Raw genomic sequence first — 72,089 nt, 5'->3', positions numbered from 1 at the left:
GTCCACCCCAGAGACTGATGAAATTTGAGGGAATTTCTGAATTCTCTGGGGGATTTTCCAGGTAGCATGGCTGGTGCTCTTGACGAAGACCTAGTTTCACTGTGGAATGGTGATATGGAAAGGGCCGTAAATACAATCACTTCTAAGCATGCTTTCTGGCCAGGGGGAGTCTAGGAGGCTCCTTGGTTTACTGAGGAGCTCCAGGAGATGAAGCAGGCTGGATGTTGGCTAGAGCGCAGGTGACGCAAGTCACGTCATGAATCTGACCGGAGATACAAACAGATGGCATCAGTGGCAGCAAAGAGCACTTATCTTTCAGCCTCTGTTGCATCCTCAGTGAATTGCCCAGCAGAGCTGTTTAGAATGCCTCAGTGGCATGGAGTGGCTTCTACTAACTTCGGTTGGTAGCCCAACTACGTCCCTATCTGGACAGGGATAACCTGGCTTCAGTTGTCCACACTCTGGTAACCTCCAAATTAGATTACTGCAATGCACTCTACGTGGGGCTACCTTTGAAGACGGTTCGGCAACTGCAGCTTGTGCAAAATGCAGCGGCCAGATTGGTAACAGGGACTAGACGGTCCGAACATATAAAACCGATTCTGGCCCACTTGCATTGGCTGCCTGTATGTTTCCGAGCTCAATTCAAGGTGCTGGTTTTGACCTATAAAGCCTTACATGGCTTGGGACCACAATACCTGATGGAGCGCCTCTCCCGATACAAACCCACCCGTACACTACTTTCAAGATCAAAGGCCCTCCTCCGGGTGCCTACTCCAAGGGAAGCTCGGAGGGTGGCAACAAGGGAGAGGGCCTTCTCAGTGGTGGCCCCCAAAGTATGGAACAATGTTTGTGACGAGGTGCACCTGGCGCCAACACTGTTATCTTTTCGGCACCAGGTCAAGACTTTCCTCTTCTCCCAGGCATTTTAGCATGTGTTTTAAATTGTTTTTATATTGTTTTAAATTTTAAAATTGTGTTTTTAATTGTTTTTAAAATATGTGTTTTAAATTGTTTTTAAAATATGTGTTTTAAATTGTATATTTGTTTTAATGTTTTTGATTGCTGTAAACCGCCCAGAGAGCTTCGGCTATGGGGCGGTATACAAATGCAATAAATAAATAAATAAATAAATAATAAATAAACTGACTGGTCCAGACCAGTATGGCATCTTCAATGATAGACTGCTCAATTGCCTTTTGTAAGAGATTTGTGGATCACTCTGAGGGGAAAATTACTCAGATCTATGCTGATCCTGATGCTGTAATTGGTTCGGGCTTGTTGGAGGTCCCTGGAGCACCAGTGAATTACAGGTTGTGGGATCGGTTTCAGTTGTCACAGCCTGAGGATGTGGACAAGACTCTTGCAGCAGTGGGGCCAACTACATGCCCTCTTGATCCCTGCCCATCATGGTTGGTAAAATCTAGTCGAAGTGGATTAACTGGATGGATCCAGGGAGTGGTCAGTGCCTCACTACGAGAGAGAATTATACCCTTTGCTGTGAAAAGGTAGTGGTGTGATTTCTCTTGAAGAGGTTCTTCCTGGATCCAGGGATTTTAGAAAACTACCGTCCAATCTCTAATATTCCCTTCCTGGACAAGGTGATTGAGAGGATAGTGGTCATACAGCTGCAGGCATGGCTGGAAGTAACAGGTTATCTAGATGGATTCCAGTCTGGTTTCCAACCCGGTTTCAGGACCAAAACAGTGGTCCTGATTTATGACCTTTATTAGGAGAGAGATGAGCAATGTGATCCTATTGGTCATCTTTGACCTCTCGGTGGCTTTTGACACCACTGACCATGGTGTCCTTCTGGAACAACTGAAGGTGGTGGGAACTGGAGACTTTTTTTTGCAGTGGCTCTGCTCCTACTTGCAGGGCCACTACCAGAAAGTAGTACTAGGAAATATTCCTTGGTTCCATGGCCCTTTGGCTGTGAGTCTCCTATACTATTTAACGTATATATGAAACCATTGGGAGCTGTCATACAGGGATTTGGAACATGATACCATCTGTATGATGATGACACACAGCTCTTTCTCTCCATTCCATCTGAATGCGCTGACATTGTCTTAATTTTTAACATTTTAAACTTTTAATGTGTTTTATATTGTTATACGTGTATTGTATTTTTGATGTTTCTTGTCTTGTGAACCGCCCAGAGAGCTTCAGCTATGGGGTGGTCTATAAGTTTAATGAAATAAAATAAAAATAATGAAATAAAAATCAGGAGAGGCCATGAAGGTGTTGAACAGGTGTCTGGATGTAGTGATGGGCTGGATTCCGGGCAGTAAACTAAAGCTGAATCCTGATAAGCTAAAAGTGCTGTGGGTGAGTGGTTCCCATCTCTGAAATGTAAATAGGTGTACAGCCTGTTCTGGGAGAGGTTGTACTTGCTCTGAAGGAACAGGTTCGTAGTCTGGAAGTACTCCTGGATTCCAGCTTTTCATTAGAGTCCTACGTGGTTTCTGTGGCTAGGAGTGCTTATGCCCAGCGGAAGCTCATTCACCAGGAACAGCCACTTCTGGACCAGAATAGTCTGGCCTCAGTTGTTCATGCTCTGGTGGCTTTTCAGTCTGGACTACTGTAGTGTGCTGTATGTGGGGCTGCCCTTGAAAATGGTCCAGAGGCTGCAACTGGTGTAGGATGTGGCTGGTAAGTGGGGTACTCTGCTGGGACCATGTGTCACCCATCCTGAAAGCACTGCATTGGCTGCCAGTGATCTACCAGGACCAATTAAAAGTGTTAGTACTAGCATATAAAGCCCTGAATTGCTTGGGACCTAAGTAACTAAAACAGTGCCTTCCCTAGTATCAACTATCTCAGACTCTACGATTGGCAAGTGAGGCCTCTTTGTGGTGCCACTACCAGGAGTTGCCAGGTTGGCACTGAGCCATGACAGGGTCTTTTCAGTGGTGCCTTCTCATTTGTGGAATGCCCTCCCCAGTGAGGTGCATCTGTCTTCATCATTATAGACTTTCAGGATGAAGTTGAAAACAAACCCAGGCATTTGATAGCTGAAGGGGACTGTTCCTGGCAACCTGGAGATCACTAGATGGAAGAACGTTGTTGAACTGCAACTGTTTGTGAATGTTTATAAACTGTAACTGTGTTTTTAGAATGTTTTAACTGTTTTTAGAATGCTGTTGCTGTTGCTGCTTTAAAATGTTTTGTTATGTTTGCTGCCCTGGGCTCCTTTGGAGGGAGGGCAGAATATATATTTAAATAAATAAATAAATAAATAAAATTCCAAAATTTCCCACTGGCCCAAAAAGGTTGGCAACCTCTGGCTTGGCCCTAAAATCACTTTTAAGGTCCCCCCCCATGTTTCTGCTCCAAATGAAAAAAATGTGCATTTTATTTATAGGTGGCTCTTACAACATTTGTATTTTGCATTCACATCACAACACACGTAGCCCCAAAGAGCCAAAAACATATTCCATTATGTGGTTTGAAGTGCCTGCCATTGCTTTAGGCAACAACATGAGTGGGGAATGATGAAGACAGGAAAAATGGATATTTGAATGGTGTAGCAAGATAGCAAATACACAATTTAGCCTTGATATATAGGATGAGAGCCAGTGTGGTATAGTGGTTAAGGTGTTGGACTACAACCTGGGAGACCACGGTTGAAATCCCCACACAGCCATGAAGTGCACTGGGTGACCTTGGGACAGTCACTGCCTCTCAGCCTCATGAAAACCCTATCCATAGTGTCACCATAAGTTGGAATCAACTTGAAGGCAGTACATTTACATTATATAGGACTTAATAATACGGGGATAAACTAGATCTATATAACATAGCATAATGTTATGTAACATTATAACCAAAATTTCATAACTAAACACATTTTAACAAAACATATTTCAGACAGTAAGCACTGAGATCATTTTCCTATTTTAAAAAATATACTCCAACTCTTACATGTGGTCTTCTGTCCAATGGACTAACCAGATTTACAGCCAGTGAGGTTGAAGAATGCTGCAACTTCAGATGTTGTCTATGATTCCATGTTTATATAACATCCCCAGGTGTATTTCTATTACATAATTTCATTTGATCCCTCTATTATAACCACATATGAAGCAATTCTCACCTGAAGTTGCAAACATGAACACACCAGGGAGTAAGCTTCGTTGGACAGTGGAACTTCTGAGTAAACATATATAGGACTGAATTTTGTGTTACACACAAGTAACATCCCAAACTGAAACATAGTGAGCCTAGTTCCCACCTTCAGATGGTGTGTCTTCTTCACATATGGTTTCTGTTGCTGCTGGACTGGGAACTGCACATGCAACCCTGAGCAGATTGTGGACCCTGTAAACCAGCTGTCCATACAAAGCAGCAGGTCGGCACTGTTAAACAGGGTTGGAGTATAGGCAGGCACGCATACACACACAGACTAGAGTTTGACTGGTAGTTTTTTATTTTGGGGAATTAGATTAGATGGCAGATTTTGAACGTCAGTAAGAAAATTAAAATGAACTTTTCAGTATAATGCACTATATTCTGCATTGTTCCAGTCTGTGGGTACATTTTTAAATGTTTCTATCTCTGGGATGGTGACATTGTTGTTATTCTTCTTTTGGTTAGCTTTGTTCTTGGGAGAATACATTTCCTTTGAAGTGAATGTTTGCCAAAAATGGTGTACTTTAAAAAAATGCAATCCATTAAAAGCTTTGGGCAAGAAATCCCTCAGTGCATGTAGAAAGGTCTCTATTTTATATTCAAAGCTTGTTTGCTTGTTTGTGTGATGTTGCTATGAAGTTTAGAATATGAGAATAGTTTTAGAAATTGCCTATAGGTATGGACATCTAGGACTGTGTGATTTCTTTAAAAAAAAATAGACAACATTGTCTTGTCATGCCACTTAAAGCTGCATTCTGTTTCTACTGAAAAGGATGAGATTTTTGCCATTGCCTTCCACAGAAGCAATCATAAGGTATTTCATTTTACCCCTTCATCTGTGTTTTAAATTGAACATATTTTCAGTATCACAGATACTATACTTTGAATTTTGCAGAAAAATTGCAATCTTGTTTTTTTGAAAGGGAGAGAAGAAATATTTTTGCATGGTAGTAGATTGTATAAAAGAACTAAGCAAGAAGAGTTCATTTATGAAAATTACACTTGATGTGTCTCTTGCAAATAAAGAAATAGCACCTAAAATCTGCTATCTACAATATAATACATTATAATGACAGGGGCCTAACAGATTACTAGTTCCAGATAGGTTAATGAGATTTCCTTAGAACATACTCAACAAAACTTTAGTCTGTCACTCACACACTTCCTTCCTCCTTTTAAGCATTTGCTTACCAGTGTTTATACACAAGTTTTAAAGTTATCTACTCCAAATTTGTTTCTAGCAATTCCCACAGAACTACTTTCACCGAACGAAACAAAGACATGTTTAACAGAAGAATACAATGTTTTTAAAATTAAAATTCAAAGAAACATTTAAACTAAGGGAGGGACTGTAACAGAAGTCGAGCAACCAAAAAGCCACACAGAGAACACAAGCGAAGGATGAATTCAAGTCAACAAAGGATCTTTTGTTTCCTTTGACCAAGTTTGCCTTCACAAGAGTACAAACAATCCAGTCTATGCTATTTGGCAGAAGAAAGCTCCAATATCAATGTTATTGCATTTTGTATATATTGTGAGCATTTGCAGACTGTAGGGACTGGTCTATTGCCTGATAAGACTGCATTGCAGTAATGGTTTGGCTATCTGTGTTATAACTTCTCAGATAAATTATTTCCCTTTCATCTCCTTGAAAAAATACACAATTTATGAAGCCCATATTCATTTTATCATGGTAGCATATCGCAAATTTAGAGGTGGAAAAAATCCTTCAAACATTATCTCGGCTCAGTTATAATGGGAACAGAGAGTTTGTTTAATTTGATTATATTTGATATGTTTTTCTTGGCTTCATTTTTTGCATTAGCACGATAAGGATCCAGTATTACTGGATTTTTGGGTTAAACACCGGTTTCAACTGGCAACCACAGGATTGTCTGCCTGTTAATTCATTGCTACTAAAGCACATTAAAAAGTCCTGGATTACAGCCTTCAGCATAGTTACTGCTGAGAGGGAGTTGCTTGGAAAGCCGGGAGAGATTGGTAGGAGATGAGGGAGATGCAGCCACCCATTTGGGCTTCTGCCTGTTAATTCATTACTACTAAAGCACATTAAAAAGTCCTGGATTACAGCCTTCAGCATAGTTACTGCTGGGAGGGAGTTGCTTGGAAAGCCGGGAGGAATTGGAAGGAGATGAGGGAGATGCACCCTCCCATTTCCAGTCTTTCTTTCTTTCTTTCTTTCTTTCTTTCTTTCTTTCTTTCTTTCTTTCTTTCTTTCTTTCTTTCTTTCTTTCTTTCTTTCTTTCTTTCTTTCTTTCTTTCTTTCTTTCTGTTTGTTGAGCATTTGGCAGGACCCTAAAAAATAAACAACCCAGTGTTTTTCAAGACAAGGCCAGAGCGGATTCACACATCATTAATTCTAAAACAAACTCACAAGTATGCAAATCATGCCAAAACTCAACACTGTTGACAGATGAAACATCATGGCATACCCGGCATAGATGGTCGGAATTGTAGAGAATCCATTCCAAGCGAGAGGAAAGTACTGAAGCTCATCTTCTAATTCTTTCATGACCCCAATCAGTGAAACAGATACCACTGCTCTGACCAAGAAATAGTCATGGATTTGGGAATCAGAGAGTTCACATTGCCCCAAATTATCTGATCTTATCTGGGAGGAGCACTCTTTTTTTTTAAGCTACACCATTTTTGCAGGCAAAGCCCATCCAAAATGACATGACTATAAAAACTAATACAGCATGCTGGACCCCATTACTGAAGGACACCTCCCTCCCCATCGAATAGAGAAGCAGATAATGGACGCTCAGATCAAGACTGGGCTCTTCAAGGAGTACCCAAGATCCTACATCCATCCATTGTCACCACACCAAAGATGGAAACAAGCTCACCAAGAAGATGTAGAAGTGCTAAATTCCAAGCTTTTATTGTTGCTGCCTACTGTAACTCAGGAAGCTACTGATTCTTTTAAGCTCACTTTTCTAGATACTAGGTGTGTGCAGTGCCCCTTTTTTTTAAAAAAAGAAAAGAAATCGTATCATGATAAATTATAAGATGCCTCTCCCATCCCTCCCTTCTTGCACTCCCTCCCTGGCTGAGGCTAGTAGTCATTGGACCTGCTGGGGCTACTAGGAAGTCATAGGATGTGGGCGATGAGCTCACAGGGGCATAGCCAATTGTCCTTGTTTTTCCCTTCTTCCTCACTTGCAAAGATACCATGAACACTTAATCACTGCAGTTGTACCAATGCTGAGCACCTAAGTAAACTGAAAAGTGTCTTACTGAGTAAACTGAAACATGTTTAGAAGGGGTTTCTGCTGTCACAGTTGCTTCTCTGCTGGGAGAAAAGGTGTATGCCCCACTTTCTAGTTCTCTCCCTAGCTGCTTCCCTAACAGTTGACACTTAAAACAGCAATTTTAATTAATAATTAACACCTAAGTGTCTTACCTTGCTATCACAATTTCTAGGCTGAGTTCATGCCACAATAGCTATAAATTATTCAGAAGTGAGCCCAATTGAATTCCATGGGGAATGCTTCCTGATAAGTGTGTACAGGATTGCAGCCTGAATTGGTTAGTCTTAAAGGTGTCATATGGGACTGTTAACAAGAGATCCCCATACATTTCCAGGCCTATGGGGCAGGGAAATATTATTTTCCCTCCCAGCTTATTCACTTCTAAATATTTTCCCCCAGGAATGTGGAATAAGGTAGAGAGATATTGAGGGATATGAGTGGCCTAGGACCTGAGAGATAAGGGCTAAAATCGCCACTTAATCATGAAATTCATTAGGAGAAAAGGTGGAATGGATACAGACTCAATGCTGATAAATAAATAATAAGTCTATGTCCAGCTTGCTTGCCCCTGATTTTGAACTGGAGAAGGTGTTTGTGTGTGCTCATGTTTAGAACCATGAAATAACCTACCCTAAAAATCAAAGAAGAAAGTATCTCGGACACAACCAGGACATTAAGGCCTACAAATATTGGACTTTACATGTAGGTGCTCAGCAAATTCAATGTGTGGCTGTTAGGAAGGCCTTGGAGGGGTGTGCAAGCAGGGTGCAATCCATGCTCTTGTAGTACATATAGATCCTGCACACTGAGTTGTCATCTGCATCATCCCCCTGCACATCTGTACCTAGGGAAAAGCAACCAAATGCAGTTATAAGATGGGGGATACTTGGTTCAGCAATACTACCCGCAACAAGGGACTGTTGTTGATCACAAGCTGAATATGAGCCAACAGTGCAATGTGGCTGCAAAAATGGCAAATGCTATTTTAGGCTACATTAAGAGAAATATAGTGTCCAAATCATGTGAAGTATTAGTTCTCCTCAATTTGGCAATGGTTAGGCTTCATCTTGAGTACTGCATCCAGTTCTGGACACCGCACTTTAAGAAGAATGCAGACAAACTGGAACAGGTTCAGAGGAGGGCAACAAGGATGATTGGGGGACTCGAAACAAAGCCCTATGAGAGGATACTGAAAGAACTGGGCATGTTTAGCCTTGAGAAGAGAAGACTGGGGGAAGATATGATAACACTCTTCAAGTACTTGAAAGGTTGTCACACAGAGGAGGGCTAGGATCTCTTCTCGATCGTCCCAGAGTGCAGGACTCGGAATAATGGGCTGAAATTGCACGAAGCCAGATTTCGACTGAACATCAGGAAAAACTTCTGAACTGTTAGAGTGGTATGACAATGGAACCAATTACCTATGAAGGTGGTGGGCTCTCCAACACTAGAGACATTCAAGAGGCAGCTGGAGAGCTATCTGTTGGGTATGCTTTAATTTGGATTCCTGCAATGAACTACAATCCTACAATTCTACATTTTGAAATAGCATTTTAGAGTTGCCAAAGTATTTTAATGCTCTTTTTAGCTTCATAACAATCCTGTAAAGTAGATCATAGTGCAATTTTAGCAAAATGTGATAATAATAGTTTGCTTTATCATTCTTGATAATACATGTAAGTGTATTATGTAATAATAAACTTGCTAGCCTTTAACGTGCTACTGAACTATTTCTGCTGTAAACCAAGGCTAGTTGACTACTCCTTTGTTTAAAAGTGAACCAAAGTAATATATGCCTAGTACCATGCAATAAGCCTGTGGCAGAAAGAATGAATTTTAATTTAGGCCTCCAGATCTTCTGGAGGGTTGGCTTTTAAAAATAAAAATGTAAATGCTTTTGCCAATTGGCTTACTGAGAATGAAAATGTGCACATATTATTAGGAATTATCAGCCTCAGAAATAAATGGGAAGATCATGTACAAAGTGTACTTGCCTCACCAAAGAGGAATCTCTACTTGCATTTAATAAGATCATTCCACAACATCCTTATTGTTCTTCTGCCTAGAGATGGATAGTTTGGACTGGGGTTGGCTGAGCAGTGAACATAAGAGCCTGCTAAATGTGGCCAATGGCCAGTCTAGTCCAGCTCACAGCCTGAACTCCACAAACTGATAGAAAGGTGAGGACAATGGGGCCAGAAAGCCACCAAAAAAAAAAAACCACTCATGCTACAACTCCTCTCATATAATTTGTGTCCATGCTGTTCCTTCCACTCCCCTGCCTGAGTGGCAGCGCAGCAGCAAAAAAAGATATGCCAGAACTCAGTTCCGCCTAGTTCCACCACAAAAACGCCCTGGGTGTGTGTATCAGTTGTTCTGTGTACACCCCAAATCCTCATGAAAATGCTTCAGCATTTTAGGGCAAATTTCTCCTAATAAACACATTTTTGCATGAATTTTTGACTAATATACACATTTTTGCTAGCAATTCCTCCCAATATAATACATTTTTGTTTGTTATTTTCACTAATATATTAAGCACATTTCCCTTAATATATGTATTTTTGTCAACATTGTCTGGTTGGAGAAGTGCATCACAAAATTCAGATAAGTGCAAATTCTGAAGGGTGGCTGTGTTTCAGTCATATTGTTTTGAAAAGTGTGAATTTGATAAATTCTGCTTGAAATGCAAACTGAATCAAATTTCTTCCCCATCCCTGCTGCCAGTATACACATACCTACACTGGAAAAGGCATAGACAACAGTAACTCCTGGTGATACTTGCATATCCTGCTCAAGAAGGGACTGTTTTTTCAACCATGAACACAATACATTGGTGCATTATGCATTTGTGCAACAGAAGGGTGACCTTGAGGGAAGATATTTGTCCTTTTTGTATATGAGATTGATACAAATAGTATTCAGTGTACCAAGAGTTGGTAACATGATGCAAAAAAGGCTATGTCCAGGCAAATTCACTTGGAACATTAGCCAATCTTTTAAGGTTGAACATATAGAACAGTTGATGCAACTGCTGAGGAAGAAACATACCCAAAACTGTGCAGTCCTATGGATGTCTAAGATATAATTCATTAGGACTTAGTCTCAGGTAAGTGTATATAGGATTGCAGTCTGAATGTGTTCATATATGTCATCTCAGCAGCCAGGGCCGATGCCAGGCATGAGGGGGACCTCGGGTACCAACAGCCCTCAATGCAGCCAGCATGGGCTTAAATAGGCCTGGCTGCCCTTCCTCTCACATTGTCACATCAGTGTGCTGTGTGTGCATGCCTTTGCATATGCAGATGTAGCAATGCAGGAGGCAGAGCAGCTTGGCCTATTTAAGCTCACACTGGCTGCATCAGAGGGTATTGTTTGGGAGGGTTGAGCTGTGTGCATCTAGAGATTCCATATATGACTGCCATATTATATAATGGTCCCTCTGAGCACATATAAATCCATGAAGCTTGGTTGAAGAAAGAATTGAAAAAGAAAATTAAGGGGGGGGGGAAACAAAGCAAAGATACTTGACGGATGATATCTGTCCCTTTTGTATATCAGATTGGTACTCCATGTACCAAGAGTTGGTAACCCTGGAAAAAGGCTGTGTTCAGGCAACTTGACTTTGGAATATTAGCCAAAATTTTAGGGCTGAACATATAGAACAATAGTTTACAGGTTCTACTACTGTAATAGTTTACAGTTTTTCTTGTGTGATTACATACGGCAAGAGCTTGGAAAAGTTACTTTTTTTGAACTACAACTCCCATCAGCCCAATCCAGTGGCCATGGTGGCTGGGGCTGATGGGAGTTGTAGTTCAAAAAAGTAACTTTTCCAAGCTCTGCATATGGCACTGTATTATTCCCTTTCTTGTAACTTGTGTAAGCCAGAGAGGAAATTGTTTCAATTAAAGCAAAAGAATCATATGACTAATCAAAAGTAATATCACAACCTTTCAGATAGGTGGACTGGATTTCACTCCCTACAGTATTGTACAAGATACAATAAACAGAATTTGCATCCTGTATGAGTTTATTCCTCTCCTCAGCCCTCTGCTGAGGAATTGCAGGGATATTCTAACTGCAGCACAGGAAATTTTCATTAATAATACTGTTATTCTCATATACATCATAATTACTGGTTGCAGTAATAGCTATATCACACTATGGATGTTGCCTCTGAGCATATATAAAAATATTTATAAAAAACAGGATGAGATAGGTATTGTTTTAATTATACTGTACTACTACAATCATATAATGATCGTACCATTTAAAAATCATAGATACATAAACAGATGTGTTTGAATTTGTCTACTATTTTTTTTCAGTCATTCATTTTAACACATCCTACCACAACCAAAATATCAACGGATTGGATCCAAACTAATACATGCTTGGAGCAGACCCAATGAAATCAAAGGGACAAGTCTGGATCCAATCCAATAATTATACCTATGCTTCTGTTGACAAACTGACACTATGATGTGACAAACTAATTCCAAAAGCATTTCTATCCATGCATTTTATTTATTATCAAATTTATGTCCCACTCTTCCTCCCAAAGGAACCCAGAGTTCCTCAGGTATAACACCATTCCATAGGAGAGCCGATTAGGTTCCAGGCATGAGAAAATATTGAAACCTGACTCCAGCACTAGCAGAGTAGGAGGCATGAAGTTGTCCTTGCTCCCAGAAAGTGCATTGTGTTCATCATTCCTTAGGAAAAAGGGAATGGCAATCATCTCTATTCTGTGGAGGATCACAGTATTTTAGTTCTCTAGACTATGTGCTAGCACAGCGTTTGCCAATCTGGGGCCCTCTACATGGCAAAAGCTGTGCTAGCAAGTTCATGTGCTATGAAACAGTTGCCTGCTTCTATGTTCTATTCTCCTACAATGCTACAGGCAAAAGTAGGGTTGCCAGGTATCTGGTTTTTGCCCGGAGACTCCAGATTTTTGGGATGTTCTCTGGGTCTCCAGGTGAGTCACCCCAACCTGTGGATTCTCAGTTTTCATTTAAAAAAAATAAGTTTCTAGGTGGTTCGGTTCAAGAGATATTCACCAAAATGTCAGCTGCCACACACCCCCAACAACTTCTGTTAAACGAGCTTGTAGCTGGCTGCTCTAACCCTGCCCTTTCAGATTTGTAGCCAATACATAAAGTCAGGGTTGTGATTGACAAGGGATTTGTTAACCTCCAGGCAATAGCTAGAACCAATTGCAAGGGCAGAAACCTTATCTTTTCCTGGTTTATAGCTTTCTCACTATGAACAGGTTAAGAGATGTAGAACAAAAATATCATAGCAGGATCTTGGTAGTCAATTGTTTATTGTAAATAATTTCATTTATAATAAAAGTGTCCATACAGGTCTTTTAAAAATTGCTTGCAAAAACAGCATGTAAGTTTTATCGTTCAAATAATTTTTGAACAGAAATTTAAAAGAAGTGTACATGCAACTTGTTTACATTTTCCTGGGCTTTTGAAGAGAGCAGTTTATTTGTCTAATTCATAGTCTGTTTTGAAAATCTTCCCAATATGGAGCTTTAATCCTGTACTTGCTTTTCTGGGAGTAAACCTACAATGCTAATCCCACATACTGGGAGTAAACCCAATTGAATTCCAATCCCCTCCTTCCCCCTACTTCTGCTCCCCACTCCCTCCCTTCCACCTTCCCTCTACTCTCCCCTCCCCCTTCTCCTCCCCCATGGTCAGTTTTACCTATCCTAGTCATGATTGCGCAGGAGTAAATCCCACTGAACTCAATAAACATACAATGATCAGACCTGCCTTTCCCCTCCTTCCCCTCTCCTCTCCCTTCCTCCTCCCTTCTTCCTCTCCTCCCTTCTTCTTCCTCCTCCCCTGCCACTCTAGGCCTCCCTCCCCATGGTCAGTTTGACCTATCCTAAGCATTATTGCAGGGGGAAATCCCACTGAACTCAATAAGCACGCAACTGATCAATCCATTCTCAGCAAACTTGCACAGGAACCCATTTCTTACCTCCCAGATTAAAAAGCAGAGAAATTCACTAACAGGCAAAAAACCTTGCAGTTTAAGAATGCACCTGTAGCCAAAAGATATTTCTATCAAACTTTAAAAAGCAGGAAAATTGGGCAGCTATAGTGAATGCACCAGGGGAGCAGGAGACCTGACCTCTTCTCTGAGATATTGTAATACCCTACAAATTTGTCAAAATGCAAACATCTTTCACAGTCCAATCCACTTCCTGTGTAGCTTGTAAGAATTTGGTAACATGTGCCTCTGAGCATATGGTGAGTGGTGGCAACACTTGCAATGAGCCCCAATAACAAAGAAGACATGTGCTGTGCTGATCTTGTTTTAGCAGAGACGAACCAACAATATTGAAACAGTTCATATAGTCAATTTCAATATGTTTGTTTTACTTTGCAATTTTAGTGACGTTTCCTATAATAAATCATTTTCTTTTGCTCCTGTTTCTGTGAATACGTGAAGTACAGCAACACTTTGCAACACTAAAAAAAAAAAGCTCCAAAAACAATTTTGGAACAATGGCACTGACTATTCTGCAGAATAGTCTCCAGTGGACATCAGGAGTATCTCAGTTTGCACAAAATAAAACAGTGGGAGGTGAAATATATTCTAGGTGTGCTCTGTGTTTTTAATTGACCATGCCCACCTTGCCTTAAATGAAGTGGTTTAAACATAGCAGCCTGAAAACATGCATCTTGGGCAGACCAAGTTTGTTTTTTCCAACAACTAGAGTCATTGCTGAAGTAGCAACATATCGTAATCAGTCTGATTTTACATCAAACTGCAGTTTCAGATTCAACTGTTAAAGCACCCAAAATAGAAATAGAACATAACCTCCAGTCTGAAACACAAAAGGCTGTCTTCACCATCATATGACACTGACCAATAAAAAGGCTTTGAAATGAATAAAAATAAATTTGACACAGATTTCTAGGATGAATAATGAGAGAAATATAATTTTCTAGGTTAGATTCTCTGTAGAAACAGTAGAAACAGAAAAGAAGCAAAGTAAGAAGAGCACCAACAAACATACCAAAATGTAATTCTCCATCTTTGGAGATGGCAGGTATTGCCAGGACTCACCATATGATCAGAGGCACATGTTACCAAATTCTTCCAAGCTACACAGCAAGTGGAATGGACTGTGAAAGACCAACCCAAATGGTGTTTGCATTTTGACAAATGTGTAGGGCAGTACAATATCTCAGAGAAGAGGTCAGGTCTCCTGCTCCCCTGGTGCATTCACTATAGCTGCCCAATTTCCCTGCTTTTTAAAGTTTGATAGAAATATCTGTTGGCTATAGGTACGTTCTTAAACAACGTTTTTTGCCTATTAGTGAATACATATGTGATATGTGCCTTATGATTTTTTATAGCCATCAGAAGGGACTAATTAGCCTGGCCTTTTACACCCTCGTAACATACTCTGAACATTTTTACCTCTTCTGTCGTATAGGAATTCTAGTGGCAAGCATAGTCCTACGCAAATTATGAACAAAATAAATAGCAGATTATTGAATGTTATGATTTAATCTGAAATCTATGGATTTCCTGATCATAACTATCATTGCATATGTTTGATATATGTGTGAGTCTATTTACTTGAATTTCAAAAGGTGAAATTTATTTTAAATACCCATATTATAAGAAAGCTGAAGGGTATTGTTAAGAAGGTAATACATCTTTTAGAAGGCTTTTAGAACTTCTTTGAGATAAACAATAATTTGTGAAATAAATCTAGAGTTCTGTCTCAGAATGAAGAACCCATAAAGAAAGACTGACAGGTTCAGTTCATGCCTACTCTAAAGTAAGCCCTATTACTTTCAATGGGACTGACTCCCAGGTAAGTGTATATAGCAGGGGTGGGAGACCTCAGGCTTAGAAGCCAGGGACAGCCTTCCAGGCCTCCCTATCTGGTCCTCAGGACTCTCCCCAAGGTCCACCCCAGGCCACGCCCCTTATACCCACATCAGGATCTTTGCTGTTCTGCCATCTCCTTGAATGCTTTTGCCTCTCTGGAATGTCCCCTTGAGCTGTAGCAATGCTTTTTTCTTGCTTGGATGAAGGATGGAAAGTTGGGCATGTACCAATCTGCAGCTGGAACGCAGCCTGCTCTACAAAGGTAAGAAACACACCTGTAGCTCCACTTACTTCTGCCTCTGGTTCTGCCCATCACTGCATGAGTCCCCCAGCAGGTTGCCCATGAGGGAATGTGGCCCTTGAGCTGAAAACGTTTCCCCACCCCTGGTGTTTATAGGATTGTAGTCTAAGCGCTTTATATTTCAGAAACAACAGCAAGATGAAAATGGAATGGGGAAGGAGGACTAAGCAAGGAGAACAAATCCTGCTTTACTTCTTACATATGATGTGCAATTTCACAAAAGAAGGTGACTGACCACATAACAAATTTACCAGACTCCAAACAACAAGGAACTGTATAATTCTGTATGTTATCAACATGCAGAAAATCTTTCTATCTCTCTCTCTCTCTCTCTCTCTCTCTCACACACACACACACACACACACACACCCCACCTGGGTCAAGAGAAGGATCATGGTTACCATGTGTCAAAGAAAGTAGAGGGAAATGGTTTAGTAGAATTATGTGGCTTACACTAGGTGCTTTTTAGTCTTATCAATAGCCATCCTTGGAAACAGCATGAAGGTTATGTTCGCATTTCATAAGAATGCTGATATAAAAGGAAACTGAAAACAGAAATGTTTCCCTCCAAAGCACTGAATAACTATAATATTTAAAATAACTGAAGGGGAAGCATTATAAAGGCAGCTGGACTCCTCTTTATCCTGGATTTCACTTTGTAAACGTGAACATATCCACTTGTCATTTGGAACTTCTGGAAGTTACATAGTCTGTCTGCCTGTGATCTTCAAGCCACCTTTTGCACCATTTAAGGGCCACTGCTTTACTTTGGCACACCACAGAAAATATACCATGGAAATGGAGAGAGTGCAGTCCACCACCCCTACTGTCCTAGGTCCTGTCCTAGCTTGATGGTGTGGGTGTACTCAGTACAGTTTTTGTATCGCCCCAATCCCACCAACCTCTGTCTAGTCTTCAAGTTTATTTCATTAAAAATGGGATCACTTACTATTCACAGATCTCAAAGTGGTTTACAATAAGGAAAAATAAAATACATAATCAAAATACATAGATGTCTAGATTGTTACCTGGACACAGAATGAAATAGAAATGTGGTTACTTTATTTGATTTAATAAAAGCCAAGTGCCAGCACATGTTTTCATCAAGTATACCTCCTCCACCCCTATAACTGGCAAGTGGAAGAAAGGGAGATTGCATTCCGTCAGTTCTCTATCTACAGCAACAGTTCAGCCATAGTCCAGGGGGTTAGGGGCAAGAATTCAATCCTGCCTAAAAGATTACTGTTGACCTCTTTTAGTTGGGAACAGGAAAAGTATGAAAAAAGGGAAACCACATGCTACAACTCCTAATGGACTTTAGCTCTTTGTTCTTCTTACTGCTGCTCTTCCAGACAGCACCCTGAGCTGTTGCTGCCTCCCACTGTTGGACAGAAGGGCTTTATGAAGCCAACTAGGATGCACTGTTGCAAGAGTAATTTTCTTGGGATTTGGCCCTGTTCAGCGGGCACATCCCGTGCCAGGCTTGGGTGTGATTGTGATGTGCTAATGTTGAAGGTCCTCCTTGCTGTCAAGTAAAGAGGAGAGGGAGGAGGAGAACTGCCCTTCTACAGAGCATTATGGCTTCCTCTGATTGCCTAATAAAGCTTACCTCTGTTCTATTATTGAAGGCTGCACTGGCTGACTGAGTATGTAAACATCTTTAGGAATATAACCTAAATTGTGCTGATCTTTTAAGTTACTGATAAAAGTTTTGTTGTAACAGGAATAGCCAAGAGAACTGGGTTCCAGGGAAAGATGAAAAAATCTGCTTAGATTAAGTTGAGACAATCCCTGCTTGCCTATTTAGGGTGCATTGTCACAGTGGGAAAACCTATTATGGACTAGTTTTTTGTTTTTGTTTTAAAGATGTTGTTCCAAGGAAGGAGATTAGCAAACAGACACTGCTTACCCTGACATACTCTTGATCATCCCATGTATCCGAAACAACGTGTTCCCGGGATGGCATTTTCAGCATGGATTACCCAGCATATCCAAAGAGTTTCTGGATATTTTAGGGTGGGGTTGGGGGTGAAGGCAAGTAGGAATTGAGTGTACACTGGGGGACAAGTGGCTATCTTGAGATAGTTATGACTTACACTTGATGACATCAGACACAAGATGCTGAATATATAATGAGAAATAATTCATTACATCTCATGAAGCGGTATCTGTAAAGGATACTAAACATGCCACCCAATCTAGCTCATTCTTAATGCACAAACACTTATAAACTATTCATTCTTGCTGTGCTTTCTCTACATAAGTGCCTGCTCTTATACCAATGAGGAAGAGTTTTTAGTAAAGGAGAAAAGAAGAGAAAAATGGATCCTTTGTGTCATTCATTAGTCTGACAGATTTCCTTAGACTGGCAGCCAGCCCTTGCATCAAAGCCATTGTTCTTGTATTTCTTTGCTGGACATGGTCCCAGTAGCACTTGAAGGCAGCTGTAGATATGGCGGCATCAGCAACAGTCTTATAATAGCCTCTCTTTATTTTGACAAGTCAAAGCCAGCCAAATTGTTCCTGGTCATGGCTTTTAAGTAATGAAATGTTGTGCTCTGTTCTATGGAAATGAGAATACGGGACTGTAGTACAGAGCATAACTGAAGATACTAAGAGCCAGCTACTTAGTTCATGTAGATTTGGAAAAACTACATTGCCAGGGCATAATCTGAATATCACCCTGGAAGATCGTATCTCTTCCTATAAGAAATACCATGATCAAAGAAAAGTGTCACTGAGCATCTGCAAAGTACATTTCCTCACCAGTGAGTAACTAGAACCAACCTTCACGTAAATCTGGAATAAGTGAGAAAGATTCACTTATTAGCGCCCTTTAGACAACCAGTTCAACTTGATCACCATTTAATGAATGAAATAGTATATGTTAATTCAGAGTGGGCGGGGAGGAGTGTTAAGCAAATTGTGTGCAAAATTCATGACATGAGAAAAAGGGTAATTATAAACTATTAAGTGCCCTCTTGTACTCTGTAAAGTACCATGCATACTGATGGTACCAAACAAACAAACAAGTAATGCTGCAGCCGCCTAGTGAAAATTGCTTAAAACAAAATCTGCATGGCAGTTGCTTCATATGGGGACTACAAAATGTAGCTCCACATTGCAACCTACTGCTCATGTAACAGCTGTGAGATAGAGCAGTTGCCATGCAGAAGCTGCTTCAGCTTCCATGTGTAGGCTGTCACATGCAGACCATCAGTGGCAGCTGGTGGCTCCATGTCGGTGGGCAAGGGCATACGCTCCATGTTTTACTCCAAACTTTCAAGGAGCTGTCCAAGGTGCTCCAGCATGAGTCTGTTTCCTGTGAAAACATGACTAGAAGAGCTATCCCCTATTTCCAAGAGTAATTGTGGTGTCTCAAAAAAAATGCCATAGCATTGTTTTGACTTTGCTCGACCAGGCTGCCATCTTGCAGCAGGTGAACAGCAAATAACACAACATTCTGAGTAATAGCAGAAAGAACCAGGAAAAATTAAAAAGCTGTTTCTCAAAAAAAAAACCACAGCTTTTTTGAAGCTAAGATCACAAGAGGCTATTTATTCACTTTTTGTAGAGATCTTTATTGATACTCCCATATTTTGCAATCTACTTAATCTAAAGGGGGCTCTAGAGGAGGGTAATTAGCATTTGCAGTATAATTTGCTATTTAGTGAATGCTCTTTTTTATTTGCAATTAATCAGAGAAATAGAAACCTCTCCAGGGCCCTCACCTGTTATCAGTGCAGATATCAAATGTCGTTTCACCTAAGTAAGTTTCATGCAGTTCTTGTTTCTTATGCAAATACAAACATCTACAGACAACTCTGCACTGTAGCAGAAATTGTACTGTGGATCGCTCTGATTAGTACCTTTTGCCTAAGAGGGGTATCATGTAAAATACTTGCAATGAGACTGGGAAATGTATTTCCTTTGACAATTGTAACATCAAAATTGGTTATAATCACAAAGAAATATTATTTGTTACTTTCAGTTTAAAAGTGCTTAATCAAGATTACCCCATGGTGAGATGTTAGGTGTCCCTTAAAAAAGAAAAATAGTTAGATTTGTCATAAAGATTTGGAGTGATAGCCAACTAAGTCATACTCAGAGCAGAGCTACTGAAATTAATGGACTTAATTAGTTTCAGTGGGTTTACTCACTTAGCTGGATATGACCCTAGGATAATTATCAGATTAATTTTTATGTCATTTATATTCCTAGACTAACCAGGTGTTCCCAGTATAAAAGGATATTATGTTAAAATGGCATAAACCCTTATATTTTAGGGTCCTCCAAAAAATGATAAAACAAGATGTGTGCCAGCTGGAAAAATCAGAATTCTCTTTCAACATTGCATGAAAAATTATGCACATTTCTGTAAAACCGTGTCAGGTGCAAAAATCAGATTTATCTTTAAACATGTGAGAAATTAGTCATAGTTTTGTAAAAAATTGTGTGATATATCTTGACATTAGAAAACTAAAGCTAAATGCATGAAATGAAAAACTTGAAACTCTTGTATTGGGAAAGTGAATGATCCAACCTGTTATCTGTCCAGCCCTCTTTCCCCACATGAGATAATCAAGGCTGAATACCCAGAGGCTCCTTTTACAGGATGCCCTATATAAAGCAAAGATAATTCTAGCCAGTACTATTTGAAAAGACATCTTGGGAAAAGCAAATATACCCTTTTTCATTTTGAATAGGGAGAATGAACACCCTGGTCTGCAACCTTGTTCCTGTGCTGTAAGTACAATGTTCTTTAAATTTAAATATATGATTTAAACAGGAATGTACTACTAGGAAAATATGTGTTTAGAAATATTGTATAATATACTTTAAAATAATTTATGAGATAGATTGAAAATTCAGATGCATACATGGATCATCATGGTTAAATATAAAATGACAATGCTAAAATGGAATTCATTGTCTAGTAAATGATTTCTATAAAAAGTGATCTACATTTTTAAAAAATTGAAATAAATAGTACTATAAGTAACATCTTATTGGTGACTGTATAACAGGGGACCTCACAGAAATACTAAGGTCTTTGAGTACTTTATTTTAAATTAGAATTATCATTTTTGAGGTGGGATAACATTACTCATCACACTAGGGCAAAATAATTTTTGGATACAAGACAAAAAACATATACATAGCTTCCCAGTGAGTGCTTTTCTCTTTCCATTCAGTATACACTATCTAACCTTCCTTCTAATCCCATTCCCTGCCAGATTTAGTATTTCTCTTTCAACTCCTGTTTTGCCTCTTTTAAAAAATCCACAAGTTTGTTTAAAAATTAAAAATAAAACGTTAAGGCATTATTACTTCATTTCTCATGAAAGAGATCTTTTCTTACATAGAAGATTAAGGCTGCAGCCCTATACTCCCTAATAACCTAGGAGTAAACCCCACTGGACTCAATGTGACTTACTTTTGAGTTGACAGGGATAGGATTGTGCTGTAAAAAAAAAGATTTAAAATCCAATAGATATTTCTATGTTGCTTTGCAAATTACACTTAACAACCAGTCATTTTGGCTGGAAGATTTCATATTTCATGTTCTGCTGGTAATTTACAGGCACTTCAAAAAAGTTTGATACATGTAAGGTATCAACATCCTTCTCAACATCTGGCAGCATTTTGAAAAATCAAGTTCTGCTTGTCTTAATATTTACATATCCTTGGAAGAAATGATAATGGTCGCTTTTCTTCTGTGTGTCATCTTGGCTCGAGGCATTGTGGCCCCTTGCACTCCAAATAAAGCAGGTAAAATGTCTCCATTTTAATAATCCAGCTATATTTCTCCTTGCAATAAAATAACCTTTAAACTGCTATATATATGGGAAGGGGGAGAGAGAGAGAGAGAGAGAGAGAGAGAGAGAGAGACTTACCTCTTGAAATGTCCCGTGGACAACCAGAAATAATGAAAAAATAGAAATAACATAAGTTCACAGATGTCATGAAAAGTCCAAGCAATAAAAGTTGACCTGATTCACATTCTTAATTCTCTCCCATTGAAATTAATGGAACTTTTAAAAAGTGTAGTGTAATAATAAAAGTGCCCTTTTATTATTATTATTAATCAATAATATAGAACTTAATGCACAAAAAGTATGATTACTTTTTCTTTCTCAATAACTCTGTGAAACAGGACGTTACCCTCTATTTAACATGAGGGGATAAAGAATGAGAGCTAGTCATTAGTCCAAGGCCAATCGTGAGTTTAGGATTAAACTAATGCAACAAAAAGTCTTCTGACAGCTTAAAGCAGCCTTTCCTAACCAGTGTGCCTCCAGATGTTGTTGGACCACAACTCCCATCAGCCTCAGCCAGCATTGCCAATGGTCAGGAAGATGGGAGTTGTGGTCCAACAACATCTGGAGGCACACCGGTTGGGAAAGGTTGCCTTAAAGCAAGAGTGAGGAACCTCCAGTCTACAGGCCAATCTTGGCCTGCCAGGAGTTCCAGTGTGGCCAACAAAGCTGTTTTTTGTAAACTTTGTCCACCTGTCAATCATGTGACATCACCTCGAAGAATGGCTGACATTACCTTGTTGGGCAAATGGTCACAGTCAATCTCTGCAAGATTGAACCCCATCCATCAGCTGATGGGGGGCTTCAATCCTGCTCATTTGGCTGCACAAACCAGTTTCTGCGGGGAATTGGTGCATGCAGTTGATCCCTGCAGATTGTAGGATTGAGCACACACCCTTTCCACCCATCAGCTAATATAGCTTGGTTCAGTTTTAAGGCTTAAAGACTAACAAGTTTATTGTAGTATGACCTTTTATAGGCAGTTGTCTACTTCATCACAGGAATGGGCAACTTAGCTGTTCCCATTCTAAATCCATTCTGCCCATGTTGAGTATTGTAGTATGACTAAAGTACATTGTGATTAGATTGTATGGGTCATTACATTGTATTCAACTAAGAGTAGACCCATTTAAATTAATAAACCAAAGTTAGTCATGTTTATAACTTCGTTGGTCTACTCTAAGTAGGACTAGCATTGAATAACACCCTTTGGATTTTTCATTGATTTGGACATTGGATCATTGAAACTCAAATCACAGAATTTAAGGACTGTTGCTGACATGATTAATGAGAGACTGTGGCCCTGGTTTTATTTTTTGGTCCTCTGGAAATGTAATTTGGAGATTATGGGAAATACCTGGAAGAATTCATGGCATGAATATTTCAGTCTACCTCTGTGGAGTGTGTTACACATAAGAGTGCCTGAAAAATATGAAATGACGAAGACTAGACAAAAGCAAGAACTTACCTGAATCAAGTTGGGCCCACAATTATGCCAGCTCTTAACCTGGAAAAGACAGTAGTCAAACTGAAACATTGTCAGTCCTGTTTGGCATTATGGCTCAAGTAATTGCCAATTGCATGAGGGAGAGAGCACGGCTCCACTTATAGACCCTCACAAACCCAGTCATGTTCCCTTCTGGCCCAGCTTACTGTTGTGTTGAGGGAAGATCTGAAGAGGGGAGCCCACTCTATACATGTAAACTCCCTGCATGATTTTGAACCCTGTATGTAGGATCCTTCTTGATTTTGCAATCATGAGAGACATAATGCAAAATAGGGCAACTGTGAGCTTAAAAATGGGCTATGTTCCAATTTGGAATATTTATTTATTTTATTATCTTTATTTTTACAATTTTATTTTTATAATTTTTATTTATTAAATTTCTACTATTAAAAATAGTCTCAAGGCGACTTACAGTATAAAAGTACTATAAAATATATATTATATGCTGTACTTCCCAGTGGGATATACACAAGCTAAATCAACAATGAAGTATTCTGCAGCTTTTGCCTGTAACTTGTGCAACCTGAGAAGACAGAGGCTGGGTCTCTTGAGTAGCCTCTCCTCATGAAGAGAACAGAGGCAGTACTCATCATCTAAACTAGGCAAATATATAGAGCCTAAAATTTGACAGCCTGGGCATTTTTCTTCGATCAAGTTTTATAAAGAATATGAATACTGTATAAAATTGTTTTTCCTGTAAGAAAGAGTAAATGTATTTCTATACAGAAAAAAGAGTGCACTCTTTCTTTTTTTAAAAAAAAAACAATTCCACACAGTTCTAGGTAAGACTGTTAAGAGTTGGTAACATAGGTTGGTCCAAGAGACAGTGACTGCTCCAAGGTCACCCAGTAAGTTTCATGACCGAGTGGGAATTTGAACCCTGGTTTGCCAAAGTCCCAGTTCAACACTCTAACCACTATACCACACTGGTTCTCCAATGTGGTTAGTAACTTAAAAAAAACTCATGTGAAATTTTCCTTCCATTGGATATAAGTTCACTCGTTTGTGTGGACTGTTGGATACATGCTTCTAAGGGCAAGAAACATTGTATTACATTGTTTTTTATTATTATTACAGATTATTTCTTTTTTAAAAAAACTACAAATAAAATGTAGATGCTGAGGAGACTGGTGTGGGGAGAGAGGGCTTTCTAAACTCTTTCCCTTAATGGTACATGCCTAATCCTGACCACTGCCTGGCAGGGCTTAAAGGAGTGTCAGAGCTACCACTGCATCTGCAGGCCCACCATGTACACTGGCCAGGATGGATATTAGGAGGCAGACAGATCACTGAACCAGCCAGTAGCTGGTGCAGCAATTAGGCCCAGATCAGACCCGATGCTGTCACTTAATGGCAGTGGGGCTGGCTCAGGGTCCAACAGATCCTGGGCCAACTCAGCCCCTTCCCACTCCTGTTTTGGGGCTTTCTCTGGCTGCCACTGAACACTGAGTGCGTGGAATGGGGAGCTGGCATCACTCAGCAGACAGAAACCAGTGGAAGTCAGTTCAGCTGGGTGGAGTGACATCTCTGCCCAATTCAACCTTTCTCTCCCCTCCCCCCACGGGGTGATTGGATTGCACAGTAAGACTGTTCTGCTGAAAGTTTTCTCCCTACTGCTGAAAAATACCCTGAGGGGGCTAAAAAGTCCCTCGCCCCTGCACTAGTCTCTCACTTCAAATTACAGCTGCAAAGACTGCATTTGTAAAAACAAAAGGAATTTGTAAAAAGAAACACAGAACTTTGTATAATGCATAGTTCTGCCCTAAGATATTGCATATAATAGGTGGGCTATATTCTAAATATGTGAGAAAAAAAGTTGAAAAGAGATCATTTATTAGTGAAAAATTGGTGATTTATGAAGATGCTCACTATCTAAATAAAGCTGCTTCTTTTTCAAGCACTCTTATACCTATTTTGTGAATACCCATTTTATTGTTAAAATAGCAAAAATGCCAACTGATGCATTCGTTAGAACTTCTACAGGGAGCCTCTGTATATACTAGAGATAGGGGAGAAATTCAGTTCAGTTCTCATTTACAGGTGAACCTATCTAATTTGTACTTTCCGATACAATATGCAAACCAAAATATCCTTTGAAATTTGCATTTCTCTGAATTTTGCAGTGCAGTTCTCAAGCCAAATAATGTGTACAAATGCGTTTACTAGGATAAAATGTGCATATTTTTAGGATCCACCCTATGTTTGCGATTATAATTTTTTTAAACTGTTTTTAACATTGTATTTTAAATTGTTGTAACCTGCCCTGGGACCTAGGGTGAAGGGTGACTAATATATTATTATTGTTATTATTATTATTATTAATGCATATATTGGTGAAAATAACATACAGCGATGCATTGTAAAGAAGATTGCTTGCAAAAATGTGCATATTAGGCAAACTTTCATTAAAGTATAGCTATTAGGAGAAATCCGCACTAAAATATTGCTGAATTTTCATGAGGACTGTTTTTTTAAACAAAAAGAATTACAGACTGATCTGGAAATTTGGAAAACTGAATTTGAGATTGGAAAAATGAGAAGCTGAGAGAAACAGAAATTGACAGATTGACCCATCTGTAGCATATACAGAACTGAACATTTTGTGGCATGGGTGTTCCCTGCACACATTCCAATGAACATGCGTAGAGGGGGCTGGAGCCTGCTGCCTCCCTCCATGTGCATTTATGGAGTGCAGTTTGAAAACTGGAGGAGCTACTAGTTGCATATGCTGACTACTTGATTTTAGTCAAGGCTTACCAGAGCTCAGCCTTGGAATTTGTGTTTTCAGTGATAAGGTCAAGCCAGAATTTGTGAAATAATGACAGAGGTGCATTTCTTAAACACATAATTATGCCATAGTAGTGTTTTTTTTCTGCTTTTACTTCTAGATGTCATTTTGGTGTATTGTTATCCTAAAACCATAATTACAAAAATCCCTGAATGTCCTTATGGTTGGGAAGTTAATCAACTGGCTCTTGGAGGGATTTGCTACAATGGGGTCCACGATTCAGGATATTACCAGTTTACAATCCCAGATTTGTCACCCAAAAATAAGTCATACTGTGGAACTCAATCAGATGTAAGTAGCTAAAGTATAAACATTCCTTCCCTAGGTTCGATGTTGTTTTCAATATATATCCAAACCAAAGCTTCTTGATGTCTTTCGTAAGACTCTCACCAGTTTACCACATTTTAAAAATTGTTATTTAAATAACAATGGATTCACCATTTCCCAGAGTCTTGTACCTCTTCAATATTATTTTAGATAAATGAATCGTTAGCATTTTTTAGAGATGGGGAAGAAATTCAATTTTGTTTGCATTTTCATGAGAAACTACCTAATTCACTCTTCTCAAACCAGTATTCAAACCAAAATGCAGCTATCCTTCAAAATTCACACTTCTCAAATTTTTGCAGTGCAGTTCTTCAATTGAACATTGTGTACAAAAATGCATATATTAGGGGAAAGTGTGTATAAAAATGTATATATTCATGAAAATAATACAGAAAAATGCAGATAATAGGGGAAACCATAAAATATGTATATGTGGCAAATTGCATACTACAATGTTAATTTGAAGATATTCACACTGAATTGCAGCTGAATTTCCAAGAGGATTTAAAAAAAAAATACAGATTTCTGTGGAAATGCGAAGAATTGAATTTAAGACTGGAAATATAAGAAACTGAGGGAAACCAAAATTAACAGATTCATCCATCCCTTTCATTTAGGTTAGAAATCAAATGCAGTTTACACTGGTATGTGAGCCCTGTTATAGCTTTGTTTGCACTGAGAGAGTGGTGGAACTGTGCTACTAGGCTCACCTCTGATGCTGCATATGCTGCTGGCCACACCCATTCAATATACATCCATTTAACATGACATCTGTAAAAGGGACACCTACACATGCACAGGTCCATGCACTTAGGAATTCACACAGTTTGGGCACATGCACAATCAGGGGTGTTAAGTATGTGGAATGCCTTAATGCATACACCCCTCTGTAGACATTGCATTGAATATATGTAAGCCAAGGGAATGGGACTAGCAGTTAAGACCCACTCCCACTTCACAGGTACTTTGTACACATGGAGAAGATACTAATATGGATTTGGATATACTTTTAAATTTAAGCAATATTCCCCTGAGATTTAAAAAAATAAACCCGGGCACTTCAAATCTATTTCAGCGTTGCTGAGGGAATCTGGATTACAGAGGTAATATTTAATATCATTAATTTATCATCTGCTGTTTCTGGAAAGTTTCATTTTGCAAGCTGTGACTTTTGTGATATACTAAATGTTTCCTGCAAAAATATTAAATTTACCTTCACTGTACAATGAAGGTGTTAGAAGGATGATGTTTAGAAGGTTGAAATACAAAAAATATCCGTTTTGCAGGGGGGGTGCTTTCATCCATTTCCATCTGTTAAAAAGTATCTGATACAGTCTATTGGGAAAATCAGTTGAGGTTTGACACAACTGTTGGCAATAGTCATGCAGGGCTGACCCAAGAGATTTTGCACCCTGAGGTGAAACATAAGATGGTGTCTGTGCCCATCCCATATACAAAAGCTGACCAGACAGACAGCTGAATCTGGCTTTGACACTGACATTGGGATAGTATCCTCCAGTTCACCCAAGGGCAGCAAGCAAGATTTGGGGACACATAGCTGTGCCCAATCTCTATCCCTTTGCATCTGCTGCCTGGGGTAGCTGTCTCACTCTTACTTATTCAGGACTGGCACTAAAGAGAGACTGGGGGGGACTTTTTCCGGCCAAGGGCCACATTCCCTTAAAGACAAACTTCCAGGGGCCAGGGCCAGTGATGGGCAGGAATACAGACAATAGTCGGTAGAGCTCAATTTAAAAAGTGGATGGAACAGCAGATGCAATTCTTATCTATTTGCAATAGGCTATATTCCAGCCACACAAGAGGTCAGAGTTTCTCCACACAGACACACCTTTCCATCATCTATCCAGGCAAGAAGAAGCATTATCACAGTTCAGAGACATATTTCAGACAGGAGAAAGCACTTGAGAAGGATGTCGAGCAGGACCAGTGAGGGGCGTGACCTTGGGATAGTCCCGAGGGCCAAATAGAGAAGGTGCGCCACTTTCTTCTTTCATGCTTGAGGTTCCCCACTCCTGATATAATTTAGTTGTTGTCAAGTGTTCTATAATGGCATTTTCCCATGTTAGCAGTCAGCTTGTGGATTTGAGCACAATCTTTTAGAGCCACTACTTTCCCAGTTTGGTATATGGCTCTGATAAAAATTTAACTTACTATACTGATACACCTAGATGCAATTTGTTTTCAGGTTAACTGCCTAACAACAGTTATGTTCTTCAGCATTTTGTCCCCTAGAATGGTTGCTAATCATTTATAAGGAATGATCAGTGGCCTCAGGGTTGATGTCAGGTGTCAGCATTGTTGAGCACTTGTCAAGGCCCATACCCCAACAGAAGCCTACTGCCAATCTTCAGAGCCCAGTGCCCTGCTCCTTCTCCTTTCTGTTGTTGCTCACCTGACCTCTTGCAAGTATGGTAGCAGTGACTAGAACAAGGAGAAGGAAGTGTGTGTGACATCCACTCACCGATCAGCAGTGGTGTGGATTGGGCACAGAAGGAAAAGTACAAGCAACTGGGCAGCAGTGACAGTAGTGAGGAGAGGGACAGGAACTACATGGGGCCTGCTGAGAGTATCTTGCTCAAGGCCTCCCAAACCTGGAGCCAGCACTGAATGAGCTCTTTGAGTGGGTCACTCACTCAGCCAAAGGTCCTCTTTGCATGTGCAGGAACAGGCACAGAACATTTTCCACAATATATCTGAGAAGTTAGCACTTGATACAGAGGCCCATATATGTGGGTGCCCAGTTTGTGCAATTATTTCTTCTGAGAGTAGAGTAGAAATACTACAATAGAAGGGGGCCTATTGAATTCAAAGAGTATCATAAGTCAAATCGCTGTGTGAGAAGTACAGAAATATGAGGTTTGGAGCAAAATGACCTGTGGCATCTTAAGGACTAATTCATTTACTGGACATGATCTTTTGTTGGCAAAAGTCTACTTCACAAGATCAATTATATTGTGCTTCTCTCACGTTCCTTCATTGTAATGTGTAAAAAAAGTGAGTTTATCCTTCCAGAAATTTGAGAAAATTTAGAAGAGAATTCTGGACATGACTATTTAAAACCAAAATTGCCTTTACCGCATAAAAATTTACCTCTTGATCTTTTCATGGTTGCAGTTTAAAAGCCCCATCTATCACTTCTATAATTCCATCATCTCCAATGACAGCTCTGTGATTGTGAAGAGTCAGCCTGTAAACTACTCCTTTACATGCACATACCATGCAAACTATCTGGTGAACCACGCTGCCTTTGACCAAAGGTAACTCTGCTTCGATTCATGAGGCCTCCATCATCTACCATATACCTCACACTACTTTCAATAGTGTATGATTCAGTCGTGTGACATTTTCTGCCTCTTTTAGAGTGGCAACAGTTCATGTGAAGAATGGCAGCTCTGGTTCATTTGAAAGTCAGCTGTCCCTCAACTTCTATTCAGTAAGTATTCTGTGTGTCTGCTAATTTCCACTGTAAATTTCCCAGCGGAGCAATGGCAAAGAGAAGGCATTTGAAAACTTCCTGGGGAAAGTGCAGATGCACAGATGGCTGCCTCTGTTTTACCAAATGTAAATAGAAACTTGATTTTAGATGTTCCACTAGAAGTGGGTGAGTCCATGTTGGAATTGCTTTTTAATATGTTTTTAACCTTTTTTTTTTTAAAGGTATCTTGAAAACTTGTCTTGAAAAATGTTTTTAAATATGTTTTGTTTTACTGTATTTTAAAGTCTGTTTTATGGTGTTTTAAAGTGTTTTTAGCGCTTTTGTTTGCCGCCCTGGGCTCCTGCTGGGAGGAATGGTGGGATATAAATAAAATAAAATAAATAAATGAATATTAGTCTTTCAGGTATCGTATGCTATGGAAACTAGTCAGTCCTAACAATGTTAAATTGAAAATGCCCCCATGCCATTCTGAGGCTTCCCTTAAGCCCATTTCAAAACAAAACCTTACAAAACTTATAGTCCTGAACTCAGAAACGCCTGCTTCATAACCCTCTAAATTTTCATGGTGATACACAAAACAGTCAGAGAGAATCGAGAGTTCGAAATGTAAAAAGAGAGAGAAAAAACCCAGACTCCTTTTGGACTTTATTCTGTCAGCGTTCTCAAAATTTGCTGAAATTAATTAAAAATTAACCGTGTTCACAGAGTACCTGTAATCCTATTACTGATCTTGCCCCATACTCGGACCTTCATCTTCTGCAGTTTAAAAGTTAAAAAAAATGCCTGGCTGATTTTTAATTAATTTAAGAAATGTAGCATTGAACTCAATGATAACGTCGGGCATGCTCAGTAAGAACCAACTGTCAGTGTTCTAAAAGCTAGACTCACAGCTGCTTGGCTAATCAGGGAGTCACACCCACACCAGACCTTATTTCACTTTATTTATTTATTTATTTATTTATTTATTTATTTATTTATTTATTTATTAAATTTTTATACTGCCCGACTAGCAATAGCTCTCTGGGCGGTGTACAACAGAAAATACAAAATACATCTCATAAAAAGTGCATAATAAATATTACAGAAACGTATAAAGTGCAAAAAATCAGATTACATAATATTTTAAAATTGAAATTAAAACGCCATAGAAAAGAGGCAGGTCTTAAGCTGGCGCCGAAAAGACAGCAGCGTCTGCGCCATACACACCTCAACGGGGAGACTATTCCAGAGTTCGGGGGCCACCACTGAGAAGGCCCTAGTTGTCATCACCACCCTCCAAGCCTCTCTATGAGTCGGGACTCGGAGGAGGGCCTTCGATGCAGAGCGCAGTGTCCGGGCAGGTTCATATCGGGACAGTCATGGCTTCCCCCACAGAATCCTGGGAAGTGTAGTTTGTGAAGTGTAGTTTGCCTGACAGAGCTCCAGTGGCCAGAGTGGTTTAACAATCAGCCACTCTGACTGAAACTCAGTGAGAGGAACTGGCTATCTACCAGTAACTCTCAGCACCCTTTACTAACTACACTTCCCAGGATTCTTTGGGAGAAGCCTTGACTGTCTAAAGTGAATTAAAGGTCTGGTGTGGATGTGGCCAGGGACAGCTTTGGTTTAAATGTGGGTGGAAGGCTACATGTGCCTGCTGTAGAATAAAAAGGTGGGGAAAACGCAGAAAAGTAATGATACTGTTCAGAATGTTTTCCTTTTGGAAAGGAAAGGGGCCTCCCCTCTGCCTAGTGCCCACCCACACAATCTCCTGCCCTCCACCTTCTTTTCCTCTCCCTGCTCCTTCCCCATGGTCAGTTTCACCTATCATAAATATGATTGTACAGAAATAAATCCCATTGAACTCAAAAAGTATGCAAATGATCAAACCCACCCTCCCTTCTTTTCCCTCCTTCCCCCTCCCTCTTGCCCCTTCCCTCCCCCTCCCCTTTTTATCTCATCCTTCCTCCTCCCCCCTCCTCCTCCCCCCATGGTCAGTTTTACCTATCTTAAGCATGATTGCACAGGAGTAAATCTCACTGAACTTGCTGTGTAGCTTGGAAGAATTTTGTAACATATGCCTCTGAGCATATGATGAATGCTGCCACACCTGCAATCAGCCCAAGTAATAGAAACAAAATGTGCTGTGCTGATCTTGTTTTAGCAAGGAGGAAGCAACAATATTAGGATACAGTTGATATAGTTCAGATGGTCACTTTAAATATGTTTGATTTACCTGGCAATTTTAATGAAGTTTCCTATAGTAAATCATTTTCTTTTGCTTCTGTTTCTGTGAATATGTGAAGCACAGCAACACTTTGCAAAATATATACTAAAAAACTCCAAAAACAATTGTGGAATAGCAGCACTGACTATTCTGCAAAATAGTCTCCAGTGGACATTAGGAGTGTCTCAATTTGCACAAAATAAAACAGTGGGAGGTGAAATATATTCTAGCAAAATTCTAGGTGTGCTCTATGTTTTTAATTGACCATGCCCACCTTTCCTTAAATGAAGTGGTTTAAACATAGCAGGCTGGAAACATGCATCTTGGGCAGACCAAGTTTGTTTTTTCCAATAGCTAGGGTCATTGCTGAAGTAGCAACATATTGTAATCAGTCTGATTTTACATCAAACTGCAGTTTCAGATTCAACTGTTAATGCACCCAAAATAGAAATAGAACATTACCTCCAATTTGAAACACAAATGTCACCATCATATGACATTGACCAATAAAAAGGCTTTGAAATTAATAAAAATAAATTTGACAGTTTTCTAGGATGAATAATGAGGGAAATAACATTTTCTAGATTAGAATCTGTGTAGAAACAATAGTAACACGAATGAAGCAAAGTAAGAATACCAACAAACATACAAAAATGTAATTCTCCATCTTTGGAGATGGCAGGCTTTGCCACTACTCACCATATGATCAGAGGCACATGTTACCAAATCCTTCCAAGATTGGACTGTGAAAGACCAATCCAAATTGTGTTTGCATTTTGACAAATTTGTAGGGCAGTACAACATCTCAGAAAGGATGTCAGGTCTCCAGCTTCCCTGGTGCATTCACTATAGCTACCCAATTTCCCTGTTTTTTAAAGTTTGATAAAAATATCTGTGGGCTATAGGTACGTTCTTAAACCACAAGTTTTTTTGCCTGTTAGTGAATTAATTCATTCTTGGTATCTGCACTGGATGCCATATCCACAATTTAGGACATGAGTATAGTCATGTAGATTTTAAGTTTTAATTTATGGATGCCTTGTCTCACATAATGAGCAGATGCCATGCAACATCTGCCATATTAGGAACAGGTCTGGTACCATTCAATTACTCCACACACTTGAATTATGTTTATTCAACATTTTTATTCATATACTTAAAGTTCCAAACTACAGTACAAACATTGTGCAGTACTCTTAACATTCTGCACTAGTGCTGTAACCAATGCCATTAAACACTCCCGAAAGCCAGAAACAAAAGGCAATGTGTGTCTTGTCTTTTAGGTCTCACCACACATAGAAGTTCCTTTCATTCCTTCTGAAATTCACCTAGCTATCCTCTGCATCTAGAAGATGCTTAATGTTCTCCTGGGATTTTTATTCTACTTTGTATTTGGTTTCTAATGTTTGTTCCAGGGTTTAGGCTTTTAACTGAAAGTTCTACCCCTTTTTCAGTATTTTGGTATGTGTGAGCACACACACTGCTTGAATAGAAATCTCCTGCCATCAAATTTCCGACAGAGCTTGGCCCAGATTTTACCATGAATAACTGAAGAGACCAAACCTCATGATACTCTAACAGAGATTCTCTCCATGGGGTCAGGTGACTGATGTTTTCCCATGACCTCATGGTAACAGAATGTCACTGAAACTGCAGTGCATCCTTGTTTCAACACATCTCAAGCAAAAGACTATTAGCAGATTGTTGAAGACAGTTCCTTAACTATCTGTGATTTGCAGATGAATAGTGGTAAATATATAGGGTTGTATTCAGCTAAGTCCTACTCAGAGTAGACCCACTGAAATTAATGAACCTATGCTAGTCATGTTTATTAACTTCAATGAGTCTATTCTGAGTAGGATTCATACTGAATACTTTGCATACATTTCACGAGATTGAGTAGATTTATCATTATATTATTTTTCAAATTAAATTTATCCTACCAACATTTTGATATGTAGAGTAGCCTGCTCTTCTGAATAACTGTTATACCATTAAGAACAAGGACTTCAGCCAAACAGGGTGGAACCCAACAAGTGGTTTGGCTGACCATTTGGGAGAGTTTTGGGAAAGGGCCGTAGCTCAGTGGCAGACAACTGCACTTAAAAGGTGGTTAGCCTGGGAAACATTCCTATCTGAAACCTTGGAGAACTGCTGCCAGTCAGTGTTGACAATACTGAGTAAAATGAACCAATGATATAACTTGGTATAAGGCAGCTCCTTATGTTCCTAATTCAATGTACTTAACATGAGGACATGAGAGAACACCATGGGCACAAAGGTTCAGTTACAAAGTCATCTCATCGCTCTCTGACAATTTTCCTTAGCACAAATTTCCTGCATACCATGTATCAGTCATGTTTAGTATGTGGTATATGGTGTATATTAGGGCTGGGCATTAGGCTGCCCCTTGGTGCTGATCTGTGGGCCCTGGAGAAGGTCAACCCAAACCACTTGACCGCCCCGGATCCATCCCCTAAGCAATTCGGGAGGTATGAGTTTTTAAGCCCTGTTTTAACTGAAAATAGGGTTTGAAAATATGGTTGGGAGGGGACGGGGACAGGGTTGGGAGGAGACAGGGAGACACTACGTCTCCTCCTCCCCCTCCCCACTGAGAGTGGATGGGTGGCACAGCTCTGATCACTGCTCCTTTGTGAGTGACTTCCCTGTGTGCAGCAAAGGAGCAGCAAGAAGCACCACACAGGATGAATCCTCCCACTTACTTGCTGATAGCAAGATGATTCCATCTGCTGGGTCCTTCTTCTTTGCCAGTGGCTTCACTGCATGCAGGGAAGGAGCCCAAGAAGGAGCAGTGACTGGCACTGCACAGGATGAATCCTTGCACTTACCAGGAAGGATTCCATACTGCAGGGTTCCTTTACATGCAGGGAAGCCACTCACGAAGGGGACTTGGATAACGTGGGGCTTGAGGAGGCCTGGCAGGAAGAAGGAGAGACTGAGCAGGAAAGACACCTATCTTCTCCCACAGAAAGATGTCTCCTTTTTCTGGTTTTGCCTTCTTCCTGTGCACGCCTGCCTCTCCTTTCTGCCTGACACCCTGCTCCCTGAGCTACCAGGCCAAGGACCAAATGCCTCCGAATAGGTCCAATTTGTCTCAGGCCTTGGCCAAATACAGTGCATAGCCCTCATGTATATCCCTAATCACCTTTTGTACCAAAGTCTTGAGGCCATTTTGCTCAACAAATTTAGCATATTAGCATTGGGAAAGAAGTCATTAAGGTTAATGCTTTATGGTCAACTAATCCTGTGCACAGCTCACCAGTGAATCCATACTGAGGTGAGTGATTTTTCTCATGGAATTCAACACTGTATAGCTGGCTTACTTGTAATAATGGTGAACTGGTAGTTGGTTGTTGCCTCAAAATAATTATATTCCCTCTGATATTGATCAATTTATTACTGTCCTGTGGCTCTTCAATGAGTTACTTGAAATTGTTTCTTCTAGGGCACATTTCTTGAGCTTTCATTGTGTCCTGGTGTTAAGCCAATCCAGGGCAAACTTCACAATATATGCTGTCCCATGGAGGATTATTTTTGTTTTTTGCTTCACAGTACATTAATGGCATGGGGAAGGCATCTACTTATGGAACAAGTTGCCACAAGACCTTACCATGATGCATTGCTGTGTATTGTTCTACACTGTTTTATTGTTAATGTTGCATTTGGTTAGTTTCTAGCTTTTTAAAAATGTTTTTAATGTAAATTGTTTCTGTTATGAGGGTCTTTGCTGATCTTATCTGTAATTAAGTCTTTGTTGTGTCTGTGTTACACATTACTAACCCATTCTACAATTTTCCCTTCCAGAATGCCAAGTTTTCAAGCAAGAAGGAAGCCCCTTTCATAGTTGAAACTTCAGAAATTGGTTCAGATGTATTTGCTGGGGTAGAAGCAAAAGGCTTAAGTAACAGGTATGATGTTATCTTCAGTCAAAATCCCACTGTGAAATTATCATTGAAACTGTCGCTGTTTTGGTGCTCATGTCTGTTTGTCTCTTTAGATTTAAAGTAGTCCTGACCAATTGTTGGGCAACCCCCACATCAGAATATTTCTATCCAATCCAGTGGCCTCTGATAACTAAGGGGTAAGTAAACTTGTGAGTTTGACTACATAAACATTATTCATGTGAGATGGAACCATCCTAGGTATGCATGTTTTAAGATGCACACACTATTCTGAAGTTAACAGAAAAATATTTAGACTTATTGTTACTTGAAGTACTTTTCTACTTATATTACTAGTGATAGAGTGTGTGCATACGTCATTAGTATGTCAATGATATGATTTGAGCAAATTTCTGAGAGTTATGGTCCAAGGCTGCACATTCTATAGTTGCACTGGCTACCTATTAGCTACTGGGCCAAGTTCAAGATTCAGGTTTTGGTGTACAAAGCCATATGCAGCTTGGGACCAGGATATCTGAAATATCGTCTTACCCTTTATATACCCAGTTGATCATGGTGCTCTGCAGGTGAGGACCTCCTCCTCTTATCAGGAGGTCCATTCTGCACAATATAGGAAGCAGACCTTTAGTATTGTGGCCCCAACTCTCTGGAATTCCCTTCCCTTAAATATTAGACAGGCAATATCTCTGTTATGTTTTTGGTGCCTACTGAAGACCTTCCTCTTTCAACAAGCCATTTAAGTACAGACCATATCCCAATCTGCATCTGCACTGGAATTGCTTTTTAATACGTTTTTAAAGCTGTTTTTTTTTAAAGATGTTTTGTTTTAATATGTTTCTAAAGATGTTTTATTTTAATATGTTTTAAAGTCTTTTGTTTTTAAGATATTTTAGAGTGCTTTTAGTGTTTTTGTTTGTCATCCTGGGTGCATTGTGGGAGGAAGGGTGGGAGAGAAATCAAATAAATAAATAAATAATGGTGATTTTGTAGATCGAGGGTAGCCAATGTGGTGCCTTCTAGATTTTGAACTATATTTCCCATCAGCCCCAAACAGCACGGCCATTAGTCAGGGATGATGGGAGTTATAATCTAACAACATCTGGAAGGCACAATTTTGGCTGCCCTGTTGTCTGCAACATTTCTAGTGATTTCAATAAATTAGAAAGTCATTGCATAGATATTTCACACTCCCAGTTTTGTTCAGTCATGGTGTCTTACTACAAAACTGAATTTAACATTCATATGTACTCAGTAGGCCCCCTTATGTGCTCTTGCCATAACCAGCATGAATGCAATGATTGTTTTAGAGATATTAAGAGTATTAGAGACAGCAAAAGAAAAGAAAGAATGTATTGTGGTTCTTCTCATTCTAAGAGTGCCTATTATCATGTGGGCTCAGGTGTGCAACGGATGATTCTATCTTAGTACATGAAAATGGGAAAGACAGCCGAGCCACCTTCCAGTTTAATGCATTTCGGTTCCGGAATATTCCCAAACTTTCCAAGGTGTGGCTGCACTGTGAGACACACGTCTGTGACAGTGAGAAGTTCTCCTGCCCCGTGGTAAGTTTTTCGTGTAGCAATTAACAAGGAGGCGTAGCCTGCAAAAATTAGATCAATGTCCTATTAAAGGGCCTATTAGATATGAGATTTTGACTGAACGTTTATTTAAAGACTTTTCTCGTTTTTTATAAGGTTTAGACCAAGAGCCATCTGAAGCCTTCAGTGGATTGGATGGACTGAAAGATTTGGCCTGGGATTGAGGGTATTCCTATGGTTTTAATCCCCTGTTCAGCCTTAACGCTCCTTGGGCCAAGCAGTCGCTATCTCTTAGGCTAACCCCTTCACAGTGTTATTGGGGGGAGATATGGAGTAGGCCTCACTTGTTTTGCCCTGATCAGTGATCTCCTTAGAACAGGGATCAGGAACCTGTGGCTCTCCAGAAGTTGGACTCCAACTCCAATCAGCCCCAGCCAGTGCAGCCAATGGCAGGGATGATGGGAGTTATAATCTAGCAATGTGTGGAGGCCCACAGGCTCTGCACCCCTGTCTTAGAGGGACATAAATACAATTTACAACTGTGGTTCTGCTTATTAGGGGGCGCTAGAGCAATACTTGTGACTGTGCTGCCTTGTGTACGTACTTGATTGCAGATCAAATATTTCAAACCTACCCTGAGTTCCCTTTACAAATATCCTCATATTTATGATATCTGCATATGCAATTTTATTGCTGTGTGTACCCATGGTTACATGTAGCTAATTGCAGTTTATCAGTGCTGGCCTATTTTACTTTTGGCAGCTGAAACTAACTTATATAATTGACAGCAGTTGTTTTTCTTTGATTCTGAATGAGGGAAGTCATCTGTTGATAAATAATCTGGGTAGCTTTACTGTGCTGAATTGTTCAAAATTAGTCTTAATTCTTACTTGATACCAAAGTCAGAAAACCAAATCTCATGTGAATTGCTATCAGCTCAGCCTAGAAGGGCTGTGGCTCAGTGATAGTTTCAACTCTGGCATCTCTAGGTAGGGCTGGAAATGTACCTAGTCTGGAATCCTAGAGAGCTGCTGCCTGTTAGTGTAGACAATACTGAGCTAGATGGACCAATGGTCTGACTTGATATAAAGCAGCTTCCCATGTTCCACTGCCAGCTGGCTACTGACTAACCTGTTGAGAAAGTGATGGGTGATCAACTTGCATCACAGATGGGAGAATTTGAACAGCATTTAACCATATAACAATGAAAACTGGATGAAGAAGCAACACATCATGAAGAAAATTACAACTTGTTTTGGGCCAGAAAATATTATCAGAGGCTCCTTTCTTCTACCACAATACATTAGAATAAACCATGCAGAAATGAATCCTCTGATGTTCCATTAAGTATCATACATCACTTAGTCTTTAGCAATGAGAACTACTTACCGTGAACTTGTTGGAAGTGGGGCAGGAGCAACTCCTATTCTGTTATTTTGTTTATGTTCCAGAAGGGAGAGAGCGTTAGGGTCCTCCAGAAGGTTGGGCTTGACTATCTTTACCTGTGATGCTCTGATTTCCTTCCTTCCATCGTTAGACTGATATGCTTAGGGAAGCTTAGCTGCCCTTCCTCCTTCTGCCCTTTCCTCTCTTTTCTTCTTCGACTGTCCGAGAGAGAGGAGACACCTTTGTCTCTGCCCTCTCCCTCCTGAGCCATGAGGCAACTCCCAAGCCTGGGTGTTGCGCCTCCAGCTTAGTTAGTTAGAACTAGGTATACCTTTCCTATCTACTATGTATTTCTATAAATAAAGTAACTTCTTATTTTACTAAGTCTTAAGTCTCAGTGATCTCAATGCAGGGTAAAAGCCTGCTACTTAGGTAAATGCACACACTGGCACACACACATTTCAGACCGTTGACAATTTCTGCTAATAACATTTAATAGAAATTTACATAACAGAACTGGAGTCATACTTCCCTTGCCCCCATCACTGTATATTTAACCTTTGCTCTGAACAGTAACCCTTGATCTTCCTCTGCAAAACTGAAATCAAATTGGCAAGACTACTGGCCTGGAGAGCACACACTTAGCAATGTTGTGGCTCTTGCTTGTGTCTTCAAGAGTTTGCAATTTAGGCTGCAACTTCTGTATATTTACCTGGAAGTAAGTTCTAGTAAATAATATGGGACTTGACGGCAGTCCAGACTGGCAAAGAATGGAGCAGGGTTTTGCATCCCACATTGGTTTCCACTAGCGATGGGGGAGAAATTCAGTTTGCATTTAAAGCCAAATTTATCAAATTCACACTTTCTGAAACAATATGAGAACCGGTACACAGTCTTCTTACAAATTTGCACTTATCTGAATTTTGTGATGCAATTCTCCAACCAAGCAATGTTTACATACATGCATATATTAGGGGACAGTGCACATAAAATGGGATAAATTGCTTGCAAAAACATGTACATTAGTTAAAACGGCACACAAACATGTATTTATCAGGAGAAATTTGCACTAAAATGCTACAGAATTTTCATGAAGATTGTTTTTTTAAAAATCCACAATTTGCTGCAGAAATGCAGAGAACTAAATTTAAGATTAGATAAATGAGAAAAGGAGAGAAATGAAATTGACAGGTCCCTAGTTTCCACCCCACTGGCTTAGGCAGCAGGGCTGTGGATGCATCACTGATTACACCACTCCATCACACCACCCTGCTCACTGGCCAGGGTGAAGATTGCTGTTATTTCTAACTAAATATGCCTAGGATCAGGCTATTGGGAACTTATTTTTCTTCCACTACATGATTTTTTTTCCTGCCAGGTCCATAAATATACTATTAAACTGGCAAAGTACAGTAGCCTATAAGGAAGAAAAAGCATCCTTGTTAAGTATGTGTTCAGTTCTATGGCTAGGTTCTGTGCACCTTTCATTCTTTGGGATTAGCATCTTGGGCTGATGTTTGCTGCTATATTTTGTAATGGTGAGTTTTATATTATATGGGCTAACCTTTAACTGAATTTTGTTGTTGTAATTTTTTGACTGTATGTTTTGCCCTGGAATCATCAATTTGATGAAGGATAGAAATGAATTCCATAAAAAAGCAAATTCTTTTCTTTGCTACTTTAAGGTATGTGCAAATCGAAGACAAAGAATGGAGCAAACAGGTGGTGTTTTAATGGCTGAATTCACTGTGAAGAGTAAGTACAGAACAATATTTCCATGTACATTTAGGAATTTACATTGCAAAACAGTTTAATCTTTATCAGCAAAGGGGAGGAGACACCACCTAATTTATACTACATTGATGGGCAAGGTGGAATAATTAATCAACCTGTTCTGTAGGGTTGCTGCAATAATCCATCAAGTTTGATTTCTGACATAGAAGTTGCAGCTCTACTAGTGTGGGCAGGTCTCCCACATCCTCCTAATGTCTGATTATATCTAGACCTAGAGGGAAATTTCAAATGGGGGTATAGAATGTCAGCTCTTGCCCTATGCAAAGTTTCATCCCATTTTGACTTGGGCCTAGACCTTTCTGCGTTTGAGTCCTGCTCATAATGAAGAAATTGTTTGAACGACCTCTTTCTTGCCCACACACAGGTTCTTCACATTTTCCCTTAAGCCTAAGGCTGTTCAGAGTCCATGTATGTCAGCATCTGCACTCACCTGGGATTCCACAATTTCCAACAGTATCTGAACAGGCATACTCAAAGAGGAAACCCTACCAGAGACTTATCTCAGGAATGAGGATAAATCAGGAAAAATAATGGAGTTCCACAGCGGAAAGCAATTATGCTTTTTATTGACGACACATTTCTATATGAATATATATGAGCATACATAAACTCTGGCCATAGCCAGTAAATCAGAATCAATAATACAACACAAATACAAGTTTATTAAGTATTACAATAAGTTCTTTAGGTATTTCACACAATATACTTAAAAAGCCTAGATATCGTAACACAGATAGAAAAGAATGAATATATTTAAGTCTCACCCACGGTGGCAAGACAAGGCTCAGAATTTCAGCAGTCCAGCCAGGCAAACATCTGTTGGAAACATTGGATCAGTCCATGGAAGACTGATAGAAAACCGCAGGAAAGATCTCTGTTTTATAGATTCATAACCAGGTCACCTTTTCTTTCCAGCAGTCAGTTAAGGTCTTTATCAGGACTTAGTTTAGCTATCTAGCTAGACATCCAAAGAGTCCCTGAAAACAAAAAAGGACACATACAGGAAATGGAAGGAGGGACAGACCACAAAGGAAGAGTACAGACAGTAGCACAGAATTGCAGGGATGGTGTCAGGAAGGCTAAAGCTGAGAATGAGCTGAGGTTAGCGAGTGATGCCAAAAGCAACAAAAAAAGCTTTCTTCAGGTACATCCATAGTAAAATGCAGAAAAAAGAAATGGTGGTACAGCTACTCAATGAGAATAGCAAAATGATAACAGATGACAAAGAAAAGGCAGAAGTGCTCAATTCCTACTTTGGCTCAATCTTCTCCAAAAGAGGGTCATAGACCCTCCTGGGAAACGTGAAGTTGAAGGGGCAGGATTGCAGCTTGAGACTGATAGACAAATGGTCAAGGAATACCTAATCACTTTGAACAAGTTCAGATCTCCAGGGCCTGATGAACTGCATGCCAGAGTACTGAAGGAACTGGCTGAAGAACTCTCGGAACCACTGTCTTTGTAAAATTGTGGAGGATGGGTGAAGTGCCGGATGACTGGAGTAGGGCTAATGTTGTCCCTATCTTCAAAAAGGGCAAAAAGGAGGAACCAGGGAACTACAGACCAATCGTCTGACATCAATCCCTGGGAAAATTCTGGAGCAGATTATATAGTGGTAGACCTGTAAGCACCTTAAAACAATGCAGGGATTACTAGAAACCAACATGGATTTATCAAGAACAAATCCTGCTAAATTAATCTTATCTCATTTTTTGACTGGGTAACCTCCCTGGTAGAGTAGGACATAATATATCTTGACTTCAGCAAAGCTTTAGACAAAGTGCGCCATGATATTCTGATTAGCAAGCTAGCTAAATGTGGGCTGGATGGAACAACTATCAGGTGGATCCACAGTTGGCTACAGAATTGTACTCAAAAAGTGTTTATGAATGGTTCCTTCTCAAAGTGGGGGGAGAAAATGAGTAGGGTACTGCAGGGCTCGGTCCTGGGCCTAGTGCTCTTCAACATTTTTATTAATGACTTGGATGAGGAGGTGCAGAGAATGCTTATCAAAGTTGCAGATGATACCAAATTGGGAGGGATAGCTAATACCTTGGAAGACATAAAATTCAAAGTGATCTTGAAAGGCTGGAGCATTGGGCTGAAAACAAAAGAATGAAATTTAACAGAGATAAGTGCAAAGTTCTACACCTAGGAAAAAGAAATCAAATGCACAATTATAAGATGGGGGATACTTGGCTCAGCAATATTATATGTGAGAAGGATTTTGGGATTGTCGTTGATCAAGCTGAATATGAGCCAACAGAGCAATGTGGCTGCAAAAAAGGCAAATGCTATTTTAGGCTACATTAACAGACATTTAGTTTCCAAATCACATGAAGTATTGTTTCCCCTTTATTCAACACTGGTTAGGCCTCATCTTGAGTACTACGTCCAGTTCTGGACACCACACTTTAAGAAGGATGCAGACAAACTGGAATGGGTTCAGAGGAGAGCAACAAGGATGATCAGGGAACTGGAAACAAATCTCTATGAGGAGAGATCAAAAGAACTGGGCATGTTTAACCTTGAGAAGAGAAGACTGAGGGGAGATATGGTAGCATTGTGCAAATACTTGCCACACAGAGGAGGACCAGGATCTCTACTCAATCATCCCAGAGTGCAGGATACGGAATAATGGGTTCCAGTTACAGGAAGCCAGATTTCAACTGAACATTAGGAAAAACACCCTAACTGTTAGAGTGGTACAACGATGGAAACAATTATCTATGGAGGTGGTGGGCTCTCCAATACTGAAGACATTCAAAAGGTAGGTGGACAGCCACCTATCGGGTATGCTTTAATTTGGATTCCTGCATTGAGCAGGGAGTTGGACTCCATGGCCTTATAGGCCCCTTCCAACTCTATGATTCTATGATTCCCTACAAGGCAACACATTCCAGCCTTTTCATTGTTGACATAAAACTCAGCATGTTGACCTAAGAGCCAAAGTCTGGCTATATGTCCTGACTTCCAAGAGGGCAAGAATGGGGAAAGAAACAGCTTGCCTTTTACTATTAAGTACACTGCACTACATTAGAACTCTGAGCGGGGCAACTTATACTTCAACACTCTCTGAATACATAGACATATGTAATTCATACATAATATATAGGAGGCCCAACACAAGCTTAACAAAGAAATGGAAGAAAACTTTTACAGGATAGGGCGTTAGGATGGCCCACTCAGATTCTGATAGAGTTACACAGATAGATGGAGAGTGGATTCCTTGCTGCATCCTCAGCCCTGCAGGGCAATTGTTTTCATCTTTTTTTGTTTAAAAATGGTCATCTCTCAGACACTTCACAGACAGCCTCTTGGGCTGTTTCTGCTCTTTGGTCCCCCCAAGGGCTTTCAGGAAGCCCAGGAGAATGTAGAGACTGGTGAAAGGATTGTTTTAATGAAGCACATATTTTCCATTGCCACCAGATAATACATTATTTCACCACATGATATTAATAAAGATTAAGGTAAGTGCAACCCCTCAAAATTTCTTTGAAATGTCCCCCTTCTATTTTTGAAGGTTATTTCTTTTTGACCCTCACCACACACAAATCGTCAAATTGTGAATGGGAGACAATCTTGACACAGCCTTAGCTCTGCTGCTTTTCAGAAAGCCATAGGGGCCTCCATAATGGCAGAGCTGCCCTCCCCAGTGAAGCACCATGAGGGAAAACTTTGGCACATCCTAACCCTCTCCAGCACCAGAGGTTAGGATTGCTCTGTAAGCTACCTTGAATATAAAATGAGGTGAAATTTAAATATTTCTAATGAAATAAGTAATAAAGTTAAATTATTCAACCTTTCTGAATGGATCATTAATTTAGACTGTAGTTTGTGGCAGTGTAAAATTAATCTCATTTCACTTTTCCTCATCATAAAATAATATCCAGTGAATATTCTACTTTCTCTTCTTTCTCACAGGTAGAGGATTATCCAGGAATTACAATTTTTCAGGTAAATGTTACATATATTAAACCTATCCAAACTACAAGTTATTCAGTGAGATTTTATTAGCATTAGTGAAAACACCATATAGCAAATAGCTTAATTGTAGCTGAATGCTGTCAGGATTAAAATAGTATTAAATTATGGCTATGAGTTCCATTTCTGACATAATTTGCTACCTCGGCTTGTTTACAATAAATTAAGGGAACTTATGTTCATCAGAAATGCAGAAAATGTTCAGTTATGGGGGCCAACTGCAACTCCCCAGGCCCCTCTATCTAGCCCTTGGGATTCTTCCTAGACCAGGTTTGGGGAACCTTTGATCCTCCAGATGTTGCTGAACTGCAATTTCCATTAGCCCCAGCAAGCATGGTTAATGGCCAGGGATAACAGGACTTACAGTTCAGCAACATCTGGAAGGCCAAAGGTTCCCCACATCTGACCTAGGCCAATCCACTTCCACGGGCCACACTCCTCATTAGCCCTACTCTGTGTCCCCCTCAAGTGTTTTTGATTAACTGAAATGTGTCCTTGAACTGTGATAATGCCTCTTGCTTCCCTGGATGGAGGATGGACAGATTTGTGTATAGAAACCTCTGGTTTTTGCATGGCTGGAATATAGCCTATTGAGCAAAGGTAAAAATCACATCTAATGCTCTGCCCATTTTGGCCTCTGGCTCTGCCCATCACTGGCATGAGGCCCTTGCAAGATTCCCTATAAGAGATTGTGGTCCTTGAGCTGAAAAAGTTTTCCCACCCGTGAGTTACAGCAATAATATGAAACAAAGAAATTTTCACATTTACCTGGAAACACTATTTGATGTCATACAGTATTTTAGCTACTTGTGAAAAACCAGGGAAGTTCTACTTTTGAAATCTACTTTGGAGAAAGAACGTTCATTAGCTAACACCACAGAAAATATGATGTGTCATAGAAAATATTGGGCTCCTAAACATGTTCCGTGATCGAAAGCTTCATGGCATTCTACTACAAGCATGGAAAAATGTGTATACAAAGGCTTCTTCATGTAATCAGAACCAGACTAACCATGAATCCTTGGCCATTAACCATGCTTGCTGGGGCTAATGAAAATTAAAAAGGTGGCAGAGCAGCTTTTAAACTGACTGAAGGGGGAAACCCGACAGGAGCTGAGGAAGGTCCGGTTCGGAATGAACCTTCCCCCTGGGATAAAGACCAAAGAAATGATGAAATTTTAAAAGGGGTAGGCCTAGAAGTAGGAGAGCAGGGGCACAGGATATCAATTCAGAAGGGCAAAATTACCACAGGCCAAACCAAAAGTGCCAAAGACACTTGGAGAAAGACGCTGCTTACAAGTGCCTGTACGCTTATGCTAGGAGCCTCCGAACCAAGATGGGAGAACTGGAGTGCTTGGTCTTAGAGAAGAGCATTGATATAGTGAGCATAAAGGAGACCTGGTGGAATGGAGAAAACCAGTGGGATACGGTTATCCCTGGATATAAACTATATCGGAAGGACAGGGAAGGACATATTGGTGGTGGTGTCGCTCTATACGTGAAAGAAGGCATTGAATCCAGCAAGCTCGAAACCCCAAAAGAGGCGGACTCCTCCACAGAATTGTTGTGGGTGGTGATACCATGCCCCAGGAGGGATTTAATACTGGGAATGCTCTATCGTCCCCCTGATCAAAATACTCAGGGAGATCTGGAGATGAGATATAAAATTGATGAAGCATCCAAACTAGGAAATGTGGTAGTAATGGGTGACTTCAACTACCCGGACATAGACTGGTCGCATATGTGTTCCAGTCACGACAAAGAAGCAAAATTTCTAGATATTCTAAATGACTATGCCCTAGACCAGTTGGTCATGGAACCGACCAGAGGGATGGCAACCCTGGACTTAATCCTCAGTGGGGACCGGGACCTGGTGCGAGATGTAAGTGTTGTCGAACCAATTGGGAGCAGTGACCATAGTGCTATTAAATTAAACATACATGTAAATGGCCAATTGCCAAGAAAATCCAACATGGTCACATTTGACTTCAAAAGAGGAAACTTCACAAAAATGAGGGGAGTGGTAAAAAGAAAGCTGAAAAACAAAGTCCAGAGAGTCACATCACTCAAAAATGCTTGGAAGTTGTTTAAAAGCACTATATTAGAAGCTCAACTGGAGTGCATACCGCAGATCAGAAAAGGTACCACCAGGGCCAAGAAGATGCCAGCATGGTTAACGAGCAAAGTCAAGGAAGCTCTTAGAGGCAAAAAGTCTTCCTTCAGAAAATTGAAGTCTTGTCCAAATGAAGAAAATAAAAAAGAACACAAACTCTGGCAAAAGAAATGCAAGAAGACAATAAGGGATGCTAAAAAAGAATTTGAGGAGCACATTGCTAAGAACATAAAAACCAACAACAAAAAATTCTATAAATACATTCAAAGCAGGAGACCATCTAGGGAGGCGATTGGACCCTTGGATGATAAGGGAGTCAAAGTTGTACTAAAGAACGATAAGGAGATTGCAGAGAAGCTAAATGAATTTTTTGCATCTGTCTTCACAGTGGAAGATATAGGGCAGATCCCTGAACCTGAACTAACATTTGCAGGAAGGGATTCTTAGGAACTGAGACAAATAGTGGTAATGAGAGAGGAAGTTCTAGGCTTAATAGACAATATAAAAACTGACAAATCACCAGGCCCGGATGGCATTTACCCGAGAGTTCTCAAAGAACTCAAATGTTAAATTGCTGATCTGCTAACTAAAATATGTAACTTGTCCCTCGGGTCCTCCTCCGTGCCTGAGGACTGGAAAGTGGCAAATGTAATGCCAATCTTCAAAAAGGGATCCAGGGGGGATCCCCGAAATTACAGGCCAGTTAGCTTAACTTCTGTCCCTGGAAAACTGGTAGAAAGTATGATTAAAGCTAGATTAACTAAGCACATAGAAGAACAAGCTTTGCTGAAGCAGAGCCAGCATGGCTTCTGCAAGGGAAAGTCCTGTCTCAGTAACCTATTAGAATTCTTTGAGAGTGTCAACAAGCATATAGATAGAGGTGATCCAGTGGACATAGTGTACTTAGACTTTCAAAAAGCTTTTGACAAGGTACCTCACCAAAGACTTCTGAGGAAGTTTAGCAGTCATGGAATAAGAGGAGAGGTCCTCTTGTGGATAAGGAATTGGTTAAGAAGCAGAAAGCAGAGAGTACGAATAAATGGACAGTTCTCCCAATGGAGGGCTGTAGAAAGTGGAGTCCCTCAAGGATCGGTATTGGGACCTGTACTTTTCAACTTCATTAATGACGTAGAATTAGGAGTGAGCAGTGGCCAAGTTTGCTGACGATACTGAATTGTTCAGGGTTGTTAAAACAAAAAGGGATGGCGAAGAGCTCCAAAAAGATCTCTCCAAACTGAGTGAATGGGCGTGAAAATGGGAAATACAATTCAATATAAACAAGTGTAAAATTATGCATATTGGAGCAAAAAATCTTAATTTCACATATACGCTCATGGGGTCTGAACTGGTGGTGACCGACCAGGAGAGAGACCTCGGGGTTGGAGTGGACAGCACGATGAAAATGTCGACCCAGTGTGCGGCAGCTGTGAAAAAGGCAAATTCCATGCTAGCGATAATTAGGAAAGGTATTGAAGATAAAACAGCTGATATCATAATGCCGTTGTATAAATCTGTGGTGCGGCCACATTTGGAATACTGTGTACAGTTCTGGTTGCCTCATCTCAAAAAGGATATTATAGAGTTGGAAAAGGTTCAGAAGAGGGCAACCAGAATGATCAAGGGGATGGAGCGACTCCCTTACAAGGAAAGGTTGCAGCATTTGGGGCTTTTTAGTTTAGAGAAAAGGCGGGTCAGAGGAGACATGATAGAAGTGTATAAAATTATGCATGGCATTGAGAAAGTGGATAGAGAAAAGTTCTTCTCCCTCTCTCATAATACTAGAACTCGTGGACATTCAAAGAAGCTGAATGTTGGAAGATTCAGGACAGACAAAAGGAAGTACTTCTTTACTCAGCGCATAGTCAAACTATGGAATTTGCTCCCACAAGACACAGTAATGGCCACCAGCTTGGATGGCTTTAAAAGAAGATTAGACAAATTCATGGAGGACAGGGCTATCAATGGCTACTAGCCGTGATGGCTGTGCTCTGCCACCCTAGTCAGAGGCAGCATGCTTCTGAAAACCAGTTGCCGGAAGCCTCGGGAGGGGAGAGTGTTCTTGCACTCAGGTCTTGCTTGCGGGCTTCCCCCAGGCACCTGGTTGGCCACTGTGAGAACAGGATGCTGGACTAGATGGGCCACTGGCCTGATCCAGTAGGCCCTTCTTATGTTCTTATGAATATTTTATTCTGCTGAACGTAGGAACGTAGTTCTCTTGGTGCCAGTTCAGTTGTCATTTTGCTGAACTAGCAGCTGGTTATGGTTCATATTAGTTTATTTTCCATTCAGCTTTTACCATTGTGACATTTTTCTTTGGAAAAATATGTTATTGTTTTCATTCTTTCTACTGATGGATTGCATGTTTTTTTATTCAAAAGTAAATGAGCCAGGTAATTGCCCATCAAGTAGGTCTTTTACTTCAGGCTTACTGTCTGTCTGACAGTCAGCTAAATCCCACCCTCCACACAATTCAGTGAGGCTTGTTCAGCTGTTTTCTACTGCTATGTGATGTAATTCTGAAAGTTGAAAAATGCACCCAATTTATCTTCAGTGTTGCTATCTGCTGACTTCATTTTCTTACACATAGCCTGTTTGAAGTTAACCAAGTTTTCTTTCTTCTCCCACCTGCCCCCTCCCACACCTCACCTGGGTCAGTTTTTCACTGTGAACTACTTCTGGCCTGACTGGTGTTTGTCTGCATGAGGCAACAGACTAGTAAACAAAAGAACAAAATTGAGAAGCTAGTCAGTAGGTCATTTCATTAACTGGATTTTTAAAAAAATATACGAGGGGAAGACAGGTTAAGAATCAAATAATTAATGTTAATGGTTACTATCATCACTTCAATGACACAGAAGTTAAAGAGAATACACATTTCAGCTGTTTAGACCAAAGATGTCATAAATAACAATGTTGTTATAATTGCCACAGCTTTTTTTAAAAGTCCAGTATTGGGAAAAGCTGCAGAAGCATGTAGCAAACAAGAGTGACCCACAAAGCCAACAAACACATGAATGGGGGGGGTAGTCTGATGTCTAGTCTTAATATTTCATCTTTTTCTTGATTAAGCTCAAATGGAAAAATCTAATTTCCATTTAGCACAATATAATTTTTTCCAAAGAGCATAAAAGTAGTTGGAGAAAAAAAATAGGATAACCTCTTTCAGTGTGATAGCTACTGAATTCATCTCTAAATAAGTTCTAGATTCAGCACAGCAGAACTGCTAAACTTACAGAGCAATCCATCTTGTTGGAAGCTGGAGGGAATGGGTTGAGACGGAGCTGGCAGAAGGGGCCACCACATCCAGCTGCTGTCCAGGGGCCTCTGGGAGGGGAGGATCCTGGTTGCACCAGCAGGATGCAGTGGAAGGAAACAAAATACATTTTTTAGGCCTTCTTCCAGCTTCCGCTGGCTCTCCTTATTCCGGGCTAGGCTTCTCTGGAGGATCTCTGGCTGAGCCAGGATGAAGGACTTATGCTGATGTAGCCCAGTTGAATTGGGAGCCGGCCAGCTAAGCCAGAGTCATATCCAACTCCCCTCAGCCTGGCATACATAGCAGCTGGATTGCACCATTAGGAATGAACCAACAATCGTGAAAAGTTTCCTGTCCAGGTAATTTACACTATAATCCTATACACGCTTACCTAGGAGTAAGTTCCATTGAATTTAATGGGGCTTACTTCTGACTAGGGATGGGGAGAAATTCAATTCAGTTTGCATTTAAAACCAAATATATCAAATTTGTACTTTCTGAAACAATATAAGAAACGAAACACAGCCATCCTTAGAAGTTTGTACTTTTCCAAATTTTGCAATGCAGTTTTCAAACCAAACAATGGTTACAAAAAATGCATATATTAGGGGAAAGTGCACATAAAAATGAATATATTTGTGAAAATAACATACAAAAATTCTTTCTATTAGGAGAAATTGCTTGCAAAAATGTGTTCATTAGTCAAAACAAAAATGTGTTTATCAGGACAAAGTTGCACTAAAATGCTGGAGAATTTTCATGAGGATTTTTTTAAAGAATCACAAATTGCTGCAGTAATGTAGAGAACTGAATTTAAGATTAGAAAAATGAGAAACAGAGAACCGAAATTGACAGAACTTTCCATCTCTGCTTCTGAGTAGACATGCAGAAGGTTGCCCTGTAATTCTTTATTGTTTGTCAAAAGATATATAAATGAGAGCAAAAAAGACCGTTTTATACATGCTAATTTATATGTATAGATGCACATTTAGAAATAATTACTATAATTTAAAATAGAAATGCTATATATCTCACCTTAGCGGGGAAGACTAGACTGTGGCCAGGTGACCTGCATGACTGGCCAGTCTGCTGTCTAGTTCTCACTGTTGATGGGCAACTTCAAGGCCTCTCCTGCTCTCATTTCTAATGGTTCTTTATCTTTAAACTGGACTGAACCAATCTTTCAAACAGTGGGCTCCTTCAAACAGAGGACTGTCCTTTGACAACAAAACAAGACACATGGTCACCCTTATGGGCAAACTCACTTAGTTCTAAATGGGAAATATTTCAGCACAACCAGGTTTTTCATTTAGATTCTGCAAAGTTTCCTGACTACCCAGTTCTGCTCATTATCTTATTGGCATGGGGATCTACACAACTGCATGGCCTGTACCCATAACTAAAACATTCCTGATAATGGCAGCTCCAGACAGTTTCCAGCATGTTGCTAGTCTGGACCAGTTCCACAAGAAGTCAAACACTCACTACAAGGTTCTGTACAAAAACTGAACTAACCAGGATCTAATAATTTTATTCCAATGAGAAGATGTAATAATAAATCATGGGTGAGGCCTTTTAAAAGGGGCCCAAAAACTGTGGTTACATAAAATCATAAACAGGGCAAAATAACAGATTCACTGAGTGAAACTACTCGCTTAAATTCTTGTTATTTCTCTTTTCTTTGCAGCTATTCTTTGCCATATATTCCTCATGCTTGGAGTCTGTGCAGTTTTGCTATAATACCCAATCCAGCACCAGCTGCTAATTATCATCATTGTGATACTCTACTGCTGCAACGGGACATTTATTTTACCTAGATTGCATTGTTTTACATGAAAAATAAATAACTGTCTTATGTTTTGTTTCTGTGAAAGCAGATAATTGCAATGGTGGTTTTTTTCCAGCTAAGTGCTCTTTTTAGCTTTTGTTCTTTAAACTCAAATCAAATATGAGAGCAGGGGAGGGAAGTGTGCTGTTTGTTTCCAACTGTTGGGGCTGGTTCACGTGGGAGCTAAACTTCAGATTAAAGACACAGCTTTTTCCATCACGATAGATTTGCAAGGTTCACACACTTCCAACCTTCCAATCCTGTTTTGCATTCACACTAGTATGCGTTCATCTGGAAAGGTTTAGTATCACTGTTTCCTTTTGTCCCCACCCTCTAATTTTACATGTGTACTCCCTGTAGTTGCTCAGTTACTGGGCATGTGCAAAAATTCTTCACCTATGCAGTATTTCAACTACCTCCTGCCCCCAACTGCTTCCAGAAGTTTGGCAGTTGAAAAGAAGTGGGGTCATCTGCCCCTCATTTTTCCGAGGTCCCTCCCTTTTTTTCAGAGTAAATTTCCCCCCTTGCCTTGAAAAACCAATTTGCAATCCCCATGACTGTTCAGGCTTCAAGGCTGAAGCCGGGAGAGTGCCTGGGCATGAAATTGACATGACACTCACTAGACTCCCCCTCCTATTCCTAGTAAAACCCTTTCTTCCTTTTTTTATTAGGTAGTCGGAGACAGGTGTGTGTGTGTGTGTGTGTGTGTGTGTGTGTGTGAGTGAGTGAGTGAGTGAGTGAGTGAGTGAGTGAGTGAGTGAGTGTGCCTCCTGTCACATCGCTGGTAATTGGCAGGTAGATTTTGGGGACATGGCTCAGGCTACCCCTGAAGTTGCTCCTTTCCCCTTCCACTGGGATGGCGTGCAGCAAATTGGAAGGGAAAAGCAGCACCCTGTGTGCAGCTGCCGAAGTTGTTAGCCTGCTTCATAAAAGCAATTTCAGTGGAATATGTTGTGCACTGTAGGCTGCTCCATTTCTATCGCACAAGGACATAGACGCCAACTCCACCACATGCTTTGCAGCTCAACATTCCCTTCCTGCAGATTGGCGGTGCTGTGTGGGAAAGTCGTGGGGGTAGTTTAGGTTTGCTTTTTCAAAGCCCGAGGGAGTTTGGGTGGAAAGAGTTCGAATCATGGCAAAGTTTAAAAAAGAAAGAACAGGAGTGAAGGAAGGCAGTTTACTGGGGGAGAAAGGGGAGAAAGAAAGGAGGGCTGCAGCAGTTCAGGAGCAGTCAGTCAAAAGTTACTTGTTAAGCCAATGGAAACAAAATGGAATTCATGGATCATTTAGTGGGTAGAGAAAGGGGAGTATCTGAAAGTAATGATCCACCCCCCCAACAAAAAACATCGGAGCAAAGCACCTACATGGGACTAATGCTGCGAAGCTGAGACTGTTTTTCCTTCACTTTTTGCATTATCCCTAGATTGATTTAATGTGGATTTAAAGGGAAAAACTATGTCCTAGCTTCACTTTGCCTGCAAAATGATGTGAACCCTGTGAATTAAAGGGGAGTGCAAGTAGCACCAATCTCACATTAATTCACCGTGTGAATGAGCCCTTAGTCCAAAGATGCAGACACTTCCTAAATCATTCTCAAGATTCTGGGAGCAATCAAACCTTCCACATAGCAAGAATTGGCTTGCTTCACTCTCATGGTTATGTGGTGCTGGTCTTTTTTTAAGGTACAGTGCAGAACAGTTTGATTGGCAGACAGTCCCCTAGAACATAGCTGCTTCTACCTATTGATGGTGTAGCAATTCTACCTGCTTCTACCTATTGATGGTGTATTAATGTGCAACGTTCCATACGGTGGCTTAGCCCGAGAGTGTGTTACCAAACAAGAATGATGGAGACTTTGCTAGAACAAGAGTTATGTAAATTAGGTCTCAGCATCTGTCTGCCAGGTGGAAGGAGCCCTGGGTATAACACACATCACCATCAACAGCTGAGTGCATGCTGGATGATTGTGTGTTCTGCTGCAGTAAGTAATTCAGAATCAAGAAACTCACTACGTTTGGCTGGACCTGCTTCATATGAGTAAGCAGAGCAGTCACACACAATATCAGTGTTTGTATTGCATACTGTTTAGGGGCAGGGAGCAGCGATGGAATGTATAATGTTTAGTTAAAGGTGCAGGTGTTGCTTTCCAAGCTATGACTTTATTCATAGGAGGCTAGAGTTTCTCAACATGTGAGAGCCACAACTCAATAATGTATTTGAATTAAAGTTGATGCTTGTGTTGTGACATAGCATCAGAGGCTTCCTTAATACCTGTTCTCACTGTGCAACCAGTATCCTTCAGACTATGGCTGATGAAGTAGAAAGGTGGCTAGATGTTGTTGGACTACAGCTCCCATAATTGCTGACCATCATCCATGTTGACCGGGGTTGATGGGAGTTGGAGTCCAGCAACATCTGGAGGACTATCCCAATATATCACACCATGGTCTCTTGATTGGACAGTATTGTTCATCAGACAAAACAACACACACGCACATTTGAGGACATAATAGAGGAAGTAATTCCGCAATTTAGTACAGATTCATCCTCTCTTTAGATCTTGGCTTTTGTACTTTAATTAATACACATACTTTAACCACAGTTTTCTAGAATAAGGAAAAATGGGGGGTGGAGTCAAACTCTGATATGCTGAAACTCTTTGATTGATCTGTTTTAACGAATTTTTAATGATTACTCAGTTGCATTAGGTAGATTTTTTGTCATATTTTGATATATCTAAGCCAAGTTCATGAAATGTCTGATAACTGTTGGAAACATAACGGTGAACTAGCTACAGCTTTGATCTGATTCAGAAGCAGTCATGTTCTTATGAACATTCTTCATGCAGGCTGAAATTTTAATATTGAGAGTGGGGAAGGGGGAATTCCAATTTCATTTCAAGTAAGTTTTCAACATTGCATTAATCTAATGAAACATAGCTCTTTTTTCCTAAAATCAAGATTTCAGCAATTCAGCAGTTCAACCCTGAAATTCTAAAAATGACATTTAGATTTTGAAATCTTTAAAACGGCATAATAGGTTCTGACTTTTTCTAGTTCACATCATATTGCATTCATTCTTCACATTTGAAATAGTTGTTCTACGTACACCAGATTGGCACTTAAATTGTTAATACATTTAAATCTAATTTAAAGGAATTTACTTCTAACTAACTCTTCTTAGTGCTCCAGCTGTGTCTCACAAGCCTATGCATATTTAGGTGAAAGTAAATATGTGTGCATAGGCTTGCAACCTTAGTTGTGCATTTCACTAGCCAGGACAATGATTTAAAAAAGCTAATATACCTCACACATGATTTAACCTGCTGCTCATGTTTACCAGTGTAAATAGCAAGCTATTCAACTATATAACTATGGCATCTTAAATGATCTTTAGGGCTGCACCCTATATTATATTTACATATATGCTTAGAAGATATAATATATGTGTGCAAGAAATATGGGTTTGCAAATATTATACTGGTTTATACGAGGAAATTGGGTGGAGAAAAGTCCTCCTAAATCTCCAGATGCACCTTTCCTCACTTTAAATTGAATTCTTGCATCTCCCTTTCAATCATCACAATTTTACATTCTAAAATTTAGATTTTGAACGTATACAAGTATGGAAAGAGCAGATTGTTGCAGTTTAATAAATAATAATGAAATGGGGGGGAACTCCTTGAGAGTTTGTTAATTAATGTCTCTTATGATTCTCACTGTGCATGTCAGGTGTCACTGTGGAACAAAAATCTTCTTTACAAACCACTTGTCTGCAGAACTGAAATGCATTTGTCAGTTCCCACACCCCAGCTGAAAGCTTAAAAGGTAATATATTATTTATCCCAACACCTCTGACATTGCCCTAGGTTGGTTTGGATTAAGACCATGCGGAAGGTTGACTATTGCCATAAAACAGTCCAGTTTCTCCACTGTTTAGAGATAATTTGTTTTGAGCCTAGGGATAAGTATTCTGATTGTTCTAGTTTAATGTTTCCAAAAAATGACAGTGCCACTGCAAATAATAATTGACACAACTATGTACTGCACAGGGCAAGAGTTTGAATGTGAAGATGGCCTCCATCATGATCACCGAATGTATGTTGATGTATCTGGACTCCAAAGCTATTATTGTTTCCACATGCGATGCTAAGCTAACTGCCATTTAGACAGTCATTGTGTAAGGATTTCTTCTTCAAAGGTGGTATAGCAAAAATATTTCAGTCTCTTGATGACTCATGATAGTAATTAGAGGATGTCATGTCAATTTTCTACTTTTGAAATAGTGTGACAAGCACATAGTGGTCAGTGGTAATATCATACTAATTATAATCCATATCCATTTTGTAAATTTCATGTTGCGTGCAAGGAACTCCACTTTACACCACATTCAGTAGCAGATGAAAGCTGTGCCTTCCTGAGCAGGAAAGAGACAATACAAATTAGTATCAACAGCTATCAATATGGAGTTCACAGCACATCATAAACATGAACTAAAGCAGTATCTTATGAAGTTCTGCAGGTCTTTGTGCAAGCAAGCCATGCAAGATTTGGAATGTCACAGACTGACTGACAGCCTATGTTCCATGTGTGCTGTATAAAACTACAGATGTCTTGTTCAAGTTTGAGGTGTCTAAAAAGGTTTCTTTGTTGGGCACTACAACACGACACAATTTCAGAAAAATCTGTAAGAGGAATAGATAACAGAGGGGAACAGGGAAATGACAAAAGTAACAAGCAGGTGAAAAAATGTTTGAAAAGTGCTCAACTCCATTCATTTTAATTAATTGTTTCCTAAGCTAGAAAAGATCTGGATGTTTGAATTCATAATATTTTAACCAAGCTCCTTATTTACATCTATACTTTATGTTAGATACACCTTTTAATTGCAGATAGGTTTTGTATGCCCATTCCAACCACAAAAATGTCTGGATAGAGATAAAAGAGAGTACAATTTCTGATGTAAAAAAAAATCACAATTATTTTAAATGTTATATTTCACTGAAAATTTACTCTAGGTACTAAAAAAATAGAACTACTCAACACATCCAGTAAGCATTTTGTTTATACTAGAAGAGCATCATAGGGCTTAAGATGGAGGTAGCCAATGTAGTGCCCTCCAGAAGTTGTTGGACCCCACCTCCCAGCATCCCTGATCATTAGCCGTGCTGGCTGAAGCTGATGGGAGCTGGAGTCTAACAACATCTGGAGTGCACCCTGTTGGCTACCCCTGGCTTAAGGGACTTGAATAATTTCACCATTGCTATCTCTAGAAAAGAAAAAAAAGTGAGGCGGGCAACAGGGGCTTACAAAGCACAAAACTTTTAAAAAGCCAAACCAAAAGATGTTTGAACTAAAGCAGCCTTTGTCAACTTGGTGCCCTCCAGAGTTTTTGGACTACAATTCACATCCGCCCCAACCAACATACCCATGCTAGCAGGGCTGATGGGAGTTGTAGTCCAAAACATTTGGAGAAGTCCATCTGGAGAAATGCTGATGCACACATTGCCAGCTGAAGATAATTATGAAGAGGAGTTGTTCTGACAAGAGGAGAAATTATGGAGGAGGCAAAAGATGTTCCCAGCGTTAAACCCTCTGAAGAATTATTAAAGCACTTGCAGTCTTTCATATTGCTCTATAGGCCACTATGGTACCCAGCAGAACAGTGGATATATTGCCTACCCCAAGTGCTGATCCTCCCCCATGCAGAGGCTGCACTTATTATATAGCTATCACCTTTTCTAATATCCTTAGAATATTGTTAGATGAATGTTCTTCAATGCAATGCTTAATACAGCCCTACCTCTTCATTTCCCTTTGGGCAGCTTTCCACATCACTGCTGAACTCTGGTAGAAGCATATTAAGCCCAGCCTTTCCTTTCAGCCAAAAAGTTCTTTGCTGTCCTTTGCCCTGGCAGCAAAGAGAAAGAAAATGAAACAAAGTTGCCTCAAAGAACAACAACATCAACAACACAGTCCTCTAAATAACTGTAAATGTCTTAGGGAGATATGGTACTTCAAAGAATGAAAAGAATTCTCTCCAAGGAAAAAGGTCATGGAGATGTAGAAAAAGAAAGAGAAGATGGATTCTTGGGATTTGCCATCCTTTCTTCCAAGGTCCAAATTAAGGAGAATGCTAGGTACTTAAGAGACTTGGCATAGAGGCTAAGTCATGACTCAGTTTTGTAAATCCTAATTTATGGTATATGTATAGAGGCAAATTTCAGTTGACTTTCGGAGAATGGGGGTGGGGGGCAGGGGACAAACTTTGGTTCTTGCTGTAAAGATTTATTCATAACTATGGGATTCAACAGGATTTTCTGGTTCTAGTTCACTGTGTGTGGATTAGGACCCCACCCACAAGCTAATTGCTGCTTATGGACATATCAAAACTAGAGCAATCTCACCCAACATACCTACCTCCCTCCCTCCCTCCCTCCCTCCCTCTATCTCTCTGACTTGGCAATTTTAAATGGTGCGTTGCTGGAGTCTTACCAGATCCTACACTTTGCAGTCAATAGCAGATGATGTGGTGGGGCGGCAGTGCTCATCTGACCTCCAGGCAACTGTGTCGCTGCTGCTTAAGAGGAAGGAGAGGTAGAGGGCCAAGGCTGCGGGAAGGTTGGAATGGTGCAAATGCACAGGAGTGCCAGATTGTTTCTGCTGATGTATTTGCACTGCCCCAACCTCACTGCCCCTTCCTCTCTCCTTCTCAGTAAGCAGCAGTGACTCAGCTATAGGAAGATCTGCTGAGTGCCACTGCCTTATCACACCATCCACCACTATCTGTAGTGTACTCAGCTGCTCTGTAAGCAGCGGGGGGATATATATATATATATATATATATATATATAAAGGGTGGAAAGGAGGATTTGGGTCCTGGCACAAAAGTTCTGGGACTTAGTTGGATCTCTTAGGCCATTCCATAACAATGTCCATGATCCAAATCATTCTTCAAGGCAGGTTTGCTTCTGGGAGTCACCAGATGACTCCAGTTGGCAGCCCTCTTTCAAGCTGCAGTACTGTATTCACTTACCTGGGAGAAAGTCCCATTAAACTTCATCGGATTCATTTATGAGTAGTCATGTAAGGGTTGTACTGTCAAGGACTTTTCTTAGGGATTCCCTTTTCTCTAATCAAACGTGTGTACTGAAAAGACTCTTAAACACTGTGGTGGGATAAATGTACCTATTTACTGGAAGGTGGGATGAAGTGTCATTATAGTTTAGGGATTGCACCAAATATGTTACTAGTCAAAGTACTTGATGAACCATCATCTAGTTCTGGTGCCAAGGTCATATGGCACTGAAAACCCTAAATGCACAACTTCATACAATTTAGGCTACTAGCAGATTTATCTGCAAGGTATTCCTTTCTGACTTGCTAAATCTGCATTTAACATCTTTTCTTTTAACACCTTTTTTGCCTTCACCTGCATGTGATTTAGCTTGCCTGCATGAGTCAATTGGAGTTATTTGCATTGGAAGTAACTTTCTCCAGTTTGCCTGCTCTTGTTTGTGGAGGACTGTTGTCTGAATTGGAATGTTTCAATTAATTTTATTTATTTATTTATTTATTTACTTATTTATCCTGCCCTTCATCCGAGTAGGAGTCCAGGGTAACAATATGTTAAGAATATGTTACTAGGTTAATATGTTAAGAAGCTGGCAGTCTTGCATTTGTGCAGGAGTTTGGACTTGATCATCATTGTGTCCTTCCAACACTATGACTCCTTGATTCCGTGAAAGCCATACCTTGATTTTTATAGTCCCTCTTTCTTGCAAATCATAACCTCCAATTGTTTGAAGAACATTTGCTGTGATCATAGAGACATGGATTTGGAGAGCTGCAAAAAGAGAGAAAGAGAAAAAAGAAAACAATTTACTATATCATATATAAATTGCCTATATTGGGAAGAAAAACTCTGAAAATATTTTAGTTAAAAGGAACATGGACCAGTCACTTGTTTTTCTGTTAAGTAACTCTTATACCATTAGGGTCCTGCTATAACGCAAGAAAAAGTAGGTGGGCATGAGGAAACTACAGCTGGTTTCAACTAAAGACTTCAGCAGTCTTTATAACTGAGAATTAATTGGAAGCTGGTTGATATGGGCCACCCACTATAGGACACAGGGGACATGTAGAATGAGGGCAGCAGCTCCTAGGCCAAATGCAGCTCCCAGTTACGGGTATCACGTTAGCAACTGCCAGTTCAGAAGCAAGAGTAGTGTATTGGAGGGATGACAGTTGTTGACATGGAACTTCCTGTCATTCCCACCAGCTTTTTACAGATGATTTTTTTCTCTTTGTAACACTCCTAAAAAAATAAGAACGCTACACAGTCTGAACTTAGTGTGATCAAAAGGTCCATATAGTCTGTTATCCTATTTCCAATAATGAGCAATCAGCTGCCTCTGGGAAGCCCACAAGGAGGACATGATGGCAATATTACTTCTCCTATTGCTTCCCAGCACCTGGCCTGAGGACCTCCCATCAGTTGTGCACAGTGCTGACAGTGCTTCTCCACATCCTTCACTAGTGCACACTGCTGAACATTCTTCTTCAGCTCCTCTGTGCCATATTAATTTGCACTGTAAAAGCATGTTCTGCATTGGCTTTTGAAGCACAATGTGTTCAAATGACTTTTACAGTTTACACCAACCCTTTCTGTTACGTTTATAACAAACACATGCAACATACGTAAGCTGGTACTTTCCATCCTTGACGCTGTATTCACTGTGTCTCCAAACAGGCAGTAACGAGGTCTTGTGATGCCCACCACCCCTGCAACAACAGGTCCTATAATAACAAGAACCAAAGAAGACATCAGCCACATATAAAAGAAAGGGCAGCATTCCCATATGCAGCGCTTCATGCTGAGCAAATGAACATTTGGATTTTCTAGCAATGTGATCTTGGAGCTAGAATGGGCTATGTCTGCATATGTTTTTGTTTCCTGTCCCTGTAAACCCTCCTGCTACTGAGCCCCTGATACCATAGTTGTGAAGTCTTCTTTCCCAGGAAGCCATTGCCCAATTTACAGAAAGGTAAATTTGCAGCAGGATTAAATGAATTTGATTTATCTGAAATTATTTTCAAAACCAAGGTCACACCACATTTACCTATGTGCCTTTTCTGCTTCTCCTAGATAAGTCTGGGGTTTGGAAAAGTAATGAAGTAGAGTGGAGTCTGTTTTACTTCAAATCAATGGCGGCTGGTGGCTGTATTTATTTATTTATTTTATTTATTTATTAAATTTATATACCGCCCGACTAGCAATAGCTCTCTGGGCGGTGAACATAAAATAGCATAAAAATACAATGAATAACAAAATAATACTAAATAATACAATCAACAATCCAATACAATAAACATTTTTAAAAGTAAATCAGTGTAACTTAAAATGCTTCAGAGAATAGGAAGGTTTTGACCTGGTGCCGGAAGGAGAGCAGAGTCGGTGCCAGGAGTACTTCCTCGGGGAGACTGTTCCATAGTTTGGGGGCTACCACTGAGAAGGCCCTAGATCTTGTCATCACCCTCCAGGCCTCCCTGTGAGTTGGAACCCGGAGGAGGGCCTTCGTAGCAGAACATAGTGCACGGGCCGGTTCATATTGGAAGAGGCGTTCCGCAAGATATCGTGGTCCCACACCATATAAGGCTTTATAGGTTAATACCAACACTTTGAATCTAGCCCGGAAACATATTGGCAACCAGTGCAAGCGGGCCAGAACAGGTGTTATATGCTCGGACCGCTTGGTCCTTGTCAGCAATCTGGCCGCCGCATTTCGCACTAGTTGTAGCTTCCGAACTGTCTTCAAAGGTAGCCCTACATAAAGCGCATTACAGTAATCCAAATGTGAGGTTACCAGAGCATGTACCACTGATGTAAGGTCCTCTTTACTCAAATAGGGACGTAGCTGGGCTACCAACCGAAGTTGGTAAAACGCATTCCTAACCACCAAGGCTACTTGAGCCTCAAGTGAGAGGGAAGAGTCTAAAAAGACTCCCAGACTACAAACCCGTTCCTTTAGGGGGAGTGTAACCCCGTCCAGGACAGGTTATATATCCACCATCCGATCAGAGAACCCGTCCACCAACAGCATCTCAGTCTTGTCTGGATTGAGCTTCAGTTTGTTAACTCTCATCCAGTCCATTGTCGCGGCCAGGCAACAGTTCAGCAAATCGACAGCCTCACCTGAAGAAGATGAAAAGGAGAAGTAGAGCTGCATGTCATCAGCATACTGATGACAACGCACTCCAAAACTCCTGATGACCTCTCCCAACGGCTTCATGTAGATATTAAAAAGCAGGGGGGACAAAACTGACCCCTGCGGGACCCCATATTGGAGAGCCCGCGGTGTCGAGCAATGTTCCCCAAGCACTACCTTCTGGAGACGACCCGCCAAGTAGGAGCAGAACCACTGCCAAGCAGTACCTCCAACTCCCAACTCTGCGAGCTTCTCCAGAAGGATACCATGGTCGATGGTATCAAAAGCCGCTGAGAGATCAAGGAGAATCAACAGAGTTACACTCCCTCTGTCTCTTTCCCGACATAGGTCATCGCACAGGGTGACCAAGGCTGTCTCGGTGCCAAAACCGGGCCTAAAACCCGATTGAAATGGATCTAGATAATCAGTTTCATCCAATAGCGCCTGGAGCTGGCCAGCAACCACTCGTTCCAAGACCTTGCCCAGGAATGGAACATTCGCCACTGGCCTGTAGCTGTTAAAATTGTCTGGGTCCAAGGAAGGCTTTTTCAGGAGTGGTCTCACCACTGCCTCTTTCAGACAGCCCGGGACCACTCCCTCTCGTAAAGAGGCATTTATCACTTCCTTGGCCCAGCTACCTGTTCCATTCCTGCTAGTTTTTATCAGCCAGGAGGGGCAAGGATCCAGTACCGAAGTGGTTGCACGTACCTGTCCAAGCACCTTGTCCACGTCCTCGAGTTGAACCAACTGAAGCTCATCCAACAAAACAGGACAAGACTGTGCTCCAGACATCTCACTAGGATCTACTGCTATAACTTGAGAGTCTAGGTCCTGGCGGATACATGGGATCTTATTCTGGAAGTGATTGGCAAACTGATTACAGCGGGCCTCCGATGATTCCACCGTGTCCGGAGGGTTTGAATGGAGAAGCCCCCGGACAACTCGAAAGAGCTCCGCTGGGCGGCAAAGAGATGATTTAATAGTGGCAGCAAAATGATGTTTTTTAGCTGCCTTCACCGCTCCTACATAGAGCTTAGTCGAAGCACTAACCAGCGCATAATTGTATCCGTCGGGAGTTCATTTCCGCTCAAGCCGCCTCCTATCTTGCTTCATCGCTCTCAGCTCCAGAGTATACCATGGAGCTGTATGAGCTCTACACAGGAGAGGGCGTGCAGGAGCGATCGTGTTTACAGCCCGGGTCATTTCCGTATTCCACAGAGCGACCAGGGCTTCAGCAGGAGCGCCAGTCCTATCAGCCGGAAAATCCCCCAGAGCCCTTTGAAAACCTTCAGGATCCATTAGTCTCCGGGGGCGGACCATTTTAATAGGTCCCCCACCCTTGCAGAGGGAAGAGGTTACTGAAAGTCTAACTTCAGCAAGCAGTGGTCTGTCCATGACAAAGGGAGTGTTGTAAAACTCCCCACATCCAGATCACTTTCCCCATGCTCAGTAGCAAAAACAAGGTCTAGAGCGTGCCCCAATACATGTGTTGGACCACTAACATATTGAGACAGCCGCAAGGCTGTCATGGAAGCCATGAAGTCCTGAGCCGTGCCGGACAAAGTGGTCTCGGCATGAAAGTTGAAATCCCCCAGTACTATTAGTCTGGGGGACCTCAACAATATATCCGAGACCACTTCCGCCAGCTCAGTTAGGGAAGCCATTGGGCAGCAAGGTGGGCAGTACACCAAAAGGATTCCCAGCCTGTCCCTCTGGCCCAACACAAGGTGCAAACACTCCAGGCCAGTAACTGAATGAACATGGTGCTTGGTGAGTGAGATGGAACTCTTATAGGCAACAGCAACCCCACCTCCCTGACCCTCAGATCTACCATGATGCTGAACCAAGTACCCCAGTGGGCAGAGCTGAGAGAGACCAACTCCTCCCTGCTCACCCACCCAGGTCTTGGTTATACAGCTGCACGGATCGGCTGCCTCATCCACAATCCACTCCGGGAAGCACTCTGGTCAGCTTCTCGAAAGTTCAGACCAAAACCTGGAGTGGATTCCACTGTCCCACTGCAATGAAGTCACCAGCCACCACTGAACTGATAACATCAGATATGGTCAAGCAATATCCCTTGTGGCTGTTTTTTCCCATTTCAGTGAATGTACACGAATGAAAACATGATGTAGACTTCAATCACCATAAAAATACACTTGTGAACTAACTCTTAAAATGATGTTGAAAGAATTGTGCTCCTGATGCCAGGTCCCTTCAAATTAATGACGGCTCAGAACAGATCTGGCTATCTTTCATCATCACATGACATGGAACAATTGGCCACATTTTATTATACTAAATCTTAAAATCTTGGGAGCCCACATCTGGCAAGGCAAAGGGTGCTTCCAGATGATCTGTTTATTGAGCATCCATTCTGATTTGTTTGCAAGGGCATTAGATAATGTTGGCTATTTAATGAGCATTTATTCTGATTTGTTTGCAGAGAGGTTAGATGGCACTGCATCAAAATAAGTGTTATCTCACCCTTTGTAGCACATTTTCTCATCACTTTTCTTATAACAAAAAGTTCAATATTCTGGGAAGTGTTGTGGATTTTGGTCTAACTAAAAGTCCATGTAGTCCAGAATCTTGTTTTCCAACCAGATGTCTCTGAGATGTCCCACAAGCAGATTAACATTATCTTGTAGCTCTTTTATCTGATACCTTTGGCGTATTTGCTACACAAAGTAAATGAATTTTCTTCGAATACTGTTTTTAATACACTTATCTTTGGTTTGGTCTCAACCCTCTTTTCTGAAATATACTATGTGTGTATAGTTCGAGTTCCTGGTGAGTGCTGTTGCCACAATGCAAAAAGAGAGAGATAAAGTTGCATAACGAATCACCCACACAGGGCTATGCAAGTTAAGAGGCATTATTGCTTTAACTTGGTTTTAGAGCAAATGGCTGTAACAGAAACTATCTCAGCATCTTCCAATTTTTGTGGTTCATCTATATTTGAAGTAAGACAAATTTGATATTTCAGCCTCAAAGATATATACTTCTGTTGGCAATATTATTTAATAAGAGAATTAATCTCTTAAAGTATTTTTATTTTATTTTATTTACCTGCCCAGAGTCCTTGGAATATGCAGGACACAAACTGAAATAGATAAATAGATTTATATACTAGAATATGAGTTATATGACTAGGCAGTCTTTTCATTAAAATATTTCATTTGCATGATAGCATTTGACCCTGTAATTTCACTGCATCACTCATCTGCATTCATATTTTGATATACTGCTTCCTAAGCCCTTCCGTGCAGCTACAACAAGTCTTAAGATGAGCCCACCAATTATAGTACACTAATTAAGATGGCCTGAACAATCAAAAAGCTGTCTTCTGGCTTAGATCACATTTTATTTTTCTCTTTACAAAGCCTGGCTCTCATAGTACTGTGACTTCAAATATATTCACTAATGGGCAGAAATCCCTTGCGTTTTAAGAACATAGAGCCAACAGATATTTCTATCAAACTTGAAAAAGAAGGGAAATTGTGCGAGGTATAGTGAATGCACCAGGGGAGCAGGAGACCTGACCTCCTCTCTGAGATACACACCATTTGGGTTGGTCTTTTACAGTCCAATCCACTTCCTGTGTAGCTTGGAAGAATTTGGTAGCATGTGCCTCTGAGCATATGGTGAGTAGTGGCAACACCTGCAATCAGGACTGCATCACCAAAGATGGAGAATTACAGTTTTTGTATGTCTGTTGGTGTTCTTACTTTGCTTCTTTCCTGTGTTACTACTGTTTCTACAGAGAATCTAACCTAGAAAATTCTAGTTCTGTCATTATTCATCCTAAGAAATCTGTGTCAAACTTATTTTTATTAATTTGAAAGCCTTTTTATTGGTCAGTGTCCTATTGTGGTAAAGACAGCCTTTTGTGTTTCCATCTGGAGGTTATATTCTATTTCTATTTTGGGTGCTTTAACAGTTGAATCTGAAACTGCAGTTTGATGTAAAGTTAGACTGATTACAATATGTTGCTACTTAAGCAATGAATTTAGGTATTAGAAAAAACAAACTTGGTCTGCCCAAGATGCATGTGTTCAGCCTGCTACGGTTAAACCATTCCACTTAAGGAAGGGTGGGCATGGTTAATTAAAAACATAGATCACACCTAGAAATTTGCTAGAATATATTTCACCTCCCACTGTTTTATCTTGTGCAAACTGAGACATTCCTCATGTCCACTGGAGACTTTTCTGCAGAATAGTAAGTGCCATTATTCCACAATTGTTTTTGGAGGGTTTTTTTAGTTTAAATTATGCAAAGTGTTGCAATACTTCACATATTCAAAGAAACAGAAGCAAAAGAAAATAATTTACTATAGGAAATGTCACTAAAATTGCAAAATAAATCAAATATATTTATAGTTACTATCTGGGTGGGTTGGCAGTGGACAGAGGGAAAGCCCCTTTCCTTTCTGAAAGGAAACATTGTTAACAGTATCATTATTTGGGGGGATTCCCCCAGCTTTTTATTCTACAGCAGACATGTGTAGTCTGCCATCCAAATTTAAACCAAACCTGTCCCCAGCCCCATCCACACCAGACATTTATTCCACTTCAAACAGTCATGGCTTCCCCCGAAGAATCCTCTGAAGTGTAGTTTATGAAGGGTGCTGAGAGTTGTTAGGAGATGTCCTATTCCCCTCACAGAGCTACAATCCCCAGAAGAGGGTCTGACTGTTAAACCACTCTGGCCACTGGAGCTCTGTCAGGGAAATAGGGGTCTCCTAACAACTCTTAGCATCCTTCACAAACTACATTTCCCAGGATTCTTTGGGGGAAGCCATGACTGTTTAAAGTGGAATAAATGTCTAGTGTGGATGTGGTCCCCTCAGAGCTTGGAAGATTACTTTTAAAAAGTAATAAATTACAGTTACAATTACTTGGCCAAAAAAGTAGTAATTACAGTTACAATTGCAATTGCTCTGAAAGTAACTGATTACTTTACTTTTTCTCAAAAGTAATCACTACAATTACATTTCAGTTACTTTTTTAAAAAAATGCCTACAAGGTGCTGGCCTTGGCTGCTTCACATCTAAGTAGCCTAAAACAATATTAAAACTAAACACACACACACAGGGGGTAGTAGAAGGGTTCGAATCCCCACATAGCCATGAAGCTCACTGGGTGACCTTGGGCCAGTCACTGCCTCCCATGAAAACCCTATACATAGGGTCACCATAAGTCGGAATCAACTTGAAGGCAGTACATTTATTTTTTTTATTTTGAAGAAGATGATTATGATAATGCAGCATTTCAAATTAATTCTGTATGACAAGCATTCCATGCCAAGCTTGGAAAACCAAGGAGGAGGTATAAAATGCAGGCAAAAATACTTTTGACAAAATGCCATTTATCCTTTATATCTATATCTATAATTAACAATACAGCTGAATGATGTATGTAAAGTATTTTTTCTCTTTCCCTTTTTTATTAGTATTTTAGTACTACTGCTAAAGTTCTGATGAAAGAATAAAGCATTCATTAGCCACATTCAAATGGTTAGAACACATCACATAAATTCCACTGAAGTTGGAGTTTTTGCCATAGAAAAGGCAAAAAATACATACCCTATGATAGCCCAATAGACAATCAGAACTAATATAAAACCCTATTGCTTCTCATTTGCTAACGTTGCAAGATGTAAGGTAACTCTAGATCATGTGAGTTCAGGTGATGCATGTTATGTAAATTTGTATAGATATTAGCAGAGATTGTCAACAGTCTGAGATGTGTGTGTGCCAATGTGTGCGTTTACCTAAGTGCCAGGCTTTTACCCTGCACTGAGATCAATGAGACTTAAGACTTAGTAAAATAAGAAAAGCTATTTTATTTATAGAAATACATAGTAGATAGGAAAGGCATACCTAGCTCTAACTAACTTGGAGGCGCAACACTCAGGTTTGGGAGTTGCCCTCCTGGCTCAGGAGGGAGAGAGCAGAGACAAAGGTGTCTCCTCTCTCTTGGATTACTTTATTGCTTAACTGCATTCTGTGTTTGCCTCTGTAATTCTCACTTTTTTTTACCCACTGTTTGAATGTCTTTTGGGAATGCCTACTGATTATTTGTTATCATTTTGGGCTGATTACCTTCAGCTATTATCTCACCAAAGTTGCATACACATGACAGATTTAAAGCACATTTCCACCACCACCCCAAAAAAGAATCCTGGGAACTGTAGTTTGTTACGGGTGCTGGGAATTGTAGCTCTGTGAGGAGTAAACTACAGTCCCCAAGATTCTTGGGGAAAAGCCATGTGCTTACATGTATGGTGTCTACTGGGAGACTCTTACGGATTGATTCTATACTCCCAGAAGTAAATCCTATTTACTGCTATGGGAATTACTTCCAAGTAAGTATGCTTGGAATTGCAGCTTTTAGGTCATGCTTAATAGCCACCTTGTGTCAAACTGAACAGTTTCCAAATCAGATTTAAATACTAACCACTTAAACTGGTCAGAGTGTCATTCCCTCTATTTCTGAAGCTCAGGCTGGAAGTGTTGTTGCTTATGTAGCCATGGTATCACCATCCATACCACACATAATAAGGAGTATTAGTGGGCAAGAGGGAACCCCAAGTGTTGCAGAATACAAAAAAGTGAGAGAGAAAACAGAAAGGGGATGATTCCCAAAACAGCCCAAATGAGTACTGAGCATGCTCTGTTATGAAATGCTCAGTGGCTGTGTGAGTGAGTGAGTGTGTGTATGTGTGAAAGAGAGATGTCTCAGCTAACAGAAAATTATAGAATAGTAGAGTTGGAAGGAACCTTTAAGGTCATCGAGTCCACACCCCTGCTCAATGCAGGAATCCAAGTTAAAGCACACCTGACAGGCCAATTCCCCCCACAGAACTCCAGTCACAGAATTGTCTGAGAGGAGGGGCTGACTGTTAAACCACTCTGGACATTGGAGCTCTGTTGGGAGAATAGGAGTCTCCTAATAACACTCAGCACCCATCACAAACTACACTTGCCAGGATTCTTTGGGGGAAGTCATGACTGTTTAAAGTGGCATAAATGTCTGGCGTGGGTGTGGCCAGAAGGTCATCCAGCGAGTTCATGGCTGTGGTAAGATATGAACTCAGAACGTCCCAGCTGCACCCAGCATGGAACTACACTTTCAGCAGCAAATACCAGAAAACCAACTAAATGTGTGCTGTCAATGTGCAAAGCATTTGCTGGGGTGCATTTCGGTAGGTGAAGCAGGAGATAGATGGAAGGGGCTGTTTTCCATGCTTGCCACTTTACCAGTGCAATGCCCCATGTTTTTCCTTATTGACCTCCATCAGCTAGGGAAAAGTGGCCAGGGAAGGGGTTGCAGATAAAAAGTTTCAGCAGCAAATTACCCCCTCTCATCACTTCTCCCTAACAAAATGTGCCCCACATCAGTAGCAGACACCAGCAGGGAAGTTCTTTTTTGAGTTGTAATTCAGCTCTCGTTCTGTTAATTCCCAAACTACACCAGTTGTCATTTTGACCTACATGCATAGGGAGAAAGACAGTGTAAAGGGTGTGCACAAGGGGGAGGGGATGACAAAGGATTTAGGACTTAAAGATTTAATATTCTATGAGTAGAAAAAAATACCCTATGCAAATGTCTATATTGTTGCAGAAAAGTTCAGTTCTACATATGTTTGCCATCTTTTCCTCAAGCACAACTGTTTTTGAGATAACAGTCTTATTCTCTCTTGCCCTTCACCAAAAAGCCATGTTAGTTGTCCAGTATGTGAAATGACTGCAAGCAGGTGCAGCCCAAGACATTTTGCTACTTGAAGCAGAAGAGCAAATGGTGCCCTGCCCCCAAGTCAAGGTCATAGTACCATAGCTTGAAAAGTTATGTTGGCATTTGAGGCAGAAAATCTCACAACTACCTCTTCCTGACAGTAAATATACAACAACCAAAAATTAAAATAGCTAATAATTTGTTGCATGGTGCCCCAAATTAGTTGCTTGGGGTAGTCATCTCTTGCTGCCTAGTAAGAGTCGCTCTATGAGAGGCACATAACTGAAGCAAAACACACAAACAGAGGTATGAGACTGCACCTACCTCCTAGTCTCTTGCCAGTTCCCAATTTTCACCCTCTCTGGAGGGGTGCAAGGACAAGCGGAGGGGATGCAAAGAGGGTGCAAGGACAAGCGGAGGGGATGCAAAGAGGGTGCAAGGACAAGCAGAGGGGATGCAAAGAGGGTGCAAGGACAAGCGGAGGGGATGCAAAGAGGGTGCAAGGACAAGCGGAGGGGATGCAAAGAGGGTGCAAGGACAAGCGGAGGGGATGCAAAGAGGGTGCAAGGACAAGCGGAGGGGATGCAAAGAGGGTGCAAGGACAAGCGGAGGGGATGCAAAGAGGGTGCAAGGACAAGCGGAGGGGATGCAAAGAGGGTGCAAGGACAAGCGGAGGGGATGCAAAGAGGGTGCAAGGACAAGCGGAGGGGATGCAAAGAGGGTGCAAGAACAAGCGGAGGGGATGCAAAGAGGGTGCAACGACAAGCGGAGGGGATGCAAAGAGGGTGCAAGGACAAGCGGAGGGGATGCAAAGAGGGTGCAAGGACAAGCAGAGGGGATGCAAAGAGGGTGCAAGGACAAGCAGAGGGGATGCAGAGAAGGTGCAAGGACAAGCGGTGGAGATGCAGAGAAGGTGCAAGGACAAGCAGAGGGGGTGCAAAGAGGGTGCAAGGACAAGCAGAGGGGGTGCAAAGAGGGTGCAAGGACAAGCGGAGGGGATGCAAGGACAAGCGGAGGGGATGCAAGGACAAGCGGAGGGGATGCAAGGACAAGCGGAGGGGATGCAAGGACAAGCGGAGGGGATGCAAGGACAAGCGGAGGGGATGCAAGGACAAGCGGAGGGGATGCAAGGACAAGCGGAGGGGATGCAAGGACAAGCGGAGGGGGTGCAAAGAGGGTGCAAGGACAAGCAGAGGGGGTGCAAGGACAAGCGGAGGGGATGCAAGGACAAGCGGAGGGGATGCAAGGACAAGCGGAGGGGATGCAAGGACAAGCGGAGGGGATGCAAGGACAAGCGGAGGGGATGCAAGGACAAGCGGAGGGGATGCAAGGACAAGCGGAGGAGATGCAAGGACAAGCAGAGGGGATGCAAGGACAAGCGGAGGGGATGCAAGGACAAGCAGAGGGGATGCAAGGACAAGCAGAGGGGATGCAAGGACAAGCAGAGGGGATGCAAGGACAAGCAGAGGGGATGCAAGGACAAGCAGAGGGGATGCAAGGACAAGCAGAGGGGATGCAAGGACAAGCAGAGGGGATGCAAGGACAAGCAGAGGGGATGCACGGACAAGCAGAGGGGATGCAAGGACAAGCAGAGGGTGCCAGGAAGAGCAGAGGGTGCCAGGAAGAGCAGAGGGGGTGGGCAAGCAGGCTGAGGGAGGCAGGATGAGCGGGGGGGCAGGGAGAGTAGGCTGGAAAGGGTAACACATACACTTACCTCCACAGCTCTTCACTTCCATTCTGCTGCTTCTGCCTTCTACTCCTCCTTGCCCTCCAGCTCTGTCTGACTCTCCACTTCCTCCCTCGTGCCTCCATAGAGCACGAGGGAAGAGCTAAACAGCGCAGAAGCCCAGTTTGAGGCACATATCTTTCCTCCACCATTCTACCAATCACAGCAGCAGATGATTTCCCCTGCTTTCCCCCCCAGTAACGTCCAAATGTAACACAAAAAAGTTACATTTGCAGCTCAAAAGTAATGAAATTACCACTCGTTCTGTTACATACAAAATGTAACGAAGTTACCCACTCGTTATGCAAAATTGTAACAAATTACAAGTAACTTGTTATTTCTAACGAGTTACTTCCAAGCTCTGGGTCCCCTGATTATCCAAGCCAGTTGGTCTGGCTTTTAGAACACTGACAGTTGGTTCTTACTGAGCATGCCTGTGCTATCATAGGCTCTAATGTTAAATTTCTTAAATTAATTAAAAATCAGCCATGCAGTTTTTTAACTTTTAAATTGCAGAAGATGAAGGTCAGAGTATGGGCCAAGGTCAGTAATAGGATTACAGCTGCTCTGTGAATATGGATGATTTCTAATTAACTTCAACACATTATGAGACCACTGACAGAAAAAAGTCCAATGGGGTCTGGATTTTTTTTCTCGTTTTACACTTTGAACTCTAGATTCTCTCTGACTGTTTTGTGTATCACCATGAAAACTTAGAGGGTTGTTAAGCAAGCATTTCTGAATTCAGGACCATAAGTTTTGTAAAATTTTGTTTTGAAATGAGCTTACGGGAAGCATCAGAATGGCATGGGGGTATTTTCAATTTAACATGGCGCAATGTGAAAAATCCATGCTGGCTATAATATACAGCCACTCTTGTGGCTTTATAATCCTGAAGATTAGTGCTCCAAA

At 40.8% G+C, this 72,089-nt stretch overlaps 2 protein-coding genes across 7 annotated transcripts in view; one reads left to right on the top strand and one right to left on the bottom strand.

Moving 5' to 3' along the window:
• Positions 1–21,278: 21,278 nt before the first annotated feature.
• On the top strand, positions 21,279–51,429 carry TECTB (tectorin beta). Its single transcript, XM_061634388.1, has 10 exons — positions 21,279–21,354; positions 25,797–25,987; positions 29,159–29,301; positions 29,405–29,477; positions 35,512–35,615; positions 35,705–35,788; positions 37,009–37,171; positions 40,219–40,288; positions 44,249–44,281; positions 51,362–51,429. Exons 1-10 carry the CDS (start codon positions 21,279–21,281, stop codon positions 51,412–51,414), a joined length of 990 nt encoding a protein of 329 aa, XP_061490372.1. The 3' UTR covers positions 51,415–51,429.
• A 2,676-nt stretch (positions 51,430–54,105) lies between these two features.
• The window catches only part of LOC133389056 (guanylate cyclase 2G-like), a 120,414-nt gene continuing 102,430 nt past the window's right edge, over positions 54,106–72,089 (bottom strand). For all 6 annotated transcript variants that reach the window (XM_061635989.1, XM_061635992.1, XM_061635990.1 and 3 more), the window contains 4 exons: positions 60,202–60,300; positions 59,256–59,347; positions 57,305–57,412; positions 54,106–55,918 (listed from right to left, as the gene is read on the bottom strand). In XM_061635989.1, the coding sequence (XP_061491973.1) occupies positions 55,892–55,918; positions 57,305–57,412; positions 59,256–59,347; positions 60,202–60,300 (326 nt within the window). In that variant the 3' untranslated portion in view covers positions 54,106–55,891. The remainder of the gene's footprint in view (positions 55,919–57,304; positions 57,413–59,255; positions 59,348–60,201; positions 60,301–72,089) is intronic.

The sequence above is a fragment of the Rhineura floridana genome, chromosome 7 (assembly GCF_030035675.1).
Source record: "Rhineura floridana isolate rRhiFlo1 chromosome 7, rRhiFlo1.hap2, whole genome shotgun sequence".
In the NCBI taxonomy this organism is placed as follows: domain Eukaryota; kingdom Metazoa; phylum Chordata; class Lepidosauria; order Squamata; family Rhineuridae; genus Rhineura; species Rhineura floridana.
Note: the sequence above shows the minus strand (reverse complement) of the source record. Positions and strands in the feature narration are given on the sequence as shown.

What these genes read in the sequence shown, in the direction of transcription:
- TECTB (XM_061634388.1), top strand. Translation starts at nt 21,279, where the DNA reads ATGATAATGGTCGCTTTTCTTCTGTGTGTCATCTTGGCTCGAGGCATT. An exon ending in ACTGTGGAACTCAATCAGAT is followed by an intron (nt 25,988 to 29,158) that starts GTAAGTAGCTAA and finishes TCATGGTTGCAG; the next exon opens with TTTAAAAGCCCCATCTATCA. An exon ending in GGCTGAATTCACTGTGAAGA is followed by an intron (nt 40,289 to 44,248) that starts GTAAGTACAGAA and finishes TCTTTCTCACAG; the next exon opens with GTAGAGGATTATCCAGGAAT.